This window comes from Petaurus breviceps, unplaced genomic scaffold (genome assembly GCF_028583685.1).
Source record: "Petaurus breviceps papuanus isolate PSGF00001 unplaced genomic scaffold, PetGlider_PUasm1.0 387, whole genome shotgun sequence".
Taxonomy (NCBI): domain Eukaryota; kingdom Metazoa; phylum Chordata; class Mammalia; order Diprotodontia; family Petauridae; genus Petaurus; species Petaurus breviceps.
Genome location: NW_027186308.1, coordinates 122,293 through 188,664, shown reverse-complemented (window position 1 = coordinate 188,664; position 66,372 = coordinate 122,293). Strand labels below are relative to the sequence as shown.

Sequence of the window (66,372 nt, the reverse complement as noted above, 5' to 3'; positions counted from 1 at the left end):
TATATATATATATATATATATATATATATATATATATATATATATATATATATATATATATCTGCCCCCCCCAAGAACAGCACCACACGGGAGGCAACCCAAAGGAGATGTTCATCTTTCCATCTCCTTCCTTGAAGCCTTCTTTTCCCAGTCTAACCCCACTGGGGACTTGTCCTTTTCCTATCCTCCCTGGGGATCTTCCAGGGCTTTCTTCTGTCAAAAAAGCAAGTCCAAACACAAAAACAGAGGCATCTGTAGTGTCCATTCTCAGCAAAGCCAAACACCCACATCCAACTGAGGGAGAGAGAGAGAGCTGGCCCCAGGGTAGGATGTGGAGGGGTTCAACTGACTCAGAGGGCCAGTGTTTGTGCAGGAGTATGTCATAGAGGTCATCTTGTCCACCCCCTCTACTTGGCTGATCTGGAAACTGAGGCTCAGATTGACAAAGAGTGTTGAGATGATCTCCAGAGTCCCTTGTAGGGAGTTTGAAACTCGCCATCCTGAGAATGGATGCTCAGAGATGATCTAATCAAATGAGTGAGAGGGGCTAGGCAGGCTCTGGTGGCCTGGGAGCAGGGCAGGATAAATACCCTGGGCAGTGTATTTGTTACCATGCTTGACCAGCCCTTATGTTTCTGGACACACTCAGAAAGAGGTAAGCCAACATGTCCTGCCACAGCTTTCAGCACTGTCCCAGAGCATAGTGGGGGGGTGGCCCCAGATACCCCCAGAACCAGCGAAGCAGGCAGGCAGCAAGGACCTGATTAGCTCTGGTGTTCCAAATACCACTTGGGAAAGAACTGGAGGAGAGTGAACCCAAAACTGCAGTGAAGAAGATGAGCCAACAAAAATGGAAGGAGGAGGAGGAGAAGGAGGAGGAGGAGGAGGAGGAGGAGGAGGAAGAGGAGGGCGGAGAAAGAGGGGGAGGAGGAAGGGGGGAAAGAAGGGGAGGAGGAGGAGGAGGAAGAGGGGGGAGAAAGAGGGGGAGGAGTAGGGGGGAGGAAGAGGAGGTGGAGAGGAGGGGGGAGGAGGGAAAGGAGAGGGAGGGGGAGGAGGAGGGGAAGCAGGGTAAGTGCAGGCCAGAGGCCCGGACCTGGAGTCCAGAGAAGCTGGGTTCAAATCCTGGCTCCATCCTTCATCAGCTCCACGACTTCTGGTGCTTCCTGTCTCTGAGCCTCAGTCTCCTCCTCTGTAAAATGGGGATCATGATGGACTGTCTCCAAGGGCTCTTGGGGAAAGAGATGGCTGAAGCAGTGGCTACCCCAAATTCCAAAGCTCTGAGGTCATGCACATCTCCAAGAGGCAAAGCCTCAAAGTCAGCGGCCTGAGGCCTCTCACCAACACTGTCTCTCTCCATCTCTAAGAGACCAACCAAGCAGCAGGCCCCTGCCCCCAGATCTGGCTGTATAACCAGTCAAAAAGCTTTTCCTCATACAAATGGGATAAAGGCCACCCCTCACAGACAGAGGATGCCAAGCTGAGGTTTTACTAGAGGAAAAGCAGATTGTAGACGCCCCCAGTACAAAGCACAAGGGAGCCCTGTCCAGGCGAGACAGCGGCAATTTTCTGCTTGAAAACCTCCAAGGGAAGGTTCCGGGAGGGTTAGGGCAGAGAGGGGACAGGCTTTCCCAGGAACAGGTGGGACACAGAAGCAGAACGCTCTACAGGGACAGCTGAACAAAAGGCTGCTCTAGGGCACCTGGCTCAGCAATGTCAACCAGCAAACACCAACAAAGGCATCTGGGAGGGAGCAAGACTTTGGCTCACTGCAGAGAAAGCAGACTGTCCTCAAGGCTACTGTCACTTCACCACAGACTCAGCAGGCACGCAGCAGGAGCTATACTAAATACCCTTTCTTTCCCTTCTCCTTGTGCTTAGCAGGCTGGAAGCAGAATGCCTGCACTTGCCCTAAGTTAGGGAGCAGCAGGGCCTTCCCAGAAGCAGGTTCCCCAGACCCTTCCATGGGAGAGATTGCATCGACCCCCCCCCCAACCCCTGTTACATAGATCCCATATCTAGTCTAGGGGTGACTTCAGAGGCTATAGATCCCAGCTTCCACAATTTGCAGAAGAGAAAACTGAGGCTGAGAGGGGGTATGACTTGGTCAAGGTCCCAGAAATAGTGTCAGGACTTGACCCTGGGGCCTCTGACTCCCAAGCCAGGGCTCTTTTGCTGCCATCCAATAAGGGGAGTGGAGCGCACTGGGCAGGACAGCCCCTCTAAGGTATCTCCAAAGCCTCTGATGCTCCTCCCTGCTCTGGGCCTAGAACCGGGAGCTTCACGAAGCAGCCCCGCCCCCAGCTCACCAGAGGGCCCAGGAGGAACTCGGGAGCCCCCTTGCCCTGGTCAGAAGTCTGCCGTGGGGGGAATTCTGGAACAAGAGGAGCCCTCAGCAATGGAGAAGGCCAAGGAGGCAATGAAGGTGCTTGTCTTCTGGAGGGCTGGCACGGCAAAGCCAGGCAGGGTCACCTTCCACCAGTGCCATGGCACGGTTCATCCGTTCATCTCTTCACCTCTGCCCTTCATCCCCCCCTCAGTACCCTGTCCTAAGCACTCTGGGGCTGCCAAACAGCCACCCTCTGGGACCTTCCAGTTGGTGGCTCCCTACAGTGGCAGATTCAGTCCCTTCCCCCACCAACTGGGGGTCAGTATTGGAATGAAATGAGATGCTCGTGGGTCATTCAGAGTTAACAAAAGGAGGTTTACTTCTCAGAGCCAGGCATCAGCACCGAGCTCAGGTAGACACGGACCCCCTGGCCTCCACAAGGAGCTGTCTGGTCAGCAGGGTGGGGACTCCACATGGGTGGCCCCTTTGAGGTGCTTAAGTGACCACAGCAACATCGGGAAGCTGTGACCACAGCGATCACTTAGGTTCAGGGACAACGAGGTTGCCTTTCAGGGAAAGAACCAGCCTCACCTCCCTGGGAGGAAGGAAGGGGACAGCACTCTTCAGCTCCCCAGGACATCTTTGCCTGGCCATAGAACCCTCCAGATAGAACCTGGATGCCCATCCCAAGGCCTCACCGTCCCATTGGCCGCTTCCTCCCAGACCCTCCCATTTAAGGAGGAGACCCAGGACAAAAAAACTCCTTCTCTCTCCAGATTGAGCACTTATCTCCTTGGGGCTTTCTCTCTCCGGCCCTGCCCCACCCTTCCCCCCCCCCCCTTCCCCCCCCCCCCCCCCACTCCCCTCATTAGGATGTGAGCTTCCTGGAGTGGCTAGGTGGTGCAGTGAGTAGAGCGCTGGCCCTGGAGTAATCTTTACTCCTGGACCTGAGTTCAAATTCAACCTCAGACACAACATGGAACTAGCCATGTGACCTTGGGCAAGTCACTTAACCCCAATTGCCCTACCTCCCCCCCTCCAAATAGCTTCCTGAGAGCAGGCACTGTTTTTCTGATTCTATTTGTATTCCCAGTACTTAGTACAGCGACTGGCACATAGTAAGAGTATAAGTGATTGTTGGCTATTTCATCCTTTGGAAGAATTCTCTGGAGCCAAAACGAGGAGCGATGGGCTGACGTTACAATGAGGCCATTTTAGGCTTGATGTTTAAAAGCTTCCTGAAGTGTTGAAGAAGACAGCGGCAAGCTCTTGGTGCCCAGATGACGCCCACTTGTCAGGTGTGTGTGGGTGGAGGTTCTCACACAGGTCTAGGTTGGGCCAGATGGCTTCAGAGGTCCCTCTGCCTTGCCAGACTTCTCCCTCCTCAGCAAGGTGCAAGGTGGGAGGCTTTCCTGGCCAAGGCACTCACTCTGTGTGGAGCCCTCCCCTACCCTGTAATGCTCTCTCAGACTTCCTCAGGTTGCTTAGCTGGTCAGTCAGCCACAGCAGCCCCCTTCCTTCCCCAAGACTATTTTGGATGCCCTGGGAACTGTCTGTACCAAGGAGGTCATAATCCAGGGGAGGAAAATGCAGACTTCATAGTCACAAACAGGGATCCCAAAGCAGGCAGTTCACCAGCACAGGCCGGGCCTGTGGGGCTGGCAATGTGCAGCAGGGGAGGATACTGTCCGAGGCTGTCTGCAGGGAAGGCACAGCATTTCAGAGCCCTGTGAGAGCATACACCTGAGCCCTTGAGCCTCTTGAAGACTGGGTAGGTGGAGAAGAGAGTGTTCCTTCAGCCGAGGCTCAGCTCCCAAAGCTGAAAAACCAAATGTCCTCCCTCCATTAGTGGAAGGTGTGTGTGGATCACAGAACACCGACTGCTCTGCTCGTCCCAAGGCAGTGCTTGAAAGTTCAAAGAAAGGAAAATCAGGCCAGAATGGCTCCTTTACAAGTTTCAGAAGCACCAAAGAGGCCATTACACCAAGGTCAGGAAGACCTTGGTTGGCGCAGGCCAAGGCCTGCTCAGGAAAAACGATTAGAACCAGCAAGCCCAGAATCTGCTCCTTCTGGTCATGAATAATAAACAGGTGCAAAGAGGCCGTGAGGGTCCTGCAGAGAAAAGCAGGAAGGGGGGAGGGAGGCACAAAGGAGGAAAAGGTGGTCAGCCCAAGGCCAAAAAGCATGGGAAGAAATCTCAGCCCAGGCAGCCAGTCTTTCTTCTCTCACTGACTCTCTTCTCAGAAATAGTTGCTCCTTCATTTCCAGGAATTTATTTTCATGACCCCTCAAGAGTGGGCTCCTGAAAGTTCTCCACCACTGCCTAATCTGGTGTGGATCCTTTCCAGTGTCCTCTGGGTCAAAGGGGGGGGGGGGCTAAAATGGAGAGCAACGCCCCAGCAGTCTTCTAATGACCTCTTTCCAGCACCTCCTCCTAACAGCCAGAACCAGGCCATCTTTGCCTGCCCTTGAGGAGTGGACCTGCTGGCACCTGTCTCAGAAGGTGCCATCCAGCTTGGTCCTTCTGCTGTCAAGTCATTCTTAGAACTGACCCCAGCACACCCAGCTCAGAAGAGGACCTCCTTCCAAGCCAAACTCTAGTTTCTATTTGGCTGGCCAATACAATGGTTTCTGCTGACCACCCCTCTTTCCATGCAAGACTGTTCCCAAGCTATCCAGGCTGGCCTCACTCTACCCCACAAAGAGAAGACAAGCCGACACTGGTGTAAGACCAAGCAAGGTGCAGACCAAGGACATGGTGCGCTGTCTCTCCTGCCAGGGTGGCTCCCTCCTTACCTCCCTCTTGGAATCCAACTTCCTCCAGGACTTGGCTCAGAGACCACCCTTTACCCAAAGCCTTTCTGATTCCCCCAGTCCCCAGAGTCCTTTCACCCAGTCCGCCTGGCTACCTTTGCTATGCAGTTCTTATATCCCTAGGGATGTGTCTTCCCCATAGACTGGCAGCTCCCTGAGTGCAGGGAAGACTTCACTTTTGGACAAACGACTCTCAGTGGACTTGGTGACTGGTTGCTGGATCCTTTGTTCTCGAAGAGGATCCCGACATCAAGGAGGCGATGCCAGGATGTCTGAGTGAATTGGATTTCAGTGAGGCTCACTATCTCCTCTGGGGCCATCTGGTTCCAGTGGCCAGACAGGGATGAGGACAACTGGAGATGGCCCAGGATTCAGTGAGACCTCGGCCTTTCCAAGTTCAGGTCTTTAACAGGTCTCAGCTGAACTGAGACAGAAACAAGGCAGAGAACGGCTTCTTTAAAACAAAAAGCAACAACAAAATAGATCTGAGAGAGGAAGACCCTCAGGGTTTCTGGCCAGAACTGGTGAATTTATGAAGAGACTCCCTCTCACTGCTGGGGCTCTTGGTCGCTACGACTACAATGACTGGAAGGCCCACCATCCAGGAACCTCGAACATCCACCCCCTCATTATCGAGGCCCTCGTCACCTTTCATCTAGAGCATTCCAACAGACTCAAACCCCACAAATTAACATCGTTATATGTTGTATCATTTCTATTTATTTTAATAAACATTTTATAATTACAATTTCATCCACATCTGCTCTAATCCATTCTCCATATCTCCAAAGTGAGATTTCTAAAGCTCAAATCAGAAAAGTTACCTCCCCCCCCCCAGAATCTCCTATCCAGGATACCTTTTATCAAGTGGGAATGATGAGGGATGGCTATTAGTTTCAGCAGGAACTCTGATCTTATCCAAGACCAGAAAACCTGCAGTAGCGTCTGGAAAGACGTAATTGGAGAGAGAGTTGAAAAAGTTTATTTTATGCTTTTCGCTCCTTAGGGGACCTGCAAGAGAAAGGGGGAACAGGCTTTTACTTTTAAAGGGTAGGGCTGCCATTGTCAGGGCTGACCAGAAGGATGTAAGGGACTTCAATGCATAGATAAAAGTTTGAGGAGTTTAACTTGGGGATGAGATTTGGGCCAGACAGGAGGAGACAAGAGGAGATTAAGCCAGGACAAAGGAGTCACAAGTTGTTGCCTAGGCAGAGTGTGGACAGGGGGAAGGGGCAGAGTTTGAGGCTGGGAAAGGGAAACGTGATTTTACAGGCTGGTTTTACAAATTGCTATTACAATTTTACAATACAAATTGCAGTTACAATTGTACAAACTGGTTTCACAAATTGCTGTTACAGATACAGATCCCAAGCACCCCAAGCACCCCATCAGGAACATCTCCAATGAATGAATCCATCAGTCAGAGGCCTTTGGAGAAGTGCCACCGTTGGTGGGTTCGGAAAGAGCAGTGAGTTGGTGTTTCCACCATCCAGAGTCCCTCCTGGGAGCCTGGAAGAAGAGCCAAGGTCTCTGCTTTGGCCTCTTATGCCCAAGGTCCCATCTCCCCACTCTTGGAGTGCCCTCCCACCCCTCTGACTTCAAAAGGCTCTGATTTCCTTCAGGACTTAAGGAGCCTTTCCAGATCCTCCTCCCCACAAATTGCTTGGATTTATTTCCCCTTTGTCCTGCACAGAGATCCCCAAGACTGTCTTCTGCCAGGCAGGGAGCCATTCATCTCTGTCCTCATTTCAGCAGTGCTTGGCCAACAGGAGGCACATAATAAGTGCACGCTGGCTGACAGATCCTGTGGTTAGGGGCACATGGCCAGGAGAGGCCAGACTCGCAGCCTCCCCATCCCTGGGAACTGGGGGAGGGGAGGGAGGGAACACATACAGAGCTCACCACGCGCTAGAGAAAAGGGGCTGACACACCTGGATCCTGCCTGTGGCCAGTGTGTCCTGGATGGCACATTGGGGCCCATGGGGAGTCAGGAAGACCAGAGCTCTAAGCCAGTCACAGACACCTCCTAGCTGGGTGACCCTGGGCGAGTCACTTCACCCTGTTGGCCTCATCTGTAAAACGAGCTGGAAAAGGACATTGCAAACGCTGCAGGATCAGTCCGCGGAGAGTCTGACCCACATTCGGGGTTAATTTCAAGTTTAACTTTCCCCAGCCTCGGGTGCAGGGGTCTGACAAGAGCGGATGCACGGGGTGTGCGGATGGAGCCCCAACTTGCTCTTGGCCGCAGCCTGGGGAGAATCAGCCCTGTGTCAGAGGAGGAAACTGAGGCACAGAGGGCTCCCAGTGCGGTCCGGAGCCAGACACAGAACGTGGGCGCGTCTATGACCGCCCCGCCTCGGTCCCACCCCCGGGGGAGCTCCCGAGGGCAGCCCCCCTGGGTCCCCTCGGCCTCAGTTTCCGTATCCGTATAAAGGAGCTGGACCCAAGAGTCTCCGAGGTCCGGTCCCACCGGTCACGGGCTTCTGACCTCACTCCCTTCCCGTGGCCCGGCACACGTCACTTGACCACTCTGGGCCACGGCGGGCTGGGGGGAGGGGGCTGCCCACCCCCCCCCCCCCCACCAGCCCAACAAGAGGTTGGGTGGGGATGCCAGGGCCGTCACCCGGTACCGGGGCTGCCAGCCTCCCGGGTACAGACACGCGGACCAAAGAGACTCACAGCGTGCACATGGCAGCGGGGGGGGCGAGGCTTCGAACGTTCTGCGCATGTCCCCAGCGGTTGGTGGGGGATGGGAGGGAACAGCGCCCCGCGGACTGGTGGGAGGAGCCCGTGGCTGACACGTGACCCGCACGGCCCGCCAATCCAGGAGAGCCGCTGAGCCCCGCCCCCTAGAAACGTGCCTCGGCCCAAGGATGGCGCAGTCCGGGGTTCGGCCCGCGGGTCCTTAGCTTCTTCGCTAGCTCCTCGCTGGGCCGCCGGCGGACCGCAAGCCCGGCCCGGGGCAGGCCATGAAGCTGACCCGGAACATGGTGCTGTCCCGGGCCAAGGCCTCGGAGCTGGAGAGCGTGAGGAAACTAAACTGCTGGTGAGCGGCGGGCCAGGACGGGAGCGCCGCGCATGCGCCCCTTCCAGTCACGTCACCCCTCTGCCTCAGTTTACTCCTCTGTAAACTGGGGACGATCATGGCCGCGCCTGCACCTGCGGAGGGTGGCGCCGAGTGCTTGGGGCTGGTGTCCGCCCGGGCTGCCTCCTGGCCCCGGCCGGGGTCACCCTGCAGGGTCCAGACAGGCCCGGGAGGGGAGGGGGGCTCCCCGCCCCCTTTTCTTGCTTTTGAGGAAGTTCCTCTTGTCTTTCTCTCCTCAGGGGCAGACGCCTTACTGACGTGAGTGCTCGGGAAGGGGAGGGAACCTGGGGGGGGGGCCCAGACCCCGATGGAGCCCCCGCCCTGGCCTTCCCCTCTGCGCTTCTCCCCGGGACGGGGTGGGGGGCGGGAACCCCTGCCCCTTGGGGTGTGGGGGAGGGGCGCCCCTCATCAAGTCCTTTGCGCTCCCAGATCTCCATCTGCCAAAGCCTGCCCAGCATCGAGGTGATGACGCTCAGGTAGGTGCAGAGCATCCGGGGCCACCCCCCCCACCCCCCCCCCCAGTCTGACCTGGGCCTGAGTGACCGCCGGTCTCTGGGGGGGGGGCGGGGCCCTGGGGGGAGGAGGGGTCTGGGGTGGAGTCCCCACCCTGGGGGGGGGGGGCGCTTCCTTCTGTGCCTTCTTCTGTCAGTCAGTAGGGAAGTGACCCAGCCTGGCGTCTGCGCTGATGGTCCAGGCCGGTGACCCAGTGCGGGCCGGACCAGCTTCTGGCCTGGGTGCCCCGGGGGGGTGGGTATGCCTGGGGAGCGGGCCCAGAGGAAGCCCCAGGCCCGCCGAGCCGGGGGCCACCCCTTCCGGTCTCCCACCCACCCCTTCCTTGGCGCAGCGTCAACAGCATCTCGAGCCTGGAGCCCGTGAGCCACTGCCTGCACCTGAGCGAGCTCTACCTGCGGAAGAACAGTCTCTGCAGCCTGGGCCAGCTCTTCTACCTGAAGGACCTGCCGCGCCTGAGGGTGCTGTGGCTGGCGGAGAACCCCTGCTGCGGCCCCGACCCACGGCTCTATCGCATGACGGTGCTCCGCAACCTGCCGGGGCTGCAGAAGCTGGACAACCAGAGTGCGTGGGGCCGTGCGGGAGGCCGGTGCCGGGGCGAGCCGGGGCCCTCCTGGCACACCAAGGCAGGGGGGAGGGGCGGGGCACTTCTCGGGTGTCTGTGCCTGAGGGAGCTGCTCTCCCTGCAGCCGTCACAGAAGACGAGCTGTCCCAGGCCTTGATTGAGGGCGAGGAGATCACGGCCCCTCCTGCCAGGCAGGCCTCCGAGAACGGTCACCCTGAGCTCTCCTGTGAGCTGAGCACCATCGACTCATCGGCAGACCCGGAGAGCGACCTGCTCGATGACAGCATGGAGGAGACCAAGTGAGCCTCTCCCTTGGGCCCCAGACTGGCCTGGGCTCCTGGAGAGTCCATCTGGGAGGCCTGAATCATCCACCCGGAGGGACCGGAGCCTCGTGTGCTGGGCACAGCGCTCAGGGTGGGGGACAGAGGGGCCCTCCATGTCACCCCAGGCAAGGACACTCTCACTGCCTGGGCAGGTTGACTCCTGACCTGCATTCTCAAGCCCCAGAGATATCAGAGACTTGGCCCGGCTTGTACAGAGCCAGGCCTCCCAGCCCCACCTCCACTTGGTGCTGCTCTCTCCAGGCACACTCAGCTGCAAGGGCAGAAATGCCAGCCGGGGGGCTTGGGAGGGAGGAACGTGGGACCTGGAAGAGAAGGGCCCAGGGAGCAGAGAAGGCACAATAAGCAGGGGTCACAGCCAGAGCAGAGGTCTCGAGGCAGGAGGGAAGGGCTCCAAGGGCAGAGCTTCTGGGAACCGCTTCTGACCGACCCCTGCCCCCACCCTTCTGTTTCGTCTTTGACCAGCAAAATCCGGGAGCAGCTTGGCATGAGGCCCCTCCCCAGAGACAGATTTTCCTCCTTTTCCCCAAGAGCGTCAGTCAGTAGCCGAAAGAAGAGAGTGAGCGTTCCTGGGAGCTCTCTCCCTTGTACCCAGTGCGAGGACCGATCTGTGGGAGCCCCAGGGCTCCCCACTTATCCAGAGCCTGGACTTCTGGCAGCACCGCTGGAAGTGAGTGAGAGAGCCTCTGGGTTTGCCAAGGCCACCAGGCCCAATGGACATTAGCAGAAGACCCAGCCTGGCGGGGGCGGGGGGGCACACTCTGCCTCTACTCACCCTGAAATGGGATGGCAGGCAGTGGGAGGGGAGAACCAGGGATGTAGAGTCAGGGGCCAGGTGAGGGTGGGGGCATTTTAGAGAGAGCTCCAAAGAGTTGAGAAGAGTTGCTTCTCAGAGGGGTTAATGTATGGCAGTTGTCCCAATAACGAGACAGAGCAGCTGGCCTTCCTCATCCCCAGTGGACAAAAGGGGTGCAGGTGATTGTCCCATAACCTTTTACCATGTGCTGCTGGTCTTGGGGGTTCCCAGGGGTCTTCTTGAGTCATCTGTCTTTGAGATCATGTCTCGGGGCCAAGGCCTGGCTTCCTGACCCACTGGCCTCTGGTCAATGAGACTCCCACTCACATCCACAGCCACGCTCAGAGCTACCTTCTGAGAGGCTGGATGAGGGCCAGTGGGGGTCAGCAGAGGGAGACGAGAGGGTAAGAGGAGGCTTATCATCATGCTGGCCAAAGTCAGTCATCTCTCCCCACTCCGAGCTGTGAGGGAAGCCCCCAGCTCCGGTCACTTGAGTTCTCTGCCTGAGTGTCTTTACCCACCACTTTCTCTGCAGGTCTGGGGCACCCCCATGGGTGCAGATCACCGCCCATTCTGGGCAAGTGGGGAGTTGTCTCTGCAGGGTGTGGGGTGAGCATGTTGACTCCTGTTACAGGAAGTCCTATGAGGCCAGTGTCTTGAGCTGGGATGGGGCAGGCTGGACATGCTGAGCCCTTTTCGCTCTGACCCCCATCTTGCCCCTTGTTTGTCCAGCTTGTGGCTAATGTCAGGGCACGCAGCTTTCGGATCTGTAAAAAGTGGGGCAACGGTAGTCACTGGCAGCATTCTTGCTTGTGGTGGTGAGAAAGGGGGTAGAGGAGGCACTTCTTCCTATAGGACAGTGGATTGTGAGGGGCCTGGGCTCAGAGCTGTAGGGGAGGGATGATGTCTTCGGTTCCCCTTCCTGTTTCCACAGAACAACATCCTGAATGCTGTCCTGCTGCTTCTGAAGGAGCTGGATGCTAAGGGACTGGACGTTGTCCAGCAGACAGTTGGCCACCGACTGCAGGCCCTTCGGAAACCAGAGCTACCTGAGGAACGCTAGGGCTCTGGCCCCCTGTGTCCATCTGAAGGTCGTCCGCTACAGCCCAACCCAGCCAAACTGGGAGAGGCCAGTGCGATGCTTTCTTGGACAGACCTGTATGGGGAAGACCTTTGGTCAGATCTTGCCATCTGTCTTATGGCTGCTTCCCACTTGAGTGGCCAGCACCCCAAGGGGACAGGCAATAGTGGGCAGAGAGAGGAGGCTCTTGAGTCTGTCCAAGACCATGTTTCCAGAGCTCATTCTAGGATGTGAATAGTTGGGATCTGCAGCGATGTATTGGCCAGACTTTGTGAAAAGCTCTTACTTGTAAATCTTAGCTTTCCCGTTGGGTGACAAGGGCTTCATCTGGTGATGGTAGCCTCAAAGGCTATTTTCCTTTATGAAGCATTTTTCAAAAGTCCAGTCTTCCAAGTAGACATTTTCCAAATGACAGGAATTGTTTCAAAAGTGTCCTTGTATTCAACATGGCCCTGCTCATCCCATGAGATTGGAGAGATCCATAGCGAGGGCCCCTCAGAGCCAAGCTTCCTGGAGAATTCTGGTCACGGGGTTTTGGCTGAGCCCATCTGGGCACTTGAGTCAGAGTCCAGTGGCCTCTTTCCTCTTCAGTTATGTGCACCAACCCATCCAGCTGGGCTGCTGGGGACAGCAGTAGCACCCTTAGCAGTGGGCCAGCAGGATCTTTCGGAATCCATATTGCCTACAGGCCATGAGGAAGGAAGAGGGGACTCAGTGCCCAGCACCAAAGACATCTCCCTTTGCCAGAAGGTGTGAAGTTCTTAGAGAGTCGGGGTCCATCTTGATGCAAAGTCTGTCCTCCAGATGAAGGGCCCCCAGTGTGAGAGTCTGACCAGGGTTTGCTGCCCAATTACTGGGGGCCTTGGATTGGATCAATATGAGTCCTCATGGCTGACCCCTGCTGAGGGGAATCCTTTCAGATTGCTTGGTTGTAACCCTGAATTTGGTGGGCATGGTCATTCCCAGTGGGCCACAGAAGAGCCACAACAGCACTGGTGGCATGTGACCATCTATTGGGATGACTGACCTTTAGATTGTCTGGGAAAGGGCCACCTTGGGGGGGGGGAGGGGCTCAGTGCTTGTACTTTCCTGAGGCTTCCTCCCAAAATCATCTGGATCTTAGTTAAATAAACCATTTTTCACAATAGCAGATGAGTGGTTGACTTTTTTGACTAAGAGTACTTCCTGCAGGACTGTCCTGAGCTCAGGCCAGCCCTTCTCCACACAAGCCATCCACCTGCCTGTCATCTATCCCTTGGCCTAGGAACATCCATGTAACCCTGGGATCAAATCTGAGGACAGAAGAAAACTCAGAAAATCCGCATGGTGGTGTGAGTGAACATCTGACCTTGCTGCCATGCCAGAAGACAAGGGCCATCTTTGGGAAGGGTGACCAGTTGACCGCAGGGGGCTAACAACCTGGAAATGCTTGTCTGTTGTACCCACAGTACTGAGCCCAGGTTAATGCTGGCCATCAGCCGGGACAGCCTGCAGACCTGGACCCCATTAGGCCACATCTCTTCCAATAACTGTAGACAGAGCTAGAAAAAGGAACCGGAGTATCATTTCTTAGAACCAAAACTACTTCAGAGAGCAGGGGCTCCCCTGTAGAGGTCAGCCTAGAATCTCCGGTGGAGCAGCCCAGGCTCTGTCCTTGGCCCTCTTGAGTGCAGCGTTTTTATCAGCAGTTTGAATAAAGGCATTGAGCTATAAATGCTTTACTGTGAACCTTCTCAAACTTTGGTCTCAGGCACGTTACGCTCTTTAAAATTCTTGAAGATCCCAAAGAGCTCTCGTTTGTGTGGGCTGTATCTATTGATGTTTACCATATTAGGAATTAAAGTCAGTAAATTTTTAAAATATTAATTCATGTTAAATATATATGTTACATGTTAACAAGTAATTCTAATTTAAAACAATATTCCCCCTAAATAATGAGATATTCTTCCACATACTTATAAATCTCTCTGATGTCTGGCTTCATCAAAGACAGATTCTCATTTTCTTCTTCTGCACTCAATCTGCTGCAATATCTTATTTTTCACCCAGATATATGGTTAAAAAGGAGACGAGTAGATCCATCAGATTGTGGCCTCCTAGATTTAGGAATCATGCCTGGCATCTTGCCATGTGTTAAAATTCGTTAGTCTATCTTTCACTTTGAAAGGATTCTTTACCCACACGTGATAATTTGGTCATTTCATGCCTTGTTCATTTGGAAAATACAGGCTTTCTGAGTTATATAGATCTTCCAAATGTTGGCACTTTTCATTATACAATAGCAAAAAAAAAAAAAAGATTAACATCAACACAGAATCAGAAAAAACATGATTAAGAGCTGGGTTCTCAGTGGCAGATACAGGTTTTCCATTTGAAAGCTCAAATTTTATCACTGGCAACAAAAAGTTAGTTGTTTTCTTTGATGTAACAGATTCGCTTGGTTCATTTTTTAGAAGATGTCTGCCAAACACCCAAGACTGAAAAAACAGTTTGTTGGTTACTCTCCTCAAGTAAAAATGGTGTTCCATGAAAAAAAGCAGCCAGTCTAGCTCACCAAAAAAGGGATTTTTCTTTGTAGGCAGCAGAGGAGCTTTACCCACATCTCCCATTCCATACTGCAAACAGTGAGAAGACACACTTGGTAGAATTCATCACTTCCGTTGCCTAATCAAGGACATTGCTTAAGTAATGGAATTTGGGGCTTTTCCTGGGAGAGAACTTGACTGGTGCCATCAGGGCTAGCGTCAGCCAAGCGGCTCTGAGATAACCCAGGAGATTCAGGCAAGTTGTTCAGCATTTTGGATAGTTCCACCCCTGCTTGTGTTTGTTGGAGTCATGGAGACGCGTCCATTTGTAAGGCCAAAGCACCGGTCTGTGGATGAGATGCTTCCTTATGTTTGCAACCTAGTCACTCATTCCCAGGTCACATAGCCTCAGAGAATGAGGACCCAAAAAAGGTAAATAGGGTGTAAGTCTTATGAAAATAGTTTTGACCTCAATGACCATCTAAAAAAAAGGTCCCCTGGGGTCCATGAGCCACACTTTGAGATCACTCTCTAAACAAGTTGTGGATGATAAATGGAAACTAAACATTCACAGGGCCTGGAATAAGTCAAAGGCAACAAAATGCCATAGAATTCAACGTAATTTCCTACACAGGTCAGAAAATCATTTTCACATGCACAGAGCAGGGCTTGGTAATTATCACTAAACAGTCCGTGGGGAAGAAGATCTGGAGGGCTTTTGTGAACCATAAGCTCTCTAGGAGTCTGTAGCTTCGGATACAGTGGCCAGGTGGCCTGTGGGATTTTAGGCTTCCCCGAGAGAGGCAGAAGGACGGGCACTCTGTCCCCTGCTCAGACCCCCTCCAGGGTATGGTGCTCTCTTCCGCCCTCCCTCTATGGTTTAGGAAGGACCTAGACAAAAGTACATACTGGCTATCCATAGAACATTTCAGGGTCTGCAAAATGTTCAGACAGCCCTGAGAGGCTGGAAGTAGTTGGAGTCCTATTTCTCTTTCCCTCCTTCCCTTCCTCCTTTTCTCCCTCTCTCCTGCTCCCACCATCCCTCTCTTTCTGCCAGTCTCCACTCTCTCCCCCCTAAGCAGATTGAGGGCAGGGACATATTCTTGTCTGGCACAGCCTGGTGCCAGGCGTGGGGTAATGACTCCTCCCTATTCACTGGGCAGTCAGATTCTGTGTCTCTCAGCAGTCAGCCCCATGCAAAGCCATTTGGAAGACTGAGAAAAGTCCCCCAAAGTACTGTTCAACAGTGTGCCGAGAACAAGATTATTATGGGGCCCCTGGGCTCCTGCTAGGCCTGGCCTTCCCGTGTGAGCCTGTGTGGCGGTGCTGCTTGTGCCCAGGGCTACCCCACCCCCACAGCCACCACTGCCGGACGGCTCCCCAGAAAGAGAGTCTCCTCCTCTCTCCCCACCCCTCCTCCTCTATGCAAGCAGAGACATGTCTGGTGGCAGATCTTGGAGACCCAGGCTGATGCCAACTGCTCTTGGGGTGCCCATGCCTCTGGTCAGACTGCCTTTGCATTCTCCCCAGCCCAGGTGAAAAATCCCTAGCAGGGGGGACAAGGCCGCCTGACAATGTGGGCTTGGGGGAGAATGGGAGGGACTTTCTGCAAGGAACTTACTTTTTGGTCTGTTCCTGTGACTCCATTGATGTCAGGAGCCCATCACCAGCACAGATAGCACCTCCTGTGTCTGGGGCCCAGAGCAATGAAGTCCTCCCAACTCTTCCTCTGGCTCCCATTACTCTCCATGATACCTCCCCCAGGGGACACATTTCTATTGAGTTACTTGTCAACCAGACACTTGTAACTGAACTAGGAGAGGTCGCCATTCAAGAGAGCCAACAGTCATTAGGCAACACAAGAGGTCACCCTCACCTTGACCTGCTGAGGGACTTTGGGTGTCCAGGGAGCTCGTCTTCTCCCAGGGGGCCCTGCCCAGGATGTCTCAAGCTCAGCTCGGATGTGGTGACAGCTGGTCTGTCCTGGAGGCCATTGGCCTGCTCTCTCTTCACATTCCAGGCTCTTGGGTTAGAGAACCCAAAACTGTGAAGTCATTTTTAGCAACACCTCTATTTAAGATCTCCTCCTCTGAAGACATCAGGTCCTTGAAACCAGAAAGCACTGCCCAGAGAAGTGACCCATTTCCTATGTGGCTAGTTGGGACATGCCAAACCTGAGCTCACTGGGAGACAGAAGAGGAAGCAGGTCCTGACACCCTCCCAGGGCTGGCCAGAAGAGCCCACCGGAGGTCCTTGGGGAAGGGGAAGGCCTGTGGGAATATCCAGAGGATGGAACAGGGAGAAAGGGGAATGAGGCTGGCCAGGAAATGAGAGCCAAGTGGTGCCACAGAACATGGCCAAGAATGCGGGACTCAGTCAAACTTCTCTCTGCCTTAGGAAGACTGTCTAGGCCACTGCGAGGGGAGCAACCAAACACAGGGAGAGAAGCCACCCAGGACACTTCTAATAGACCAGGTCAGATGGACAAGCAGGTGTGGTGAAGCCTGGAAAATCTGGAGTACGGTGGGAGGTGGCCTTTTCACAGGAGAGGAGACTGATGCCTAGTACTTGGGAGCGATTTGCCCAGAGTCACATGGCTCTTGTGGGGCGCCCTCTTAGGTAGGTCACAATGACCCACTCCCCTCCCCACACCCAGACTCTACTTCTAACTCCTGGGGGACAGAGGAAAGCCATTTCCCCTCTTGGGGCCTAATTTACCCTTTTGTAATTTCAGGAAACCTGCTCCTGAGTTAAGATGTACACAAGAGTGTACAGTGTCTGTTGCACAGAAATGGTGTGTGCACTTGGCTCTGTTATCCCTCATTACATGCTACACAAGGGACTAGTTAATTGATATTGGAATGAGAGCCACAGATCAGCCATAAATACTTTTATTGAGTTTGGAAAGAGTCAAGCTGAGCAGGCCTCAGGCCGGCACCTAGGGGCTGTCCACAGCCCGCCGGAAGGAGCCCAGGACTGCGGTGCCAGCGCCCCATTCACTGTGCCGCCGGTACTCCCCAGGCCGCAGGAAGTACTGCCGGCCCTGGTAGTTGGGCTGCTCATAGAGGACCCAGTACCCGTCCAGGACATTACAAGACAGGACATCCCTCTGGTGGAAGTGGTCGTGGATGGAGGGACAATCCTCAGTAAACTCCATCATCTGCCCCGCACAGTTCTCTCTCTCATAGATCCGCATGCGGTAAGAGCCTTCATGCTGCAAGGGAAGAAAATGGGGGGCTACAGTGAGGGCCTGGTATGGAGCCTCCTCCTTCTATAAGGACCACAGAGAGTGTAGGATGCCCACAGGCCTGGGCTAGTCTGGGCAGCCATTGACAGAGCGCCCTTCTGGAGATGGCAGCCATTGCCCTTCCTCCCTAGACTCTGCCCCAAAAGGGCCAAGGGGCCCTGGAGAACTCACCCTGGGCACCAGACGGCAGGAGCGGATGGAGTCGCTTGTGCCCATCCACTGGCGGTAATCCGAGTACTCGCCACGCCTCAGGAAGTACTGGCAGCCTTTATAGCTGGGCTGCTCATACAGGACCCAGGAGCCGCTGTCCACACGCACTGAGTTACAGCGGCTGAAGTAGGCCTGCAGGTCAGCACAATCACCGCTACATTCATAGCAACGGCCCTGGAAATGGCGGTCCTCGTAAAAGGTGATCTGGGGGAAGAAAGCAAGGTCAGGGCCCAAGCTGGATGCTGCCTCCATCCCCCACCCTGGCCCCCCACCCATGCCCTGGAGCTATGGGTCAGGACTGGAGCAACTAGAAGGAGCCTCTGAACTCTCCGGGTCCAAAGCCTTCATTTTACACCGAGGGAAACTGAGGCCCTGAGAGATTAAGGGATAGCCGGGACAGTCCTCCTATTTTCTCCATGATTCCCTGCAGCTTAAACATGACCTATTGCTTCACACTGAGGCTTGGGCTAGGCCATGGAAGGCCATGCATGGCCTGTTTTCCTGATCATCCCACTAGACCAGGGCTACCCAACCAGCCCCTGGGTCTCAAATGGAAGACTGGAGCAGAGCTCAGCCTCTCCCTCCTCTCCTCCATCACAGCTGCCCGGCACCACACTGATTACCTTGTCCCAGACAGCCAAGTACCCCTGGGCCTCCCCTCTGCCACCTGCCCAGGACATACTGGTTACTTTGCCCAGACAGCCGGGTTCTCCCCAGGTTTTTCCTCTGCCCTCTGGCAGGCCACTCTAGTTACCTTGCCCTAGACAGCTGGGTCCCTTCCCCTCTGCCACCTGCCCAGGCCACTCTAATTACCTTGCTCTAGACAGCCAGGTCCCCTCCCTTTTGCCACCTGCCCAGGCCACACTGGTCACTTTGCCCTAGACAGCCAGGTCCCTTCCCCTCTGCCACCTGCCCAGGCCACACTGGTCACTTTGCCCTAGACAGCCGGGTCCCTTCCCCTCTGCCACCTGCCCAGGCCACTCTAGTTACCTTGCCCTAGACAGCCAGGTCCCCTCCCCTCTGCCACCTACCCGGGCCATACTGGTTACCTTACCCCAGACATCCAGGTCCTCCCCAGACCTCCCCTCTGCCCTCTTGAAGGTCACTCTAGTTACCTTGCCCTAGGTAGCTGGATCCCCTCCCCTCTCCCATTCACCCAGACCACATTGGTTACCTTGCCCATATTGCAAGAGTGCTCGGGGCAGAAGCAGGTGGCCCCAACTGCCTGGGTCACCCCTCTTTATAGCCCCACCCCACCCCCAACTCTCTAGGTCAGCACCCTTTCAATGGGGGATTTGCAACAGGCCCGAGTCAGCAGTCAAGCCCACGCCCCTCAGGGGTTTTGCTGAGCCTGGCACTTCCTTTGTGTGGGGAGGGGTGGGACCCCCCACAGGAATGATTTTCTACACTGAGCATTTTACTTTGGGGAAGCCAAAGCCTTTTCATTGCTGGATGACTGAGCTGAAATGACCTGGAACAGTGACTCTCAGAAAGAATCCAGCCAAGCTACCCGCTCCCTCAGGCCCCCACTTCCCCCACCTTGTGAGACTCTCTGACCCCACTCTATATGACCTGAGAGCAAGGCCCCCTCAGAGGGCTGCCTCCTGCCCTGGTGGTCCACGCATCAGAGGCAAAGGGAGGGGATGCCCACCAGCCTGCCCTCGGCCCTCCCGGCAGCCCTATATGGCCCTATCACCTACCCCGGGCCACATCTCAGGGCATTCTGCCAGCCCTGGATCCCCCACCCTGATCCCTCATTGTCCACTTTCTCTGCTGCCCACTCTCTGCCCCGAGGACACCCCCTTTAGGCCCACTCAGCAGCAATGTGTGGCTTTCTTTACCGTCTTCTTGGCAGCCTCCTACCCTCCTGCCCCTACCTCACCCTCCAAAAGCTCTTGGACCTTCCCTCCCTTCTAATTCTCCTCCTACATTTATCTCCTCTCTCCTGTGTGGCCAGACCCCAAGAAGCTTTTTAGTGATATCTCTATTTGAGGGTGCTCAATAGGGGTTTCCACGTCCTCTCTCACTCTCTTCCTAAAACCTTACAATCTGGCTTCGGACCTCATCATTCCTCTGAAAGTGGGCGGTGATCTCTTAGTGACCTCAGGTCTTTCTCCTTGATGTCTCGGCAGCCTCGGACAGTGCGGGGCCACTCTCCTGGAGACTGTTGTCCCTCTAGGTTTTGGGGACACTCCTCCTCCCTCTCTGACTGCTCCTTCTCTGGACCCTCCTCTAGGTCACACCCTCTAACGGCAGGTATCCCTGGAGCTCTGTCGTGGGCTCTCTTTTTTTCTCCTTCTATGCTACCTCACCTGGGGATCTCATCAGCTCCCATGGATTTAATGGCCATCTATTCAGCCCATTCTAAAATCTCTCTTTCCTGCCCCATGCTCTCTCCAGCTGCCTTTTGGACATCTTGAACCAGATGTCCGGTATTCATCTTTAACTCAACATGTCCAAGAGAGAGCTCCTCTTTCTCCCTAAGCCCTCCCCTTGTATCTCCCATCTTTCCTATCACTGTAGGGGGCACCCCTTCCCCCCAGGCCCCCAGACTCATGACCTAGGAGTCATCCTGGGCTCCTCTCCCTCACTCCCCACAGCCAATATGGTGCTAAGGACTATGGATTTCATCTCTACAGCATCTCTTGTCGATTTCATCTTTGAACATCTCTTGTCGATTTCACCTTTGACCATCTCTTGTCGATTTCATCTTTGAATATCTTGATTTCACCTCTGTAGCATTTCCCTACTGTGCTCTCTTCTCTCCTCTGACACTGCCCCCCACCTGGTACAGACCCTCATCACCTCACCCCTGGACTATTGCAATAACTGCTGGGGTAAGGAGGTTGCTTGCCTCAAGTCTCCACTCCATTCCGAGGACTGGCCCAGGTCTCTGGGGGCTCCCTACTGCCTCCTGCATCAAACAGAAAATGCCGTTTGGCATTTAAAACCCTTTCCAGTCTCCTACACCTTCCTTCCTGACACATACTCATCAGTCCAGTACCCCTGGCCTCCTGTGTCCATCTCTTGACTCTGGGCATTTTTTCTGGCATCCCCCAGGCCCAGAATGCTCTCCCTCCTTCATTCTAAGTACTGACTTTCCCAGTTTCCTTTAAGTCCCAACTGAAATCCCTCCTCCTACAGGAAGCCTTTCCAATTTCCCGTGACCTTGCTTTGAATGCATTTGCATGTTGTCCCCTCTGTTAGTGTGAGCTCTGAGGGCAGGACCCTTTTGCTTCTTTTATGAATTGGAGAATTGAGACAGATATGGTGTGTGGAATGCTAGAGGGCAGAATAAAGGGGGTGGTGGATCCAAGCAAACAAGTGGAAGTGAGCTCCCTGTTACCAGAAGTATTCAAGCAGTGGACAGAGAAGCAGAGGGACTTTCTGTTCAGTTAGTGCCGAGATTCTGGGACCCCCATAACTTCCTGACCAAGTGCCCCCTCCTCCCCCCCTAGAGAGGGGCAGGTTGCCAGCTGCTCATCCATCACCCCTTTTCTGTGCTCTCACTCCCCTTGGGCCCTAGTTCTGCTTCCCCTCCCCCATCCCTCAGAAGACTAGCCTGGAGTTCAGGGGGTTAGTGTGAACAAGGGACATCAAGTTGGAGCTGAGGCCGGGCAGAGGCAGATTTGACAGAGCAGATGGATTGATGGGAGGAAGGTTTGGAGCCTCAGCCGCAGGGAGAAGGGATACAGGAGTTTGGTGACTCTGACCCCATAATTCACGCTCACAGCCCCCACTCAGCCAGCTGTCTGGGGTCTATGTGAGAGATGCCTGCCCGGCTGCTGTCTCAGGGTCCTTGTCTCCAAAGGGCTGCCCTTCAGGCCCAGAGGGCTGTCTCTGGGGCCTCTCCTGACCCCTTGCCCCCCAGTCTCCTGGCTCAGCCAGGATGGCTTTCCCTCCTCTGGCTCGATGTGACTCAAGAGTCTCAGCCATACCACAGCCCGTTCAATCAGTAGGTTTTTAATCTAACACAGATGTAACAGGATCACAGTAGGAATGTTTGCACAGCTTGAGGTCCTGGCCCTGGGTGGCCGGCTCGCCACTGACGTGGCAGAGCCCCATGCCCGCCTTGACCCCAGAGGGAGCCAGTGTTTCTGAGTGCCTGGGAGAGGGAAGGGTGGCTCTCTCTCTCACACTGGCATGAACAGCAGGCCCAGGGAGAAGCAGTGTGGATAAGAGCCGGGCCTGCCCTTGGCTGAGTGACCAGGGGAATGTCACTTTCTCCTCCATCGTAACAAACTCTAACACCAGACGATTCCATGATTTCACTGCATGCCTCAGTTTCCCTATCTATCAAACAAGGTGTTCAGTTTTTCAGGGTCTCTAAGGTCCCTTCCAGCTTTAATGAAAGGTCACAACCCCACTCCAAGCCTCAGTTTCCCAGCCTACATAATGCAGTTGACTAGAAGGTCCCTTCTGAGTCTATGCCACCTAAACAACAGAGAGTGCCTGGTCTGGTACATTTTGTTCAAATACTAAGATGTCAAGGATTGAGGCCAGTGGACGGTGAAAACACTCTCCCTTTGATGCAGCAAGGAAGTGACATCCCCAAGGGGTCAGCGTCTACGTGCTAGGCTGCCTCCAGGCAGTGCACCCACAGTGGAGCTAGTGAGGAAGGCCACAGGGAGGGGCCATGGGGAAGGGCCACGGGGAAGGGCCACCACTGTCGCTCAGAAGCCCTTCTCGATGCTCAGGGTGCGCCGGGTGACGTGCTCCATCTTCCCAGAGACGTACTCAGTCAGGCTGATCTGGTAATTGGCCAACATCTTGAGCATGAGCCGCAAGTCCAGCCACCACTGGTCCTGGGGCATGCGGTGCCTGAGGCAGGTGGAGAAGAGAGGAAGCGGCCTCAGGGCCCCTGCTGGTCCCCTCCTCTCCCCCTGTCCCACTTCTCTCCCCTTCTCTTCTCCCCCAGTGGCTCTGATCTTCCCCAGTTGGGTGCCCTTCAAGCCCTTGGAACTCTGGGGATGAGAGGCCGTCAGCAGCTGCCCATTGGCCAAGCCTCCTCAGATGCTTTCCACCTCCCACTGGCCCTCCTCCTGTTTCGTGGCCCCATTGAAGGAAGAGCCCCCTGCTGTGATGATGGTAAGTAGACATGTTTGTGTGGCTGATGAATGCAGCCTTGAGGGGACGCAGGCTGAGGAGGCCAGTGTGGTGGTGTGAGGGGAAGGGGCTGTGGCTACAGCTGCGAGGAGTGGGCAGGGGACAGGGCCTAGGGGTCTGTCTTCTCTCCCCTTACTGACCAACCACACCACCTCCCCTAGGTCACCCTGGGGCTGGGACCAGGGCCAGGGCTGGGGCAGCAGGAGCTGCCTGGGCTTTGGGGTCAGAAGGGTTTTCTCCTGGGACAGGCACAAACCACAGACTCGCTAAAGCTCTGAGCTAACAATCGACTCACTCAAAATCCGTGACCTTCTTGAGTTCAGTGACTGGGCTGAAAGCCACCACCTTCTTCCTCAGGCCAATCACACAGGCTGAGTCTGCAGAATTGGCAAAAACCCGCCCTGGAGGAAGAACAGAATGAGAGGTAGGAGTAGAAAGTGGGGGAAGAGAAGGGGGAAAGGGAGGGAAAATAGGGGGAGAGAGGGGGAGTGAGAAAGGGAGGAAGGAGGAGAGAGGGGGGGAACAGAGGAGGGGAGGGTGGGTGAGAAAGGGGGGCAGAAGGAGAGAGGATAGAGAAGGGGAGGGGGGGTGAGAAAGGGAAGAAGGAGAGAGGGGGACAGAAGAGGGGAGGGGGACATATGGGGAGGGGGAGTGAGAAAGAGGGGAAGGAGAAAGGGGGACAGAGGAGGGGAGGGGGACAAAAAAGGGTGGAAGGAGGAAAGAGGAGGGGGAGGAGGAGGGAGAAAAAGGACAAATGTATCATGTCCTGGCTGGCTGGGGGCAGTGGCCTCCTGCAGCTCCACACATTTACAGCCCCGCTTCTCTCCAGGGCTTTCAGGAGGCTGGGGTGGGGTCCTGGCACGCACCCTTTCGATAGGCCTCTCGCAACTTGTCCGACATCCAGAGCATGGCCTTCACCCCGAGTTTGGTGCCGTAGTTTCGGTCAAAGGGGGTGGGAGCTCCTCCCTGCAGGCAGGAAGTGGATGGTGGCAAAGCCTCAGGCGCCCACCTAGAGGCTGGGCCCATCCAGCTGTGAAGGCACTTACGGCCATGGAATCATGAGACCCCAAAAGCCCACTCTGGCACATTGTGACCTTGGGTAAATCACTTAACCTCAGTTTGTCTGTCTACAAAATGGGACTATCTGGGATTCGTTCATACATGTCAGAGTTCTAGCTAATCCTCTGGAATCCCAGCAGTGACTATGGCCTGGGTTCGGGTCCCACTGCCCCTCCATCAGACTGGGGGCTGCCCCCTGGAAGAGGGCCCTCTTTCCGCGCTGGCTCTGTCCTTCCCACAGAGGCCACAGGTCCACCCTGCAGTCTTTACAAAGATAGAATCGGGCCCAGAGAGCAGAGATGAGCCTGGGAAAGCGCGGACGGGGACCTCGGGCTCCCCACACCAGGCTGTTGGCTCCTGTTAAGGACGGCTGCCATACGCACCTGTTGCAGGTGTCCCAGGACGTTGGTCCGGCAGTCAAAGATTCCCTTGCCCTCGGAGGAGTACAAGTTATACAGAAACTCTGTGGTGTAGTGCTCGTGGGACTTCTCATTCCTGGGAAGAAATGTGAACAATTCACTGGCTGGGCTTCTCCTCCTCAAGAATATTCATAGGCTGACTATTGCCTTCAGATGCCCCATCCTCCACAATCTGACCCCTTCCCCTGCTAAACGGGCCTGATGTGCCATCTCCCACCTCCACACCTTTGCCCTGGCTGTTGCCTGTGCCTAGAACACTCATGTTCATGAAGGGGCTGGGGTGTCCCCGCCATGGTGGCTGTTACGCTGTCTGCTAACTTCCTGCCTGTGCCTGGCTCCCCCAGGGCCCACATCTGGCTGGTCTGGAGACCCCTGACAGTAGATTCCTGGGGAAGAGGGGGGGGGTCTTACCGGAGCACCAGACCCCTCTGGATGTCTGTCTTCATTTTGTCGGTCAGATGTTCAACATTGGCCTGAAGGAAACAGGAGGGAGCCATGCCCCGGGAGGTGACCTTCCTGGAAGGCAGCCCAAGCCCGTCTGGGGCACATCATCCCCAAAGCACCACACTTCAGGAGCTGCAGGCCTGTCCTTCTGCCCCTTTGGGTCTCAGTTTCCACCTCTGTAAATAACTGTCACCAGACTGGGGGACGACAGCTTACAGCTGTTGCGGGCACTAGGGACTTCAGGAGATGTAGGGTTGTCCAGCCTGGCCTCCCTTTTGGGACACCCGCTCTCCCCATGCCACAGGAGCCTGCCCCAGGGCTCCCCATTGCCAATCCTCCAATAGAAGTTCAGGAAGCTCCCATCAGGACCACAGACCTGCCCTCCAAGTGCTTCCAGTCTAAGGGGCTACAAGACCAGTGCCCAGGAAATGAGAAGGACCAACTGAGGGGGCAAGAGGTCAACAGGCCCCAAAGCTCTGCTCTGTGGACATTCGTGGCCACTGGCTGGTCAGCTCAAGCATGGCCTCATCAAGTGTCCCAGGAGGAGTCCAGAATCGAGACACAGGACCCGAGTTCAAATCCTGCATGACGCTGGGCAGCCCTGCCCCTTCTCCAGCGTTCCTCCTCAGTAACCCACTGTGCCCCAGACCACAGAATGAGGGAGTTCCCAGAGGGTCTCCCTTCCCTCCCTCTGGGATCCTATGACTCCCCCTTCTCATCCTCCCTGGAGGGCTTCCCACCATCGCACCTTCAGGTCGTGGATGGTGAAGGGGTCTTCAAACACGTAGGCTGCATCAGCCCCCACCGCGATGCCCGTCACTGTGGCCAGGTACCCACAGTAGCCCCCCATTGTCTCCACAATGAACACCCGCCGCTTGGTGCCAGAAGCCGACTGCTTGATGCGGTCGCAGCTCTGCAGGGGTGACAGGAAGTGGATGGCACACTTCCTCCCAGGGACAGCGAGGTTCCTGCACCCCCAGAGGCTGCCCATACCTCATTACCTGCACAAATCCACCCACCACTGTAGCAACAGGAAAGCCAAAAATGTACCTGAGGCCAGGAGGAACCCAATGGCCCCAAGTCAGGGAGGTAACACTGCAGCTAATTTCCTACTGACTCTATGGAAGCCACTTTGCCTCACCGCCCTGGGCCCTATCTGCCCCATCTGTAAGTAAGGGGTTGGCCTGATACTCCTCACATTGGCTGACATGACAGAAAAGGAAAATGACAAATGCTGGAAGAGATGTGGGAAAACAGGTACACATACACCGTTGGTGGAGCTGAGTCCAACCATTCTGGAGAATAACATGTGGAACTCTGCCCACCCTAAGGGCCATAAAACTGCATATCCTGTGGCCCAGTGATACTGCTACAAGGTCTGTACCCCAAAGAGATCAAGAAAAGAGGAAAAGGATTCACATGTATCAAATATTGACAGCAGCTCTTTTTGTGGAAGCAAAGAATTGTAATTAGAAGAGTGGCCAGTCAGCTGGGAAGGCAGATTGATGCCCAGGACTGTTGTGATGGACACCTGGGGGGGGGGGGGGAGGGGGCACTCCCGGAATGATGCAGGGCCCCACTGAAAACTCTTTGCTTTTCTAGGATGTCAGGGGGAGTATCCGAGGACCTATCAGGGACCCTCCTGCCGAAGCTGCTTTTCCCCTGGCCTTCTCTCAAACTGCTTTAAACCATGTTGGGGTCAGCCTCCCCTGGGGACATGAGAATGTCTCTAGTTAAAGAGTCACTTATTTGAACCCTGAGCCAGGACAGCCTCAGCATCAGGAGTTTAAAAGATGTTACTATGAAGGCCAGAAAACCAGGCCCCTACATGGTCCTGCAAAGGCACCTCAGGCCTCTTGGCCTGAGTTGGCTTGAGTGAAGGGTCCAACCGTAGCCAGCTCACACCCTTCAAGATAGACCGCAAGCCAGGCACTGCCAGGGCCACGGTCTGGAGGTGTAGGTCATCAGAGAGCCAGAGGCAGAAAGTGAGGAGGGGGCTCAGTACCTGGGGCGAGGAGGAGTGAGAGGCAGGACCCCCAGCGGGTGACCTCCTCCCAGCCCTGCCCTTACCTCCATGGCGGCATTGACGGCTGTGTCCGAGCCCAGGCTGAAGTCAGTGCCAGGGACATTGTTGCTGATGGTGGCAGGTATGACGCACATGACCAAGCAAAGCTCCTCATACTGACCTCGGGCCTCCACCAGCTGGAGCGCGCCCTCGTAGGCCTGGCAGAGAGAAGGGAGGCCGCCAGGACCCGGATCAGTGACTCCCCTGGTCCTCGGCCTCTGTGGTCTCCAGGGCCCTGCCCCACCTCATCCTGGGACATCCCCAGGTCTCCCTCTCTCTTTCTCCTCCTCTGTAAGGGCAAGAAGGATCCTGCCCATTCAATCCTGCCCACCCCAGAGCTGGGGGCCCAGAGGATTGGAGAACAGGCCTTCTTTGGGTCAGGGGTCTCTCCCCTCCAAGAGCAGGGACTGCTCGACTTCTGTCCCTAGAGCTGAGCCCAGTGCTGGGCAGGGCAGGTACTTAGTCAAAGCTCAGCTCATTCATTCACTCACACAGTCCTGTTTTGGGGGCCTGGTCTGTCCACATCTGGGCCAGCAGGCACAATTATACAAAAACCACATGGTCAAGAAAACCAACTAAATATGAAAGGCTGGGGAAAGGATGGGGCATAGGGTGTGGCGTCTGACCCGCCTCCCCCTGCCCAGGGATGGGCGATGGGCACAGGCTTGTCTTTGTGCATGTGTGTCACGAGGGTCTGGGGTTTTCTAGTAAGAGAATGTGGGAAGGGGAGAAGAAAAAAGCTCGAAAAAAACACAGCCCCTGTAACATAAACATCACCACCCACCTCCCCATAGTATCCTGCCTTGATATTGGCCTCCTCTGCCTTTCAGTACCTGGGGGGAAAGTGGGGCATTCCTAGCAGCAGCTCCTGAGGCTGCCCTAGGGCACAGGCCAGAGTCTGCCACTAAGCCTAAGGGCTGCTCTCAGGCCTAGGTCAGACCCAGTGAAGGCCTCTGCTCCCTGTGCCCTTGGGAGTGACCAGGAGAGCTCTCAGCATTTATTCAGTGGGGCCTAAGGACTGCCTGGCCCTGCCCATGGTCCTTTGGCCCTAGCAACATCTCGTAGCAGTGGACTCAGAGGACGCCCCTCTCCAGAGAGCTGATGCTAGCACAGCCCCCTCCCTGGGGCCCCATGGGGGATCTCACCTCAAAGCCACCAATGACCAGCAGGGCCTGGATGTTGTAAGTGCGCACGTTTTCCACAATTTTCTCCAGGCAAGTTCTGGGCAGAGTTCTGTAACCAGAGACCAGTCACCTGTAGGCTGCTGGATGGAGCTAGGGACCATCTGTTACTGCCTGGGTGCACTGGCTGCCCCCAGCCCCGACGTCTCCCTATAAAGCAATGTCCCCCATCCGCCACCATGTAGCAGCTCACTGACACCACCCTGACCATGAAGGAAAGGAAAGCTTAGAGCCCTGGGCCTCGGTGAGATTTCCCTCCCCTCTCCCACAGGGCCAACGGGTGGAATTTCCACTTAATGTGGAAGAAAACCCTCCTGACACTCAGAGAATGGACCCAAGGGGCTTGAGCTGCCTGGGAGGTGGTGAGCTCCCTGAAGCTGAAGGTGCCACATCTGAGGCCCCTGCTGGGACGTGCACTCCCCAAATGCTGACCTCTTAGTCCCGAGCATGGATCCTCCTCGCCCCAACCAGCCAGCGACATCATGCCAGCCCACCTCGCGCACCTATAGGGAGGGGGGAGCGTCACCAAACGTGGGGAGACAGCTCTGGGGAGCAGAGGCTAGGCTGGGCTTGGGAAATGAGGCCACGGATGACCACAGTCTGGGCCTGCCCTGCCCTCCCAGCCAGCCTCCTCCATGCAGACGTACCTGCCCCTTGGCCAAGCCTTCGAAGCCGTCATGAATGACATAGACCTTGTGCCCCTGGGATATGCCAGTCCGTACTGCGGACCTCACGGCAGCGTTCATACCGGCGGCTGGAGCCCCCACATTCAAAATAGCGACGGAGAAATTACTCTGGGCAGAGGTGAGAAAGAGCAGGAGCCTGAGGCCCAGGCCCAGTTTCCCCCACCCTCCAGCCCTCTGGGCCAAGGCTGCTCCAAAGGGGAAAAGGCGAGCTGTCTGCTGCTGCTGCCAGAGGGAGGTCACACTTGGTGAGGCTACCCAGGGACCAGCACAGTCTAGGGAGCACAGGGCTGAACCAGCTGCGTGACCCTGGACAAGAACCTCTGTCTGGCAAATGCTAAGACGCTAAATTAGATGAGGTGCCATCAGCATCGGCAGATGGACTTTGCACACCCAGAGTTCTCCAGCACTAGTGAAATAAAAAGCCCTGATTACCTCTGCCTCCCACATCCTTCACTTAATTTCTACCTAAACAGGAAAAATCCCAAATGGCTTTGGGTCAGTGTCCCCAGGGCAGAAAAGAGGCTTGCTGCAGCCCTGGGGAGCCAGACATTCATGCTCCAGACCCAAAGATGCCCTGGAAGGGATGTCAGGGGCCGAGGCCCACTCAGAGGAGGATTCCCCAAGGAGTCCCTGCTAGAATCACCTCTGCCCGGAGCCCTCGAGGGAGGAGCTGGGTCACCCACTCCAGAGGCAGCCCCTTCCACAAAAGGCAACCCTCCCTAAGTGGGCCTCATTCTCCCTTCCCCCCACTGCTCCTGGGGCCAAACAAATAAGCCTAGGCCCTCCTCTACAAGGCAGCTCTTCAGACATGTGGACAGCCAGCCTGTCTCCTGGCCTGCCCGTGCCTCCTGGGGCCCAGCGACTCCGCCTCCTGGGGTCCACCCCCCCACCTCCTGGGCCGCCCCCCTGGGGCCCAGCTGTGCCATGCTGGCTGCTCTCCTCTGGACGCTGCCTCTGCAGCACCCAGCACAGAGCTGTGGCCCCTAGAGGAGGGTCTGCAGGACAGAGGACACCGGACTGGCTTGGGTGGTCTCCCTCTCGGCCACCAAGCCTCCCCTTCCCGTGTGTGGGAAGCTGGGTTTTTGTGCCCACTTCTATCCTCCTAGATGGCAGCCACCCCGTTGTCAGCCTCAATCCAGCCAACGTGCCGTTAGCCAGGCAGGTCACTGCCTCCTGGGCCGCCCCACCCAACCAGACTGAATCCATGGAAGCATGTTCTCAAATGGTCCTCTCTACAAGAAGGGGGTGAGCCGGAAAATCCTTTGCTGAAACCCACTGATTTAATAAGAAGTTCCAGTCCCTGCTCGTCCAAGTCTGAAGCTTGGCCAGGAGCAAAGGTGCAGTCACAGGGCCTGGGTGGCAGCTGAAGACCTTCTCCGGGGGTGCCGAGGAAGGAGCATCAGAGGCGGACGGGGGCAGCCAGAGGAGGCCCCCTGAGGACCAAGGTAGGTGCCCTCTCCCCTGGCCTCAGGGCACACTCGCCCCAGACTCCCCTGGTGGGATCCTCTGGCATGGGGCCTCGGCCAAGCTCCTTCTCCCCCCATCCACTGCTTCAGCTTCCTCACCTGTAAAGTGAGGCCCCTTCCCAGCCCACAGGAACCTTACCTTCTCCTGGGATTGCTTCTGGTGAGCCAGCAGCTTGTAAATATTCCAGTTGTTTTCAAAACTCCTACAAAGGAAAAAGTGGGACAAGCAGCTCAGGGTTTGATGCCCAAGTCTGGCCTCGGGGCCCCAGCCAGACCCCCGTGTGTAAGCAGAGGCACTGGCCCTTGGGGGATGGTGCAGGGAGAATGGAAGGTGGCGGGGGACAATCCCGGACCTGGCCTGGACTCTGAGTCCCTCTCCTGGGGAGAGAAAAAGAGACAGGGCTGGGGGTAGAAGGAGAAAAAGCAAGAGGGGGGGGCTGGAAAGAGACAGGAGAGACAGTGGGGGGGGGAAGAGGGACAGAGGGGGGGAGGGAGAGGGAGGGGGGGGGAGGGAGAGGGGGGATGGAGACAGGAGAGAGAGAGAGACCGAAGTGGGAGGGGAGAGGGACAGAGGGAGGGGGTAGGGGGAGAAGAAAGCCATGAAACTGGGCAAGTCATTGTCCTGCTCCAGCCTCGGTTTCCCCATCCACAAAGTGCATCCACACCTTCTTCACTGGTATTTGGAGGATGCCACCTTACTTGGGCTGGGGCCAGCACTTACTACCCATTTCACAGATGAGCAAGGAGACCTTGGGTAGTCAGGCTCAGAGCAGGGATGAGAGACAGGCACAGGCTGCTTGCCATCAGAGCCTGCTCAGACTCTGAGCTGCCTCCCTTCTCTAGACTAGATCTGGGCCACTGAGACTTGGGGGGGTGGGGGGAAGGGCCAAGGACAGGGAAGAGGGACGAATGACCAACAAGTGAATCTGCCAGGGCTGATGCATGTTTGTCTTCCAACAGCGCATCTCAGTCCCCAAAAGAAAACTGAACTTCAAAGAGTTAACGAGACGCCCAAAGCTCAGGGCTGCATGTTCAGTGGGGTGGCCTTGGCCCTGGAGTCAGGGGCCCTCTGCACTCACTACTGGCATGGCCTGGGGCTGGTCACTCGCCCTCCTTTCCCTCCTATGTAAAATTAGGGGCTTAAACATGGCACCTCTGGAAAGGCCCTCTGGCAGATGAGGTTGGCCCACGGTCAGAGCGTGGCCCTGCCCAGGCCACCTGGGCCCATGTCACTTGGACCTATGCCCCCGGGCCCATAACACCTGAGCCCACAGCATCCGGGCCTATGTCACTTAGGCCTACACCCCTGAGTCCACAACACACAGGCCCACGGCACTTGGGCCCATGCCACCCAAGCCCATAAGCTCATCTTGCCTCTTACCTCCCCCGAAGCTGGATGGCTTCATCAAACCTTTGCTCGTCCATGGCCTTCTGCACATCCTTTGTCTTTAAAGAGAGAGAGAACAGGAAGGGGGTGAGGCACCCACAGCCTACCCAAACATGCCTGGCCCCCTTTACCTGCCTCCCATCTCTAGGGGAAGTGGGAGAGGGGAAGAAGGCCCAAGAATCACACACAAGCTCCTTCTTGAGGTTAGAAGTGAGGGCAGGGAGGGAACCAAAGCGTCGCCCTCCTGTCCGAGGACAAGCCCCACGTGGCACCTCAGCTCCTTGGCTTCCTGTCTGGCTGCCCGGCTGGTCGGCAACCCTGCGGAGGGCCCTGCCTCCATCCCCCTCGTCCAGCACCCTGGGCCCCAGATGCTCACCACCTGGACGCACTCCATCAGTGGCAGTCGCACAGACTGGTTCCCGGAGAGGCTCACCACGCAGGCGGGGGTATCTGGCGTGGCCTCCAGCAACGCCATCACTGCCTCCATGCCCATCTTGCTGCTCTGGCGAGGACACAGTGGCAGAACCGCGTTGGTGCCAAAATGTCCTCCCCTTCCCCCCAGCACGGACACTCTTGTGGGAATGTGCCACACCAGACCCTGGACAGCAAACTCACAAAAGGGCTGCTCCTTCCCTCCCTCTGGGGGCATCCGGAGGCCCTCCCTGTACAGCTCTACCCGGACCCCAGGCCAAGAAGGAGACCATCACGTACACCAAGGGGCGGCTTTCTGGGAGCCACATCTCCAATGGGGAGAGGTTTGGACCTATCCATCTGAGTAGGCCCCAGGCCAGGGCCAGGCATGGCTAAGGTCACTAAAGGTGCTGTGAAGAGCCCAGACAGAGCCAGAGGGGTCAGTGGAGACACACATTCAGGCACAGCGCCAACCACTGGGCCTCCAACCCTTAGGCTCCCACAGTGATGGGCCAGCTTCCCGGGTTCTGTGTTCAAAGGCCTGGTGTTCCTGCTCCCACACCTGCCCATACTGCCTGCTTCCTCTTTGGTTCCTGACGAGCCTTGGGCCCCCTCCTGAGCCACTCTGCTACTGAAGTGGCCATGCCCTTGGCCTCACCAGACTCTGCCAGACTCTCGGCCTTCACCATCACCACTAATTATCCTTCCATAGCCCTGTGCTCACAGCCCCCAGCTAGGTCTCAGATCACCCAGGGCACACGTTGCCCCAGACACCTCCTGATGCCCCCAGACCATCCAAGCAGCTACAAGTGCACACCGAATCTCTCTCGGGGGGGGGGGCATCCATGTGCCCCCACCTAGCCAGAGAACCACTGACACCCATCAGGGAGAACACCCGAGAACAGGCTCTGTGGCTGCCCAGTCCTCTCCTTTCCTGGGCCTCAAACTGCCTCAATCAGACCCTGAGCTCCTCCTGTGCCTCTGGGAGGCTCCACACCCTTGTGGCTGGAAACTGCCTGGGAAAGGGGCAGGCCTGGCATGTGCCTCCCAGGGGACCAGAACGGGGGTGAGGATTAACTCTGACAAGCAAGGGCAGTGGGGAGGAGCCAGCTTCTCATGTCTCCAGCCAGGATGGCCACATACACCACTGAGTAAACGCTGATGCTACGTCCAGGGTGGACACAGAGGAACGCACACGGTCAGTGTGAGTAAGCGTGCCTAATGGAACACGGTCTCTCATGTGCATTCTCATGCTCGCTCACACACACACACACGCACACACATGCACAATGAGCAGGAAAACTTACCAAGACACGGTCAAATGCCGAAGGTGTCCCTCCCCGCTGCACATGGCCCAAAACAGTTACCCGAGTGTCAAACCCCAGGCGCTGAACCACCAGCTAGTGAGGAGAAGAGAAGACCCCATGTCAGGCCCCAAGGCCATCGCTCTGCGGGTCCACTCGGGTTTCGAGGGAGCCCTTGGAGGAAGCCAAGCACAAGATGGCCAGCCCTAGTGCCCAGGTCTGTGCCACCTGGCACCAGAAGCATGGAGTGGCAGGCAGTCATGGTGCTCAGTGGGTCTGGGGGCACCCTGGCCAGGGGGCAAATGCCTCTGAACACTGGGGACCCCAAAACAGAGGATCCACTGGTGAGTGGGCAGCCATGCTCTCATCCCTGGTGTTTTCAGGCTGGAGTTAAACCCTTCTGGGTTGGAGAACACACAGGCCTCAGAGGACCAGGATGGCCAGCCCCGACCAGGTACTCACATCCTTCACATAAGTGGACGTGATGGGCTTCCCATGGCGGTCGATGGCGCCTTCTGCAAGGATGATAATGTTCAGCCTGGATCCCCTGCTTCGAGTCTGGAAGGTAATGAGGACCCTCACTCACATGTGCTCATGCTCTTTGAAAGCCCTGGCCTAGAATGAGGGTGAATGGGTCCCTTTCACAGATGTGGAAGCTGAAGCTCAGAGGGGAAGGGACTTTTCCAAGGTCACACAGACCCAGGCTGGTGACTTTTTGGCCATGTGACTGTGGGCAAGTCTCTTCCCTGAGACTCAGTCTGAGTCACCCCCTCCATTGTGCCATGAGGGGGCCAGACAGGATGCCTTCTGAGGCTCCCAGCCTGGACACTAGAGGGAGGCTTTATCCTGCTGCAGTCATAGGACTGGGCGGCCCAGTGATTGGTCCTGAGCCTCAACCCTCCTGAACATTGCCCTAAGTGCAGGCCCAGCTGAGAGCCCCAGGGTGTCAATGGTCAGGCCTGGACCTGGTCTTGGCACAGGCCAGTGAACTTGCATCTCAGCGAGAGCCCATCACACCCCCTCCAACAGAAGAAGCCACTGGAAGTGCTAGTCTATTGGGCAGGCTCACTACCTGTCAGAGGCTGCTCTCTGCACATGGACCCCCAGAGAAGACAGTCAGGGAAACAGGGATGAAAGAACTCCAGGGGCACACAGACAACAGTGCAGAGCCCAGAGAGGTGAGAAGAGAAGCCATGGAGGGGCCCCTTTGGGCCCAGGATGGAGTCCTGGCCTGGCCTGCCCTGGCCCCTGGGGCCAGTTAGAGGGCACATAGGCTGTGGGCCCAAGAACATGGGGGGAGGGGGGTTGGTCCAATGCATACCCCCCGCTCTGGGTCTCAGGCCAACAAGTCCCATGATTTACTGGCTTAGTCTGAGGGTGCTGGCTAAGGCTCAGGGGTTCATCATAAAACTCTGTGTGTGGTGGGGTTTGAAGTTAGGCCTGCTTGGTTCCACCCACTGGGCTACTGCCCAATGAATGTCACTCAAGGTCAGCAGGGCCTGCGAAGGTAGGCAGGAAATGTGTCTGCTTCTGCCTCTGTCCCAAAGCAGCCGGCCAATGAAGGAAGTGTCAGGTGGGCCCCAGAGTGGGAGGCAAAGGGTGGCACTTACCTCCCCAAGTCTCTCACACATGAAGTTCTCCCATCCGTCCTCAGGGGGGGATTCGGGGATAAAGAGCCAGTCGGCACCTGACGCCAAGGCTGACACCAAGGCCAAGTACCTAGGAAGCCAGGTCAGAGGTGAGGGCTGGTGGGGGCTACTCCCCAGGGGGTAGGAGGCAGCAGGGGGCGAGGCTGCCACCCACCCCTGGGAACTCTCACCTGAAACTGCCACCCTTGCCAGCCCTGTGGCCCCAAGAGTCTTGTAGACCCTGCTGCTGGTACTCTCTGGTCCTTGGGGTCCCTGCCCCAAGGCTCTAGTTTTCCCAGGAGATCGGGTAAGGTTCCGCAGCCTTCCCTCCTCGTTCTAAGGTGTAAGTGGGAAGCAGGCTGGTTGTGGAGGCAGAGGGCCGGGGCATAAACCCCAGCTCTGCCTCTTATGGCCTTGGGCAAGAGCTGCCTCGGTTTCCTCCTATGTTCAATGAGGGAGCTAGCCTGGACCCTCTACCCCCCACCTCTAGATCTGGGATTCCCAGAACCTCAGGCTCGACTCTTCCCTCCTATCAAGCTTAAAGTCAATTCTGAGAAAATCAATTTCCTGACCCCCTGTTCCCCCTACCCCATGTTCTACTCAGCACTCTCAGAGAGCATGTGCTCACATGTGAGCGCACGAGCACACACGTGAGCAAATGCACACGTGAGTAAACGCACACGCCCATCTCATGGATAGCAAGCATCCCTCAGACAGTCTAGCCTTGGCTGCGTGATGTGACCCTCATGGGAAGGACCCTGGGCACACCTCAAACTCCTGCTCCAGGCTGGTCCTTGGCCCTCCCGCACACCCACCATGAGGAGAGCCTCTTTCTTACCCACAGTGCCTGCCCATCACCTCCAGCACAAATGTCCTCTGGTGACTACAAGACAAGAACAGAGACGAGGCGTCTTGCCATGCCCCCGACCCCGCATCTCAGTGGGCCCACCCCTCCACCCCACAGGCTTGGAAGGTGGGGCTGCCATCCCTGCACAGCTGCTGAGGGACGTGGGTGCCCAGTGACACCCCCAAGGGCTCATGGTCAATCAAAGGTAGAAAGGTGCTGAAAGCAGATCCTGGGCAGAACCAACTGATGCCATTTTGTACCAGATCCTGTTTCTTTGCTGTCCTCCTGGCACTGCCCTTCCCCCAACCACTTTCCCTCTCATTGCAGAAGAAAACCCACAGGCCTGTGAGCAGCCCAGGAGCCCGCCCACTCCCCTTCTCCCATCCAAGAAGGCCACAGCAAGAGCTTAATCGATGCTGCTTTGGCGTGGTATAAATGGTTTTGCCGGGGGCCTGCCTCATCCAACCCAGACAGGACCAACAGGGTTGGGAGAGGCTCTTCAACATGCCACCTGGGGCATGGTGTCTCTCCCCTACTGATGGGGAGTGCCCACCACATGACCTGCCTGGTGAGAACACGGGGCGCTGCACCCATGACAAAAGGGGTAGTGTCCGAGAAGCCTGCCCTGGGCTGGCATCAGCAGACCAGGGGCCCAGAATGGAGAGGGGAACAAAGGGCTGGGACAGTGCTGGGGGCCAAGCAAGGTGATGACTGAGGTGCTGATCCAGCCCCGATGGAGCTTCAGAGACAAAAACACACAGAGGAAAGACGGTAGGACGTGTGTCATGTGGCTGGACAAGTTACTTCATGGCCCTAGGCCTGATTCATTTGTGCCTCTCAACTATACCCTAGGCAAGCCCTAGGGGGCAGTGAGGATGCTGCCCTCCTGGGGCATCATGATGACTTGAAAACCATCTCTCATGATGGCTCAGCGCCCACATTGGCCAGCCAAGCTGGTGTGGGGAAGGAGGTGGGTGTGGGGGAGGAGGAGGCCACAGGGTGGGCTGGAGCTCTCTAGGGGAGGGGCAGCATCTCCCTCACCTCTGGGCCGTGGTAGTGATGGCATCGATCACTTCCATGATGCGATGCAGGGCTGAGTCAGTGCCAATGGTCATGTCCGTCCCACAGAAGTCATTGTCAATAGAGCCCACCAGTCCGACAATGTTGAGGTGTGAGTACGTCTGGGCCACGTCTTCAGTGATCTTGCCTGAGCCAAAGCAGGAGAGAAAAAGGGAGAAGCAGAGAGGCTTGAGAGGGCAGGTGGTGGGTCCCAAGCTTCAGCTAGGCGGGACAAGCATCCACAGCTGACCATCCTCTGGCCCTCCAGTCCTCAGCTGGCCCAGACCCAAAGGCCTCCCCTCGAGTTAGCTCTGCTCAGATCCAGGTCGTGCCCCGACTCCCAGGCTCAGTCAATCAACTCTCCTCCCAGAGAAGACTGGAGGGTCAGGACAAGTGTAAGCCCCCAAGACAGGGCTGGGCTGGCAGGAGCCTCTCCTATTTAGACTGTAAGCTTCTTGAGGGCAGGGACTATAGTCATTCAATCTGTCTGGTGGCCCCGGCAGTAGAGAGAGAACTGTACACAGGTGACGCCCAAGAAGGGCTTGGTGCCGCCCGAATTAGAAGGATCTGGATTCAAACTCTGCTCTGTTGGTCAGGCAGAGCTGTGGTCAGTCCTGCTTCTGACCCACCAGAGCCATGTGACCTTAGAAGCTGGACACCAGCAGGCATTGTTACGAGGTCACACAGCAAGTCGTAGCAAAGCTGCGATTCCAATTCAGGTCCTCTGCCCTCAAAAGCCTGGGCTCCTTCCCTCCAGAGGCCACCTGTGTCCCCTCCCTTCACCCACCCTCAGTCCCCAAGGACCTTCATGTCCCTCAGAGCCTCCCAAACCACCAGCATCACTCTCCCTCTCTGAGCCCTCATTTCACCCCAAAATGGGTATGGTCATTGTCTCTGTGTCCCTCACAGGCTGCTGGTTAAAAGTCTCAAGATGTGAGTGAACAGCGGATCTCCACAGCCTGAGAAGGGGTGAGAGGGACCCAGACCAGCCAACAGGGGCTGGGAAAAGCAGCACCCCACCCCAGCACCCCCAGGGAAGGGCCTGTCTGGTCACTGGGCTAGGAGGCAGAAGGGCCTAGCTTCTGTCATCCTGCCTGCCTGGCTGACTCTGGACAGGACCCCAGGCAGCTTGTTAAGACTATAAGCAAGGGAGAATTTAGGGGGAGGCAGATGAGATCTGGATTTTAAAAACACAAAGCTTTTACTGGGCACCAGCTGTGCAAGGGGCTATGGAAGGGCTGGGGAGACAGGACATTGGCATGAAACATCCCACAGGCCCCAGAGGAGCCCAGGTTTCTGATACCTGTTTCAGGAAGTGCATGCTGGGGGCTTTGTGGAGGTGAGAGCCTTGGGCTAGACTTTAAAGACAGGTTGGCAGGGCCCTGCCAGCCCCTGACCCACCCTGGGCCCCTGGGGCCCAGCCCAGCCCCCTCTGACCTTCCTTCACCAGCTGCTGCAGGAGGCCTCCCCACTCGGTTCGGAAGATGTTGGCCCCAGTCAGGCTCCCATCCCCACCAATGACACACAGATTGGTGATGCCATGCTGGACCAGGTTGTAGGCAGCAGCCAGGCGGCCCTCCCTGGTGGTAAATGCTTTGCAGCGGGCACTGCCGATGATGGTGCCTCCCTGAGGGAAAGGACAGCCAAGTGAGGGAAGCAAAGGCCTCAGACAAACAAGCCAGGATCTCTGCCAGTTAGCCTGCCCACTCTGGAGTTCATGCTGACAACTGGCGACCCTCACCCAGCAGGCACAAGGACGGCTTGCCTGCCTACACTCCCAAGCTGAGAATCACAGTCAGAGTCAAGCCCCTTCACTGCTCACAAGCATGAAGCCGTGATCGAGGGTCCTGGCCCACCAAGCTGCCCACTGAAACTGGCAGCTCCCATCTTCAGCCTGACCTCTGACCAGACTGTCGAGACTTGCTCCTGCCTCCTGTCTACACTGAGCCCCCAGCCTCTCCCTCTCCCTGTCCATGTGGACGTACTTGGCACAGGGCTCTGCTCTCCAGCCGGCCTCCCCCCAGGCCCAGTCCATTCCCTGAGGTCAGCCCTTGGCACCTCCTAGAGGAGAACATCAGGGGCTGTGAGCTTGGCTACCTCCCACGGCCCTGCTCTGCCCTACAGTCTGAAAGCCGTCCATGTGTCCAGTGGAGACTAGGCCAGGAGGAGGAGACTCTCCAGGAAAAGTGCTCAGAACTGAAAACTCAGCTGGACCCTCCAACCAGAAGAGGAAAGGCTAGGAGCAGCCAGTGGGGACTGGCCAGCGCAGGCAGCTACTCTGCGCAGACCAAAAGAGAGAAGAGCTGACAGAGGAGGGCTGCTTACACCATGCTCAGGGACTGCCCTAGTGGAGGGGATGATGGCCAGGAACTTGCCCTGAGAGCCCAGGGGCTAGGGGCGATGGCTGCCCCTCAAAACTGCAAACCAGGCTAACAGCGAGGGGTGAGGGGCAGGACCACTAAGGGTATGCCGCCTCCTGCAGGACCCAGACAGGGAAGGCTGGGGGGCGGGAGAAACACTCAGGGCCTCCAGGTGGTACCTGAACACAGACAAGCGGCTGTTCCCCCTCAGGCCAGATGCTGGAGGGAGAGGGAAGGAGCCCCGTGGCTTCCCAGGTCCGGCAGGGCCCAGCTCCCTCTGGCCACTTAGCGGGGATGCAATTGTGAGCCAGGTACACCGTCTCATCAGGTCTTCCTTTATTGTGGAGAGATGCTCCAGGCAGCCCCCCACAAAAAGAATTCAAGGGCCAGACCAGTGCCTTCTGTAGCCCCCAGACTGGGTTAGTGACCTCAGAGTCACAGTGAGGGGAAGGATCCTGACCCAGGGTCACCAAGGCCAGAAAGTCAGTTCTTCCTCCCCAATCTGGGCAGCTCAGGCACCCTGGAGAGGCACAAGCAACTGTGGGGGCTGGGCCCAAGGTGGGCATCACAGGGATGAGTCTGCCCCTGGCCTCCCTGAGGCCCCTCTGAGAGCAGTAAAGCCCTGCATGGAGCAGCCCTCCCCCAGGCCTCTCTTACCATCTGGATGATGTTGGAGACGCTCAGCCACGTGGCCTGCCGGATGTTCTCGCCTCCTTCCACAAGGCCCTCGTAGCCCTGCAATTAGGAGGGCAGAGAAGCAGGCAGAGGTGAGGGGAGGGGGAAGAGGAGCTGAGAGGAGGGGAAAGGGGAACTGGGGGCAGCCAGCCAGCCCAGGAAGGACCAGCCTTCTGGAGCTCGAAATCCTCAGGAAGTCGACCACATGTGCTCTGGGCTAAGGAAGTTAGGAGATTCTCATGGGGCAGCAGGGCCCCACCAGGCCCCTCCCAGATGGCCAAGGACCACACCAAGGAGCCCAAAGGCTGGGTTCCGGGTCTAAGTATAAGTCAGGAGCCTTGAGTGAGTCCTCCCTACGCTCCGCGCTCCTCCCCCTGCCGAGTTAGGGAGGTCGAGTTGACAAAGAATAATCCCTCCTCCCCCCAGTGCTCCTCTGCCCTTGGTCACCCATTTCCAGGCTCAGGACACTTAATGCCCACAAGTATGTGTGCACCTGGGGAGGGGGGGGTCAGATATTTTGCCTTGTGATACGCCTTAACAATTTAACTTGGTCTCTGGATGTTGGGTGCCAAGGAGATTACAGTCACTTGGGGGGCCTGGCCTAGGAGCTGAGCCTGCCAGGTCTTCCACGCCCCAGAACAGAAGCCCCTTGAGGGCAGGGACTCCTTCTCTGTGTATCCCAGCCTCAAGCACAGATTGGAGCAGGCCAGAGGGACCTGCCCACTCCTGCTTAATGGATCCAGCTGGCAGGGATGGGTCCAAGGGCCCCTTCCCTCCCAGCAGCACTCAGACATGCCCACACCTACATGTGGAGGCCACAAAGGCCCAGGGTGCCAGGGGAGACCCTGGCCCACAGAAGCTCAGAGGCCTCATGCCTGACCCAGGAGTACTGTGACCACCCATATGTGTGTTTGTATGTGGGTGTATGTGTCGTACATGGCAAGTCCCAGCTGGGAAGATCTTAGCAATACCTCATTCAAGGAACTCTTTTGACAACTGGGGGAACTGAGGCAGAGAGAGGGGCAGGTCTCCCCAAGGCCACCCAACAAGTGGAGCCCTGGGGCCATTCCCTGACACAACAGGTCTCCTCACTTCCCAGCCTGGTCTGCCTGGCCCTCAGCTTGGCTGACCCCTGTCCACACGAGATCAGACCTCTCCCAATCTGAGGTCTCTGGGCAGCCCACCTGCTCCCCTTCACCCTGGCCATACATCCAGAGACATGAGGGTCACCCCAGATGTCAGTCCTGAGGCAGGCACCCCTAGTGCCCAGCGTGGTGGCTCCTATGGGAGGGAGATGCATCTGTTCCAGGGGACAGGCCCCTCCTCCCCCCTAAGGGGCCCCAGTCAGGCACCAGGAGCTCCAGGGCCCAGCTCTGGCAAGTCAGGTCCCTTCAAGCTGTGACCAGACATCCTGGGAGAACGGGGTGATGGGCTGGGTTCTTAGCAGGTGATAAGTAGATCACCCAGGAGACAACATTTCTCCTTTCAAATGTACTTTCCTAAATCCCCTGAGAATGACAGGGTCACCCATCCTGGGGGGAGGGGGATCTCCCTGGTCAGTGAGTGACCCCTGCACCCAAGTTCCTCACAGAGGACTGGGCTGGCTAAGATGAAGAAAAGCAAGTGTCATCAGAGAAGGGGGGAGAGGGGCCACCTCAGGCATGTCCGTCCCTCCCTGCACCCCATCTTTCCAACAGATACCCAGGGTTGGATCCTGGGAGGATGGGAAGGCTGGGGAGTTCCAAGCTCAGCCCCGGCCCCCCAGGCCTTCCCTCCTGAGGACAGAAAGGAAGGCCCCAGGGCAGTGGCCACAGTTTCCCACTTTCATGCCCCTGTCTGCTAGGCTGATGGGGGAAAGTGTCCCCCATAAGCCACCAGCAAGGCTCCACCTACCTCATAGATGAGGAAGACTTTGGCCCCAACATAAATGCCCATGCGGGTCACAGCCCGGACAGCTGCATTCATACCTACAAGAAAACACCTCAGTCAGCGGGTGGGGGGGGGGTGTCACTCTGTCAAAGCTTCTGTGATTGCCTGCCAAAGAGAGGGGCAAGCACCTGAGGCCACTCGGAGAAGGGTCGAGGTTGAAAAACCCTTAGAAAGCCAGAGGCCAAACAAAGGGTGAACGTCAGGGCCTGCCAAGTCTGGACAAACTTTCCTATCACTGTCACTCTTATCAATCACTCTCCTATCATGGCAGCCAGCCAGCCCCAACTTCCTCACCTGGGAATGGGCAGCTTGCATCCCACTGACTGCATACTGTAACATGCCCTGTAAGACCCTCCTGCTGCTGCAGCCTGGGGTGGGCCTTGGGTGAGCCCCTACCCCTCTCCTGTCCTCAGTTTCCTCGTATCTGCAGAGCTGGTCTTCCAGTTTCCAGTTCTGATCTGACATCTTATCAGAATCCAGATGAGGAAAACAGGTGGGGGTGGGGAGGGGGCTGGGTTTGGAAAGGGGCCCATCTGTAAAACAGGTACAAAGTTCCTACCCTTCTTGGGGAGGCAGGCCTGGCCTGAGTGCAGAGGCTGTAACTAGTGCCTTTGGCCTGCTTTCCAGGCTTCTGACTAACACCAAACAGCTAGAGCAAGCTTGGGGGCAGACGGCACCCTGCACATCCTCCAGGGCAGGCTTATCTACACTCTCAGAGACTGAGGGCCCTGGGCCTCTGGACCCTGCAGCAGGTGGCCATGACTGAAGGCAGCCAGGCCGGGGAGACTCTGTGTTGTAGCCCTGACTGCCAGCGCCCCCTTCCTAAGTTTCCCTCTGTCTAGACAGGATGAGATTTGGGTTGACAAGGGACTTGGTAAGGGGAGCACTTCAGGGGCCCAAGGATCTCTATGACACAAGCTTGGGCACGGTCTGAGGGGCAGAGCCTCCCCTGCTGCCCAAGCCCCCACCATGTGCCAACATGCCCATGTACCCCTGACGAAGGGGGGAGGGGAGGGAGGAGGATGATGGATGGTCTCCTAAGACAGGATTTATATAAAGTGCCTGGCCCATAGTAGGCACTTGTGCATTCAGTGCTCAACCCCTCCCAGGACCCTCCCCCCCCATGTAAGATCACTCTTCTCTTAATCACCTCCCTCCCATTTCTAGGCTGTTTTTTCTCACAACTGAGCTAGGAGAGGCATCCTCATCCCTGTTTTACAGATGAGAAAACTGAGGCTAGGTGACTGGCCAAAGATCGCCCAACTCTACAGGATCCGCAGTCCTGGGCTCCCTTCCTGCCTCTGACACTTAGCTGCATGACCCTGGGCAGCCAGCCAAGCCCTTTTACCTCTAAGGCGGTGTCCTCACCCGTTAAATGGGGTAACAGACTTATTCTACTTAAATCACAGCGCTGGTATGACTCACGGGGATGCCAAACTCCTTTGCAGCTCTTGCCTGCCTCAGTTTCCCCATCTGTAAAGTACTGTGGTCAGCCCAGTTGTAGAAGTGATGAGCCTCCAGCCCCACCCCCTGAACATTAGGGTGGGGGGGATGTCTGAGCCAGTTGCAGAGGATAATTCTCATGCCAAGCTCCTTCCAGTCCTAGCCTGCCTCAGTTTCCTCATCTGTAAAATGGGGGGGAGGATCAGACTACACAGTAGCTGAGATCGGCAACCCAGCTCTCGATATGACACCTCTAGAGTCAGCAGGGGTCAATTTTCCGGTCGGCCCCACAGCCCAGCCCCTGCGCCCCTCCCCACCCAGGAATCCACCAAGGGTCGGGCCTGAACCAGCCCCGGCGTGTAGACACGCACGTCCGCAGCCCACCCCTCCCCCTCCCGCTGTCCCCGCCCACTCGAGACCAGGCACATGCGCAGTGAGAGGCCTTCTGGCTGAAAGAGGAAGGCGGGCCCCTCCCCCCGTGCGTGGCTCAGACTCCCAGGTTTCCGTGCCCACCTCCGTACAGGGATCGCAGGCACCCCTTGTCCCCCGGCGGCGGTGCGCCCAGCTTCGAGCCCCAGACGGCCCCGGTCCCGTTCCACGATGCAGCCCCAGTCTCAGCCCCCGCCCTGCGCCTCCTGCCTCAGTGGGCTGTGCCCGGCTCCGAGCCCAGATTGGCCTTTTCCACGCCCCCCACCTCCCCAGCAGCCCGGGTCGGGGTCCATCCCAGCCGCTTCGTGTCTCCTGCCTCAGTGGCTCCGAGCCGAAGTGGCCCCTGCCCTGTCCCACCCCACTGAGGCCTCAGTCTCCGTCCTTCCCCCTCCTCAGTTCTCCTCGCGCCGCTGCTACGAGTCCAGATTGGCCTTTTCCACGCCCCGGGACCCATCAGCCGGTCCCGGTCCATCTCTCCGCCTCTTGTCTCCTGCCTCGGGAGGCTGCGCCCCGTTCCGAGTCCCCGCGGACCCTGCCCTGTCCCACCCCACGGCGGCCACGGTCTCAGCCCATCCCCCCCGGTGCTCCCTCCCCCGGTGAGCTGCGCCCGGCGCGCCCTGCTCCGAGTCTCCGACAGCCCCTACCCTGGTACACCCTCCCATCCCGGTCCCTGGCACCCTGCTGACCTTGGGCGTCCCCGCCACTCGTGAGCACGGCCAGAGCTCGGCCTGCCCCCGCCCCGCAGATCCGCAGCTGCTCCAGGCCCCCCAACGCCGCCGCCGTGGGGCTCGCCATGATCTGGTCTGGCACTACCCGTCTGACCCGTCCAGCCGCGCTCCGATGGCTTTGGTTCTTCTGCCCCAATCCGTCCCGGTTGTGGCTGCCCTGCTTGCCAGCTCCAGATGGGAGGGGAGGAGCTTCCGCCTGTCCTGCCCCACCCCTCCCCCAGAGAGGCCACGCCCCTGGAGGCGGAGGGACCCGGCACGGGACCGACCCTGCCGGGCACTTGGCGGGACACTTGGCCGGCTGCCCAGGGGCTGGAGAGGCCCCTTAGGTTTCGTCATTTGGTCCAGCCCTCTCTTACAGAGGGGGAAACTAAGGCCCCTCGAGCCAGGGACTCATCTTGAGCCACCACGCAGGAAGCCGAGGCCGAGCTAGAAACTGAGACTGGGTTATAAACGGGCATAGAAAAGGGCCCGGCTGGCTGGAGCTGCGTGCCCCCACCCCCTACACAGGCCGGGGGGCCTTTAGTCACACGTGGGTGGGGAGGGGGAGTTTTTAAGGCAAACCCCTGCCTCCTCTGGGTGTCGTCCCTGTGCCTGTCCGCTACCACCCGTCCCCTTCCGTACGCACCCTGAATTCTGGCCTCAGCGGCCACCACGGTCCCTCCCATGTCCACCTTCGCACCCTTGCTCCTGAGCCTGCTCTCTCTGATACGCGTCTCCTCCCCGCTCCTCGGTACTCCCCTGCTCAGGAAACTCCATGGCTCCCCAGTGTCTCTAGGATCCCAGGCCAACCCACCTTCTCAGGGGACCTCCCCAAGTTTCTCCTTCCACGTCTTGAATTTAGAGTTAGTCGAAGTGGCTGGCCAGCCGCCCACGCCCAGCTCTCCCTGTCCCAAGCTGTCTCTCCGGAGAGAAACCTGGGCACCTTCCTTAGCCCAGCTCAGGCACCACGTTCTGGGAAGCTGAGCCTGGCCCCAGATGGCAGCAGAGCTTCCTCTTTTGGATCTCCTCTCACATCTTCGGCCACCATCTTCTTTCTACCGGGCCCCACACGAAGAGGGACAGGACCAAGACCAATCCCTCTCCAGAAACCCTGGACGCCATCCCGCCCTCTTCAGCCCATCCCCCCGACTTACCCATGGGATGCTCAGGAAGGACTCCCACCTCTGGGAGCCACCCAGCCCCCTTTGGAGTCTTCCTGCCCCCCAGCTTACCTGTGGCTCCAAGAAGCTAGAGCCTGGGGAGCTGCCACACCCCAATAAACCATCAGGGCAGGCAGCCTCAGACAGGAAGTTCCAGACCGCTGTGGAGCAGGTAGGGGTGTGAAGACTGCCCCCCACTCCCCTATGGGCAGCTAAGAAAAATTTGTTCCCAGGCCATGAAGGGTTGGCTGAAGCAGGCACTCAGAGCTTGGTCAGCCTTTGAGGCTCCCAAGGTCATCCCCTGCATCTCAGACCATCAGCCCATGTGCTGACTTTGGTCCTGTTGCTGGACTGCCGATGAGTCAGAGAGAGTGAGGCTGCAGATGTGCAGCTCAGCCCCCCCCCCCCCCAATCATGGGAAAGTCAAGATGTCACCCTCTGAGGTCACTGACAGTCCTCTTCCAAATGAAGGACAGATGTCTGTCCAAAAAGTCTGCCAAAAAAGGCAGACACATGTCCAAAGGGATCAGAGTAGGGCAGATGAGATCTGCCACTGGATTGGTGGGAGAATTACTGATGAGAGATACCCTTTTACCAACCCAGGTAGCTGCCTTCCCACCTCTCTGTTTACCACACTGCAGTGGACAGTGTACCAGGCCTGGAGTCAGGAAGACCCGAGTTCAAATCCAGCTTCGGATATTTACCAGCTGTGTGACCCTAGACAAGTCACTTCACGCTGTTTGCCTCCATTCCCTTGTCTGTAAAATGAACTAGAGAAGGAAATGGCAAACCACTCCATATCTTTGCCAAGAAAACCCCAAATGGGGACACGAGTCAGATGGGACTGAACAATACGTGTGTCAGGGATATTCTGTGACCTCCCTCTCCCAGGGTGAGGTCAGATACATCTCCCCTCTGGTCCTAGGGGTATTCTTGAGAGGTTGGGGATGTTTGTGCTCTCCGCTCAAATTCCAGGGTGGTCCCCCCTCTGCTAACCACTGTGGCTGGTGCCTTAGTTCCAATTACCCAGTTAGAATGAATTCACTTTTACAAAGGGGCAGGTGCTTTGGACAGAACCAGGCATTTCCCCAACACCTGGAGACCTCCTGATGGGGTGCTTGGGATCTGTGTCTATAGTATCAGTCTGTAACATCAGTTTGTAAAATCAATTTGTAAAACCAGCTTGTAAAATCACATTCCCCCTGCCCCAGCCTCAGAGCATTAACTCTGCCCCTTCCCCCTGCCAGCACTCTGCCCAGCAACAACCCATGAATCGTTTATCTCTGCTTGGAACAATAACAAGCTACATCTATGAATCCTTCACTAAACCATCTATGAACATTTTAGCTCAGGCAAACTTTATCTCCCCTTAGTAAAGTGGCCAGCTGGACTTTTGAATCCTTCAATGCACTATCTATAGGTTAACTCCTTAGCCAATTATACACATACTGAGGCTCCATTAGCCTTGGTTCCCAACATCCATCTTGTCAAACATGACACTCATGGGTAATATGCCTTCGAAGTTGACATTAAAAGTGCATGTTCCTTTAAGCACTGACCACTCCTTAACTCCTTCCTAATCCCACCCTTACTCTCCTAGTTAGCATAATTGACATCTGATTAGTTGCCTAGACTCCTTAAAAACTATGTCCATGTCTTCTTTAAGTTTGCAGGTTCTCTAAGAACTCTTGCCCGCTGTATAGCGTACAATAAACTTTTACAGTTCTGACTCCAAATCTGCTTGGGCCTACTGAATTCTTTTCCAGACTGAATCACAGGCATTCTGGTCTTTAATAAGGATCAGAGTTCCTGTATAACCTATTGCCAATCCTCTATCACTCCCACAGCTCAGATTCTGCATGACATTGGTCCCAGCTAGATTCCATCCAAAGGCACAATTGTGGCGGGGGGCATGGACTCCCAGCCTCTCAGGTTTTGGGCCCCCTAGAGGCTCACTCCCCCACTTTTCCTGACTCATCAGCTTGTAGCCTCCAACTGAAACAGCAGAGGCCTCTTTCCTGAGAGGCAATTGTGAAATTTTCAGTGTGAGTCTTTACACTTTGGAAATGCACAAACTGCACATGGGGCCCAATTTGCTCTTCTGTTCATTGTCTTGACAAAAGAATGAGATGGAGAAAATGTTCATGCAGATTCCACTGAAAAGAGTGGGACCCTCAATTTCCCTCCCCCCAACACAAGCGGCTCATTGTCTCAGGGTCACAAGGCCAAGGAATTGTCTGTGGTTTCACTAGGACTGGTGCCAAGAAGAAGTCAGACCAGGGAGATCAAGCTGAGAGAGGAAGCCCGCTTGGCTTTGACATTCCTCTCTCCCCCTCCCCCCACATTCTTGGGCCTGCTCACCCCACCCCCATCCCTCAGCTCTGGCTTCATAGCTATCTGCTCCCCTTTGTAACAAAAATACAGTCAGTCAGTCTACAAGAGCAGGACTAGGCAATCCTGCTGAGCCTCTCTTACCAACTCCTTATCCCAATGTCCTCAGAGGTTCTTCCAAACCTTTCCATCCCTCCTCAAACACCTCGAGCTTCCCTCTTCACCCCACTCTTTCAGCTGAGAACCCTAAGAACTCATATTTGATGAAAAAAAGGAGGCCATTGAGCACCTCTCCCTCCTGTCCCATCTCTCAGGTGCCTTCTGCCCCTCTTTCCTCTCTCCTGAAGTTGGACATGGACTTCTCAGAAGGCATTGGGGCCACAGGAGGGGACTGCAGGGTGAGGAGGTAGGGATATTCCCAGGCTTCACTGATTAAGTTGTTTTACACGAGAGAAACAGCTTGGGAATCTCAGGAGGGGAGAGTTAAGGATTTGCAAAATAATTGAAGGCTAAGGCTGACCTCCGGAAATTTCCTGAGCCTGGGAATGTCTATCAACTTCAGCCAGCTCCTTCCACACTCCTTACAACTTGACTTTGGACCCTATCATTGACCCACACTGCCCTCTTCACAGTGACCGGGGCTCTCTTAGTGGCCAAGTCTGGAGGCCTTTTTTCAGTCTTCATTCTCCTTGGTGTCTCTGTAGCCTTGGACTCTGGGGCCTCTCTCTCCTCTTCTCTTTAGGTTTTTGAGATAACCTCCCTCTCTCCAGGTTCTCTTTCTCCCCCTCTGACAGCCCCTTCAGTCCCCTTTGCTCGCACTTCCTCCAGATCTTCTAACCATAGGTGTCCCTCAGGGTTCTGTCCTGGGCCCTCTTCTTCTTTCTACCTCACTTGGAGATCTCATCAGCTCCCATAAGATTTAATGACCATCTTTATGTTGAAGACTCTTACATCTATCTTTCCTGCTCCAAACTCTTTGCTGACCTACCCTTCCCTTACTTCCAATTGCCTTCCAGACATCTCAAATTGGACATTCAGTAGACACTTTACCCTCCAAATGGAACATATTATCTTTCCTCCTAAACCCCACCCCCTTCTTCTCTCCCTATTGCTGAAGAGGTCCTTGAAGCTCACAACCTAGGAGTCAACTCTCACACTCCCCATTCCAAATCCAAGGCCTGTCCATTTCACCTCTGCAAGATACTCTGTCTTGTCTCCTGACAATGCCCCTATCCTGCTGCTGACCCCCATCACCTCATACCTGGACTATGGCAATAGCTCGGGGTGTTGGGGGCGGGGAGTGTCTGCCTCAGTCTCTCTCTGCTCCAGTTTATCCTCTATTCAGCCACCAAAATAATTTTCCTAAAATGCAGGTCTGACCATGTTACCCCCTACTCAATAAATTCCAGTAGCTCCTATTGCCTCCAGGAGCAAATATAAATTGCTCTGCTTGGCATTCAAAGCCCTTCTTGACCTGGCCCCCTCCTCCCTTTCCAGTCTTCTTACACCTTCATTCCCCATGCTGCACTCTTAAGATCTAGTGACCCTGGCCCCCTGGTTATTCTATGAACAGGACTTCATCTCTCAGCTCTGGGTACTCCCTCTAGTGTCCTCAATGCCTGGGATGCTGTCCCTCCTCTGTGCTGACTACTGACCCCCCTGACTTCCTTCAAGTCCCACCTCTAATCCTTACTTCTACAGGAAGCCTCCCCACCTCCTTTAATTCCAAGGCCTTCCCTCTGTTCTCATTTCTTGTTTATCCTGTATAAAGCTTGTTTGTACAGATTTGTTTGCATGTTGTCTCCCCTATAAGATTGTGGGGACAGTTTTTTGCCTTTTTTGTATCCCTTAGCTCTTAGCATAGGCACTTAATAACCGTTTGTTGATTGACTGATGAAATGGTAAGCTCTGGGGAATAAAAAGAGACATCTCTTCTTGGTGTTCAGAGCCCTTTTGGTTTGAGAGCTCCCCATTCATTCCCTCCTGCTACCCCCTCTCCTCTCCTCCTGTGCCTCCTCAGCAGGAGACTGTACACCCCTGACTTGGTAACTGTAAATCACCTGCTCCAGTTTGGTCTCCCCCTCCCCTCTCCCATTTAAGGAAGTCCCCACAAAGACACTGAACAGCCCAGAGATGAGGGGAAAGGTGGGAGTTTGTTTCAGCTCTTCTTCTTGCCTTTCCCTTCAATTCCTTGAGACTGCCTTGTGCCCTCATCTCCTTATGTGTGTCTTTCATCTCTAGATGGCCCTTCTTTGTTGTGGGTGGGGCTTGTTTGGTTTGTATGTGTTTTTATCCTATAGGTTAGTCCACTTTTTAAAATAACTCCCAAGTATGGAGTACTGTATTTCATCATAACCAAGATTTATTTAGTGCTAACAAAAGAGAAAGGCCTAACCAGCCTGAGTGATCTTGGCTGAGAGGTATAGTTCACTGAACCTCTTCAGGTCTTTAACACCTTTTTCTTTTTGATGCCTTCAGACTTGTTGCACATTGAAGTTTCCTAGTATATGTAATAAGAATGTAAATTTTAAAGATCTTCCCTGCCCCTAGGCTAATGTGCACCTGAAGCCTGGGGTGGGGGAGGCTTGTTTTTCAGTAGATACTTTTTGATTGGCCAGTGGGTCCAAAAGGTTGTTACATTCTCTGAGCCAGGAGAAGGCTATATAAGCCCTGATGTGTAGCTTTGTTTTGGGACTCACTTTGAGAAATGTTCTGTGATTTGATCTGAATTCTGGGAAGCCGTTGTTGAGAGTCCCCCGGCTTTGAAAAACCCAGAATGTGGAAACCCAGATGTTGACTGGGTATGGATGTAATGGTTGGACAGTTTGGAAATCTGTCTACTTGATGTTTCTGTCTTGATAATTATGCCTGTATACTTTGAGGTTCAGGGTGCTGACCTTTTCTCCTGAACAAGGTAAACGATATATGTCTGACTGATTAAAGTAAGCTTGTTAATCCATTTTGAGTTGCTTTCCTTTAACAAAGCAGATCTAAGAACCTGTGGTAGCTGCAAACCCTGAGGACGCGCTTGGGGTGCTTGCTGCTACAGTATACTGAACCCAACTCCTGCCCCATTCACTTCTACCTGGTAACACAGGAAAAAAAAAAAAAGTTAAAGAGAATTGGCCACCCCAGCCCTGGACCTGGAACATTCTGGACAGCAGACCCTCCCACACACACTGACCCTGGGAGGGGGGCCCTCCCCCCGTCCAGCACTCTGCTGTCCTCTGCCTTGGCTTCTTCAAGTCTAAGAAACAGGAACCGGTTTCTGGCTTTCATAGAACACATACAGTTTCAGGGAATTCTCTCACATGCTTCCACATTATTTCCTCTGAAAGGCTGAAATAATTTCTCACCCTAACCATCACAATAATCGCTGTTACATATTTTAAAGTTTGCAAAGCATCTCAGATACATATCGTTCGATTCGCTCACACACACTAACAATGTATCCACGAGCCTGCCTTCTCTGGTACTTTGGTTGCTGCCACTTTGAATATTCCACACGGTCACACAATTCTCGGAATCCTCAAGATCTCTCTCTCTTTTATTTAAAGCAATTGGGGTAAAGTAACTTGCTCAAGGTTACACAGCCAGTTATTTCTGGGTGTGGTGCTAAGTATCAGAGCCCAGATTCGATCCCAGGTCATCCCGACTCTGGGGCCGGTACTGTGCCACCTGGCGCCCCTAAAACGTAGATGCTACAGAGTTGTTTTTTTGTTTGTTTGTTTGCTTTTTGGAGGGCAGTCTCCTGATCTCTTAAAGGCCAACTGACGTGCCCTCGTTTGTCCAGGAGCTTCCAGAAACGTGGGGCTCAGAACTGTAGAGTTAACTTAAGGGGTTTCTTAAGCCAGCTCTAAGCTGACACACTAGCCCGTGAAAGCGTGAAATGGAAATCATGGTCCAGGCGTGATTGTCAAGCAATCCATTTATTGATACCCTGAGCAAGATTTTTATAGAGTAATGAAACAAAGAAGGTAATTATAGGTCACTTAGTTTTCTAACTGCTTTGTTCAATTTCAAGATGCCAGACAGTGATGTCATTTTAGGCCTTGACGATTATCATGTCCTTTGATGATTTCCAAGCCATATGAATAGTCTGTAAAATGTATGAGTGAGCTAACTAACACCTTCTGTCTAGAATCCCAGAGCTGGGCACAGCCCTGGATCACAGGATATCAGGAAGGCTCTGATTTATAGTCTCATCACAGAGAAAACCAGGACTGGATAATTCGGACTGGCCACTGGAAAAACCCGGAGCTAACTTATCTAGGACCAGCCTGATTCCTGGATCAGGCATTTTGGCTCCCTTCACAGAACCACTGGGGCCCAACTAGCCTAAAGCCTTCAGCATGTCCATCCCCCTTTGTTCTAATGCTCTAGTCCTAGGAGCACAGTGAGGCAGCTGGAAGCAGAGGGGACAGAGTTGGAGGCTTGGACTTTAAAAGACCTTTTCATTCAAGTCAGGCCTCAGATGCTTACTAATTAAATAGGTAAGTCATTGAAACCTTTCTTAGACTCTCAGTTTCCTTACCTTTAAAATGGGAACAATAAAGTACCTACCTCACAGGATTGCAGTTAGCATCAAATGAAATAGCACTTATAAAACACTTAGCAAACCTTAAACTGCTATGTAAATGCACCCTGTTTTCATCAAGAAAGTTTAGGATTACATTAGCTTTTTGACAATTAAATTGTGGCCATCATGCTCATATTGAATTGGCAGCCAACTAAAGGCCCTGCGGTGTTTTTCACATGAATTCAAGCCCAATCTTCCCCATCCCCTGTCTGTGCAGCTGAGTTTTGACACCATAAAACTTTACACATGTCATTATAGCACAGCAGAATCTCAGGACTGAAAGGGACTTTAGAGGCCATCTAGTTAAAATCCCATGAGCAATTAATTCTGCTATGATATCTACCAGCTATCACAGTTTTTGCTGGAAGACCTTTGGCTACAAGGAACCCATTGCCTCCAAAGCGGCCCATTCTTCTTTAGATCAATTTTATGGTTTAGGTGCCAGGAAGCTTAGAGGGAACAGTTACTGGTTTCAAATATTTGAAAGTCTATTACGTAAAAGAAAAATTTCTGCATGCCTTCAGAGAGAGAGAAGAACACTGATGGCTAAAATTTACAGGGAGGTATATTTCAACCCAAAAGAAGGAAAAGCTTCTTTATAATTAATGCTATATGAAAATGGAAGAAATTGTCACATGCAACAGTTACGGGGTAGTCATACTTTGAACAGTGGTTGGCTGAGATTACCTTTAAGGGAGTTATCTAGGTTTAAGGTTCTATGAATGTTGCTAATGTTTTAACTTTCATTATTTGTTTTATCAGAAAGTTTTCATGCAATTTAAAAATGATTTTTATTACATTCAGAGATAGTTCTTTTTTCAGTGGAACATAGATATAGATTTGTAATAGAGAATAATTGAAAGCTGAAATTCTTCTTTTCAATTTGAAATCCATCTGGAAGCCCTGTAGGCATCTCAGATTCAGCATATGCAAAACAATTCATTATTTTCTCCTCTTAACATGCCCTTTCTCAAATATAACCTTTTTTTCTTGAGGGAAACACCAGGCCTTGCAAATATTGAAATTTGTAACTTTAGAGTAGTTTTTGACTCTTTTTTCTTCACCCCTCCCTTCCCCCATATCCAATTAATTGCAAAATTTTGTGGATTCTATCTTCACCCACCTTTGAAATCTCTGTTCACCTGGTGACCACTCCAGCTCAAGCTCTTAGCCCTTTTCTGGACAACAGTCTTCCAAATGAACTTCCAAGCCTCTCCTCGTTTCCAACCTATCATCTTCACTGCTGTCAAAATTTTATATTCCTAAAGTATGTCTTAGCATATCACTCCCTTACTTAAGAATCTTTAGAAGTGTTCTATTGCCTTTATGATAAGACACAGACTCTTCAATTTAGAATTTAAATCCCTGCACAATTTGGCACTATACTGCTTTTCTAGACTTATTTCCTACTACTCCCCTACACACACACACACACACACACACACACACACACACACACACTTCGCCTACTTCCTATTCCCCAAACTGGCCGTTTCATCTCCTCTTGTGCCTTTGCATAAGCTATCTTTGCCTTGAATGCCCTCACTCCTCACACTGTTCTTCATTTTCTAGTATCTCTTACTACAAACCTTTCCTGATGCCCCTAGAAGTAACAGCTCTGTCTCCCTCCTCAGAAGATCTAGTACCCACAAATCATATCCTAGGGTAGAACTGAACTTCCCTTAGGGCAGGGGATGTTTCTCCTTTTCTGTCTTTGTTTTCTTGGTTGCTGCCAAAGTGATTTCCCCAAAACTCAGGTCTGTCAACATCATCCCTCTATATTTTACTCCTTCTTACTTCTAGAATCAAATGTAAAATCCTCTGTCATTTAAAGTCATTTACAGCCTGGCCAGTTATCTTACCTTTCTGGTCTTTTTACCTTTGTCCCTTCCTTGTGCTCTATCCAGCAACACTGGCCTTCTTGCTGTTCCCACTCTGTTTCTGCCCTTTCTCTGGCTGTCCTCTATGCTTGGCATTGCGTCATCCCCTGCGCCTGCTCCCCCCCCCCCACCCCGTTCACAGGTTTCCTTTAAAATTAATCTCAAAATTTACCTTCTACTTTCCCAGTGCTGCATAGCCCTACCTTTCCCATTTACACTATATCTGTGTGTCAATATATGTGTATGTGTAATATTCATATACACATGTATATGCACACACATACACACACCACACATGTGAATGTGAGCTTCTTAAAGGCAGCCTAAAGACTTAACAAATGTTTATTGACTGATTGACCAGAATAATTCTTTGTACATCATACTAAATACTTATTGAAGTAAAGTAAATTTAACCAAATTATCTCACTAAAATAAACCTTCGAGGAATGGTTTTGTTCTATTGAGTGGAAGGTACCAGAAAATTAAATAGCTCTACGTTCTAGCTAGAAGCTCCCTTCTTTTGAGCAATATTTTTATGCAGTGAAATTGTAGTTCTTTGAACTAGCTGGACATCATCTTGAGCTTCATTTTTCCTTATTTGAATTTCAAAGGAAAGAATTAAAAGAAAATAGAAATAATGAAAAGTGAAGATAAATCTGGTGTCTTTCAAAAAAATCCCTATGTAAGAAAAGAGGCAGACTACCCATTAATCCCTCTGTAATTAATTTAATTTTACACATGTCATTATGGCACAGCAGAATCTCAGGACTGAAAGGGACCTTAGACGCCATCTAGTTAAAATCCCATGAGCAATTAATTCTGCTATGATATCTACCAGCTATCACAGTTTTTGCTGGAAGACCTTTGGCCACAAGGAGCCCATTGCCTCCAAAGCGGCCCATTCTTCTTTAGATCAATTTTATTGATCTAAATCACTCTTCCTCTCCTTGAGCGGCCCATAACAACCCCAAGCCTGAGCCTCCCAAGCTAATTTTTTAGATTTTGATGGTTTCTTGTTGTTATTCAGTGTTTCAGTTGTGTCCAACTCCATGCCCCCATTTGGGGTTTTCTTGGCAGATACTGCAGTTTGCCATTTCCTTCTCCAGTTCATTTTACAGATGAGAAAACTGAGGCAAACAGAGATTGAAGTGACTTGCCCAGGGTCACACAACTAGGAAGTATCTGAGGCTGGATTTAAACTCAGGTCTTCCTGATTTCAGGCCTAACGCTCTGCACTAACTAGTTATGTTTCTATAGTTTGCCTCTGCTCTGGGGTTTGCTGCTGCTGTTTGGTGTAGGAATCCCCTCAGGATTCTTTTTTGTAGATCATCTGTCTTGGCTTATCAAGGACCAGGCTTGCCTTTCCAGGCTCCATGTTTCCAGGGCTCCTCTGTACTCCAGAATATGCTTTCTATCCTCTTCCATGGTTTCTAGTGGGTTGTGTTGGAAGGCCTTTCTCCAGCTGCTTCCTGAATCAATCACTCTGTGTCTAGGCATTTGAATCCTTTTTTCCTGCCAGTGACCTACATTAACTGTGTGATGTAGCTTTCTTTTTAAACTGACCTTGGCATCTGATTAGGGATTGAACACTGGAGGAGTTGGGGAAGAGGGAACCCTTACTATACCCAGGTGTTTGATGGTTCTTTAAGCCTTGCTTCACATTCATGACCAAATAAGAGATAGTGAACATTATGAAATGCAAAATGGATAATTTTGATTACATTAAATTAAAATTTTTTTGCACAAACAAAACCAATGCAACTTAGAAGGGAAGCAGAAAGCTGGGAAACAATTTTTACAGTTTCTGATAAAGTTCTCATTTCTAAAATATGTAGAAAATGGAGTCAAATTTATAAGGATAAAAGTCATTCCCTAAATGATAAATGGTGAAAGGATATGAAAAGATAGTTTTCAGAGGAAGAAATTAAAGCTATCTATAGTCATATGAGAAAATGCTCCAAATCACTATTGATGAGAGAAATGTAAATTAAAACAACTCTGAGATACCACCTCATACCTATCCCATTGGTTAACATGACAGAAAAGGAAAATGATAAATGCTGGAGAATATGTGGGAAAATTGGAACACTAATGCATTGTTGGTGGAGTTGTGAACTGATCCAACCATTCTGAAGAAGAATTTGGAACTATGACCAAAGACTATAAAATTGCATCCCCTTTGATCCAGCAATAGCACTTCTAGGTCAGTATCCCAAGGAGATCATAAAAATGGGGAAAGGACACATGTATAAAAGTATTTATAGCAGCTCTTTTTTTGTGGTGGCCAAGAACTGGAAATTGAGAGGATGCCCATCAACTGGGAAATGGCTGAACAAGTGGGATATGAATATAATGGATTACTTTTGTTCTATAAGAAATGATGAACGGGTGAATTTCAGAAAAACCTGGAAAGACTTAACATGAACTGATGCTGAGTGAAGTGAGAGGAACTGATGGGGGTGGCAATAGGTTATACAAGAACTCTGAGGACCAGAGTCCCTGAGTCTGGAATGAATTCAGTAGGCCCAAGCAGACTTGGAGTCAGGATTGTAAAAGTTTATTGTTATGCTTTACAGCGGGCAAGAGTTCTTAGGGAACCTGCAAACTTAAAGAAGACATAGGCATAGTTTTTAAGGAGTGGAGGCAGTAAATCAGATATCAATTATGCTAATTAGGTGAATAAGGGTGGGATCAGGGAGGAGTTAAGGAATGGTCAGTGCTTAAAGGAACATGTACTTTTAATATCAACTTTGCAGGCATATTGCCCATAATTCACTGGGAAATAGCCCAAGGTGGGGGCTACCTGGAGGTGTGGTTTTAGGCCTGAAACATCACTAAGTCAACTAGTGGTCAAGGGCTGACTGAGAAGTGCCCAGTCTGCCACCTATCAGTGTCATGTTTGACAAGATGGATGTTGGGAACCAAGGCTAATGGAGCCTCAGTATGTGTATAATTGGCAAAGGAGTTAAGCTATGGATAGTGCATTGAAGGATTCATAGGTCCAGCTGGCCACTTTACTAAGGGGAGATAACATTTGCCTAAGCTAAAATGTTCATAGATGGTTTAGTGAAGGATTCATAGGTGTAGCTTGTTATTGTTCCAAGTAGAGATAAACAATTCATGGGTTGTTGCTGGGCAGAGTGCTGGCAGGGGGAAGGGGCAGAGTTAATGCTCTGAGGCTGGGGCAGGGGGAATGTGATTTTACAGACTGGTTTTACAAACTGATATTACAGACATAGATCTCAAGCACCCCATCAGAACCTGGAGAATATTGTACCCAGAAATGGCCACATTATGCAATGACCAATTTTGATAGACTTGGTTTTTCTGAGCAATGAAATGATCCAAGACAATTCCCAAAGACCCATGATGTAAAATGCCATCCATATCCAGAGAAAGAACTATGGAGTCTGAATGCAGATTGAATCAGACTATTTTCTCTCTCCTTTTTTTCCTCTTTCTTGTGGTTTTCCTCTATTGTTCTGATTATTCTTTCATAGCATGACAATGTGGAAATATATTCCATATGATTATACACATGTAGCCTATATCAGATTGTTTGCTGTCTTGAGGATGGAGGAGGGAGAAAAAAATTTGGCACTCAAAATCTTATAAAAGTGAATGTTTGGGGGTGGCCAGGTAGCACAGCGAGTAAGAGCACCGGCCCCAGTGTTGGGATGACCTGGGGATCAAATCCAAGCTCAGACACTTAGCATCCACCCAGAAATACCTGGCCATGTAACCTTGAGCAAGTTACTTAACCCCAATTGCTTTTTAAAAAAAAGTGAATGTTTAAAAATAAAAATGTGATTAAAAAACCCTTGCTTCAGATTGTAGGACACTGAATTAACTGTATTAATAATTAATTCTAGTGTAACCCTTAAAATGAATAGACAGTTTGGGGGAGGGGCTGAAAGAGAGCTTGAAACAAAGTGCCCCACCCCCAACATTAGAGCTAGAGGGAACCTAGAGGTCACCTTTACAGAGAAGGAAACTGAGGCCCAGAGCAGAGACAGTTGCCAGAAATGCTTATAGGAGCCCCATTCACCTCTTAGCAAGACTTAGGCTGAGCTGAGGTTGAGTTGCCCAGAGCCCATATCTTGAGGACTCACAGACTGCTTCTTATGTAAACCTGCTCACCTTATAGGGGGGCAGCAGAGGCCAAGCTAGGCCAGAGGTGTTGGGGAGGGAGAAGGTTTTTCTGGAGCAGGGAGGGAGGCCTCCCATCCTTCTAGGTCTCAAGCTCTTCCTCTGTTCCCATTGTCCATCATCCCTAGAAAAGTTTAAGTATTTGGGGAGGACAAAGTTTTGAGGAAAATTATAATTCCAAGGCCTGGGGGAGGCAGAGGTTCCCTCCCTGGTCCCCTTCAAGTGACCCCTCCACTGGTATGGTCCCATTGTAGAAAGTACTAAGGCCCAGAGAGGTCAAGAGGAAGATTTCCAAGGGGTGTGTGGTTTGGCCAAGATTCCAACCCAGCTCCTCATGCTCTACAGCTGCCATCTTCCCTTCCACAATGCTGCCGCCTCCTCCTTTGCCAGCTTATTACAGTCTGCTGCTCTGGAAAGTCCTGGTAGGAGCTGATGGGCCTCAGAGCATTTGGGGCTGTTCTTTCATGGGGGTATTTGGGCCGCTTTTTCATCTTCTTGGGTCCCTCCATTTCCTGGATCTTGGGAGCTCCCATGAAGCAGGCAGTGGCAGGAGGGTCTGACTCCCTTGTCTACCTTGTCCTCCCCTCACTGCATCTGACTGGTTAGGAATGGTTTGATGGGGCAGCTTGCCTGCCCAGCAACCTAGAACCTAAAATACTTCCTTGCTCAGTCTGCCGATGGTGGACACCCATCTCCCTCCCTGGACTCTAACATGCTTCCTGAAGCGCACCATCCTCTCCTTCCTTCAGGACCTTGCACAGCTTGTGCACCATCCTCTTCACTTCCGCTCCTCCAAGACCTGCCACCGCCAACGTGAATGAAGCCCTTCCTGATGGCCCAGACTCCCTAGCCCCCTCATAAGTTCACCTCTCCATGCCTAGTACATAGTTATGAGAGCTGACATGTCTGGTATTTCTAGGGGTGCATCGTACTACATAACAACCAAAATGTCTTACCTGGGAAGTAAACCAGGCTTGGGTCTGGGGAGTTCTTTGGTGCGAAGCTGCCCAGGAATCCTGGCTAGTGGAAGGTTCTGGGGAGGGCTAGGTGTGGAGCCACAGGGGCTGGACTCAAACTTGGGGGAGCTTGGAGGTTTGTCAGGTCAGCAAGCCGGGTGCAGACGCAGGTCACAGGGCTGGGATGGAGAGAGGAGTTGAAGGGCCCACCCCTGGGCTCATGATGTGAGCAAGCAAAAAACCAAGGTTCTTGTTTTTTTTTCTGCTGGGCCTGGGCTATACACATCACAAGAATTTGGGGTCTCTTATCCACCAGAATCTGTTGCCTCATTCATCTCCCAGGAATTGGCTTAAAGAGAAGGCGACTTTCCCCCCATCTCTGCAGGATGTGGGGACCCAGAGACTCTTAGTTCCCTCAGATGAGAAGGACTGGAGAGAGAAGGAGGATCTAGATTTCTCTACTCTTTAACTCTGTTCAGGGAGCATTGATGAGAGTACATAAGCGCTGGTCTGGCCTAATCAGCAAGCATTGATTGAGCACCTAATGTATGTGCCAAGCACTGAGGTTACTAAGAAAGGCAGAAAGGGTCCCTGCCCCCAGCAGCCGCATTTTGAAAGGCCCAGTGGTGCCATGTTGGATACTGTGGATGTAGAAGACCCGGTGTCTTCTTAAGGAATCTACAACGCGGCTTCTTCACCTACAGGCTTGTGGCACAGCCAGCAGCTGCCCTCAGCGCCATCGGACGCTTCCCTAGGGAACCTCCTCACTCTTAAGGGTTTGTTATAATTTCTATGGAGATGACCCACACAGGAATCTACAACTCCAGATATTTAAGCTCGGTTTCTTCCCCAAGCCTTAATCCCAAATCATCAATTGCCTGTTGGAATTCTAAGCTGGACGTCCTGGAGCTACAGTAAATTCAATAGACCTAAATCTGAACTTGGTACCTTTCCCTAGAACCTTCCCTATTTCTCTCAAAGACACTACTATCCTTCCAGTATCTCAGGCTCATAATCTCCAGATAAACCTGGACTCCTAAACCCCCTCGCCTCAAGGAGCCAATCAGACGCCAAAGGCAGGCATTTCGACATTCCCATCTTGTCTCCAACACCCCCCACTCATCCAGCTCCCACCTTGGCCGAGGCCCTCATCACCTGTTCCCTAGGTTACAGCAGCAGCCACCTGGGCCCCCACCTCAGTTCTTTCACCACCCAGTCCATTCTTCACACTGCTGCTAAAGTAATTTTCCTTTACTGCAATTCTGATGGTGATTTCCCTATTTAGGCAAGTCCAGTATCTTCCTGTAACTTCTGGAATAAAACAGAAACTTTTCTGTTTATCTTTCAGCCCCAATTTATCATTCCAGATGCATAATAGTCCTCTTCCCACCCTCTTCAACCCAGCCAAACTGGCCTTCTGTCTGCTGCTCCTGCAGGCCATCCCCATCTCCATCCCCAGCCTGGAATGCCCTCCCCGCTCATCTCCCTTCCCTCAAGATGCAGTTGAAGCACTGTCTTCTGCATGAGGCCTCTCCTAATCCCTCCCATGGAGACTTTCCTCCGAAACTATCTTGTATTTAATGACTTTGTATGGATGTATGAATGGTATATGCATTTGTATTTATATAGACTTGTCTTCCCCATGAGAACTCATTACAAGTAGGAATTGCTTCATTCTCTGTACTTGTATCTTCAGCACCTAGATCAGCACCTGGTACATGGAAGACTCTTTGCCTAAGCACTGAATTGTTTTCAGTCATGTCCAACTTTTCATGACCCCATCTGAGTTTTCTTAGCAAAGATACTGCAGTGGCTTGCCATTTCCTTCTCTAGCTCACTTTATAGATGAGGAAACTGAGGCAAATAAGGTTAAGTGACTTGTCCAGGGTCACACAGCCAGTGTCAGAGGCCAGATTTGAACTCAAAAAGAGGAGTCTTCCTGACTCCAGGCCCAGTACTCTGTGCATTATAAGGTTGTCAACAAAGAAATGCATGACCAGAAAAAAGGGTCCTGTCATGTAACTAAGAAACAACTCAAATATTACACTAATACCCATGGAACATGAAGGGGCTGTGACCAATATCCAGAGCACACTGAAGGAAATATACAGGAGAAGAGATGGAGGCAAGCGACACAGAGTGGGCAGACAGAGGTGAGCTGTGGTCTGTGTCACTTCAGTGACAAAGGCATAGATTCCCTGGAATTTGGAAATAGCTCTAGGATCACGTGGCCTCCTTACTTTATTCATATGATTTACAATATTCCCTCCTTGACCCACATCATCCATCTTCCCCCACTATTTTCTCCTTCACTCATCTCCCATGAAGAGGTGGCCCTTCTCTTGCTAAATGTGCCTCGATTCCACCCCCTCCTGTCTTGTCCATCAGATTGCCCCATGACCGTCCTCACTTCTGTTTTGACCTTCAATCTATCTACTGGCTCTTTCCTTGTTGCCAACAAATATGACCATGTATCTCCCACCCTCAAAAAACACTCACTTGATCCAACTACCTCTCAATCTTTTTTTTCTCAGAAAATCTCCTAGAAAAAGTTGTTTTTACTAGGTGTTTTGACTTTTTCTCCTCTCATTTGACTCTGAACTTTCTGCATTCTGGCTTTCAACTCAATCATTCAACTGAAACTGCTCTTTCTTAAGTCACCAGGGATCCCTTAATTGCCAAGTCTGGCCCTTTCTCAATGCTCATCCTTCTTGACCCCTCTGTAGCCTTTGACATTATTGCCCTTTTCTCCTGAATACTCTGTTCCCTCTAGGTTTTTGTGACTCTGGCTGCTTTCTCCTGCTTCTCCTCCTGTCTGACCCCTTTCCCAGTCTCTTCTTAGTCATCTTCCTGGACATACCCACTAGGCATGGGTGTTTCTTGACGCTTTAGCCTGGATCTACTCTTCTCCTATATAATCTCATTTGATGATCATATCATCTCCCACAGATTCACTTTTAATGTCTATGCATATGACACTGTGAACTCTATATCCAGTCCTAATCTCTCTCAGGAATTCTAGTCTCATATTACCAATATCTTTTGGACCTCTAAAACTAGATGTCCCATAGGCAACTGAAACTCAACACATTCAAAACAAACTTATCTTAAAAAAGTCCAACCCCAAACCAACCCTCCCCTTTTCCCAACTTGACTATTTCTGATGAGGGCACCTCTATCCCCAAAGTCCCCTAGACTTTTACCCCATTTGTCATCCTCATCTCCTAATACTCACCTTGCTCATTCTATTGTAACTTTGTTTCTACATTTACAATCTCTCTTGTATGTATTCCCTTCTTTCCACACCCACAACCACCACCTTTCTGCAGTATCTCATCATCTGTTGCCTGGGATATTGCAATGTCCTTCTGGTTGCTCTCACTCCCTCAAGTCTCTCCCCTTTCTAATCTATCATCTTCACAGCAGATGTCCAACTGTGTCATACACACCCCCCAGCTCACTCAATAAACTCCAGTGGCTCCTTGTTGCCTTGAGAATCAAATCCAAAATGCTCTGTATGGTATTTAAAGCCCTTTACGACCTGGCATTTTCTTAGTTTTCTATCTGGGGGTGCAGTGGATAGAGCATGAGGCTTGGGATGGTTTTTGTTATTCTGGTGTCCAGTAGGCTGTTCTGAGGACTGACAACCTTCCCATATTCATTACATAACTAAGATTTCCCTCCATATGAATCCTTTGGTGAATAAGGTATTCGCTCAGAGAGAAGGCCTTGACATAATCATTCCATTTATATTGTTTTTCTGCTATGAATTCTCTGATGTTGAACAAGTTGTCTTGTCTGACTAAAAGCCTTCCCACACTCAGTACATTAATAAGGTTTCATTGCAGTATGAATTCACTGATGCACAGTAAGTAAAAACTTCTTTCTGCTGAAGGTTTTCCCACATTCATTGCATACATAAGGCTTTTTTCCAGTATGAATACTCTGGTGTTGAGTAAGTTATACTCTCTGGCTGAAGGCCTTCCTACATTCATTACATTCATAAGCTTTTGATTCAGCATAAATATTTTGATATTGAGGCCTCTGTCCATGGTGGCTGAAGGTCTTCCCACACTAAATCCCACTTGACTCTTCTGATGCAGATCATGCTGACCTCTCTGTTAAAGGTCTTCCCACATTCATTACATTCATAAGGTTTAAGCAATCCTCCATGGTGGAAGGTCTTTCCACACTCATTATAGTCACAAGGCTTCTCTCTACTAGGAGCTCTCTCTGATGCAGAGGAAGCTGTGCACTTTGGAGGGAGGACTTGAAACATTCATAAGCCTTCTTCTCAGCATGAATCCTTTGATGGGAAATGAGGAATAAGCCATGGATAAAAGACTTCCCACATTCACTATATTCACAAGGCTTCTCTCCAATATAAATTCTCTGATGTTCAATAAGCTGTATAATTTTAGGGGAAGCCTCCTCAAATTTACTGCAGTCAGTGCTTTTCTCTCCAATGGCAATTACCTCATGGCAATTAATGTATGAATTGAGATTGAAATCTTTTTCATGTTTTTTTGCAGTCCTTATATTCCTGCCCTTGACATACTCTGACATTCATTACATCTTGCTTAGAAATGAATTGACTTGAAAAATTAAAGAGACTTTTTCAATTACTTGAAATGTTTAAAACTGCATAAAGGATATAATTGGACTCAGAATGACAGAATGGGGGGAACTTCATATTGGTTATCTCCAAGGAAGATTTATAGGGATTGGATACATCTATGTCTATGATCAAAATCCACATTCTAGTAAGGAAATATGTAAATAAGAGACATCTTGACCAAAATACCTCCAAGTTGTCCCTGCATACTCATCAGATTCATGATGTTGACAATACTTTGTGCTGGGGTGTGATGCATTGGGAAAACTAGCATCCTAATACTCTGCTAGTGGACATGAGAAATGGGCCAGGCATTGAGAAAATAGTTTGGAATTATGCAGGAAAAGTAATTGGGTTGTATACACCTTTTGATTAATACCACTGCTGGGTACACATACATGCCAATGACAAAAATAAAGTTCCTATATGAAAAAAAATATTTGTAGTAGTACTGTTATTTAAACACTTCCATTGCTTTTTGGTTTTTACATTGCCCATTATCTTTCTCTTATCCTTTCCCAGAAAGCCACTACTTATAACACAGAATTTTACAAAAGAAAAGAAGAGAAAGAAGAAGAAAAATCAGCATAAGCAATCATTATATCAAAAAATTAAAAAAAATATGTCTCACACCTTTGGATCTACAGCTTTTGGAGAGAAATGAAGGGAGGTGTGTTCTCATATCACTTCTCTGGAGCCATGTTTGTTTTTTGTCATTTTGCAGTGTTCACTCTTGATTGCTTGATGGAAGTGGCTATTTCCATTTACAATGCTAGAGTTGTTTTCTTGGTTCTGCATCAGTTGCATAAATCTTCCCATGCTTCTCCATATCCATCATATTGATTGTTTTTTAATAACAGCAGAGCAGTTTCCTTACATTCTTGGACCACAATGTGTTCAGCCATTGTCCAGGTGATGGACATCTGCTTTGTCTCCAGTTCTGACCACTATGAGCATTACGGCATTCTTCCCAAGGACAAAAAACTGCCCCTTGTTCAATTATGGATTCTTCCCCTGGCCAGAGTGGACTTAAATTTTTCTTTTCCTGACTAAACTCCTCAATAGGGTCATCTACAATTAGTATCTCCACTTCCTTTTCTCTTAGTCTTCTTAACTCTCTGAAGTCTGGCTTCTGACCTCATCATTCCATTGGAACTACTCTCTCTAAAGTAACTAATGATCTTTTAGTCATCAAATCCAATGACCTTTTATAAATCCTCATGTTACCTGACCTCTCTGCAGCCTTAGACACTGTGGATCAACCTCTTTTCCTTTATCACTCTTTTTTCTAGATTTTTGGGATAGTCCTCTCTCCTATTGGACATCTCAAACTGGCGACCTCATAGATATCTTAAACTCAACTCATCCAAAATTGAACTCATTATCTTTTCTCTCAGCCCCTGCCCCTCTGTTCTAACTACCCTAACCCAGTCAAGGGTACCATCATTCTCCCAGTCTCTGAGGTTGTGAACCTCTTTTGCTCCTTACTTGCACTGACTCATCTTTAAAACAATTTCATAATTTCTTATGGCACAATAATGTTTTCTTTTCTTTTTTTTTTTAAGAAATTGGGGTTAAGTAACTTGCTCAAGGTTACACAGCCAGTTTTTTTTGTATGGGTATTAAGTATCTAAGGCCAGAACCGATCCCGGGTCTCCCGACTCTGGGGCCGGTGCTCTTACTGCGCCACCTAGCCGCCCCAACAATAATGTTTTCTTACATTTGCATAATTTCTTTCATCATCCCTCTCCTAAGAGGAGGACATTCTCTTAGTTTCCAATTCTTTGCCACCACAAGAGATGATATGAATAATTTTTGTATATACAGGATCATTTTCTTTCACCTCATTGAGGTAGAAGCCTAGTAGTAGTGTATAGCTCAGTGAAAAGGTACCCACAGTTTAACACCTTTTTGGATATGGTTGCTACCAGTTCACTGCTCCCCCAACAGTGTGGTAGTGTGTTGGCTTTCCTGTAGCCCCTCAACATTTGTTATTTTCCTCTTTTGTCATCTTTGCCAATCTGATAGGGATAGGGTGGAATCTCAAAGTTGATTTAATGAATATTTCTCTAATTATTGAGGGCATTTGGGGGATAGTTGATAATAGTTTAGAGTTCTCCCTTTGCAAACTGTCTGTTCATATTCTCTGACCACTTAGTTATTGGAGAATGGCTCTTAGTCTTGTAAGTTTGAATCAGTTTCTTTTATGTCTTAACTTTACTGAAGAAACTTGCTGTGTAGATTTTTTTTTTACCCAGTTAAGTTTTCCCTTGTAATTTTAAGTACATTAGATTTGTTTTGCAAAAACTTTTAAATTTTATATAATCAAAATTGTCCATTTAATCTTGTGTGATCCTATCACTTGTTTAGGCATGAAGTCTTTCCCTTTCCATAATTTATTCCTCACACTTGCAATCTGCCTATAATGTGAATTTTTAGATGTAGGTCACATATCAGTTTGGAGCTTATCATGGCATATGGTAGAAGGTGCTGGTTTAATCCTAATTTCTGCCAGATCATTATCCAATTTTCTTTGCACTGTCAAAGTCCTTTCCCAAGTAATTGGGATCTTTGGGTTTATCAACACTGGGCTACTG

At 52.7% G+C, this 66,372-nt stretch overlaps 3 protein-coding genes and 1 long non-coding RNA gene across 6 annotated transcripts; 1 reads left to right on the top strand and 3 right to left on the bottom strand.

Annotated features, from left to right (window-relative positions):
* Positions 1–6,115: 6,115 nt before the first annotated feature.
* On the bottom strand, positions 6,116–7,922 carry LOC138170795 (uncharacterized). The gene is made up of 3 exons (XR_011170749.1): positions 7,820–7,922; positions 7,072–7,224; positions 6,116–6,649 (listed from the first exon to the last, which is right to left on the bottom strand). It is a non-coding gene; the product is annotated as an uncharacterized lncRNA (long non-coding RNA).
* A 49-nt stretch (positions 7,923–7,971) lies between these two features.
* On the top strand, positions 7,972–12,665 carry CFAP410 (cilia and flagella associated protein 410). Its single transcript, XM_069100284.1, has 7 exons — positions 7,972–8,186; positions 8,465–8,483; positions 8,655–8,701; positions 9,070–9,299; positions 9,425–9,599; positions 10,107–10,311; positions 11,372–12,665. Exons 1-7 carry the CDS (start codon positions 8,110–8,112, stop codon positions 11,498–11,500), a joined length of 882 nt encoding a protein of 293 aa, XP_068956385.1. The 5' UTR covers positions 7,972–8,109; the 3' UTR covers positions 11,501–12,665.
* A 4,253-nt stretch (positions 12,666–16,918) lies between these two features.
* Positions 16,919–18,731, bottom strand: LOC138170778 (gamma-crystallin B). Of its 2 annotated transcripts, XM_069100261.1 has the most exons (3): positions 18,675–18,731; positions 17,462–17,704; positions 16,919–17,257 (listed from the first exon to the last, which is right to left on the bottom strand). In XM_069100261.1, exons 1-3 carry the CDS (start codon positions 18,681–18,683, stop codon positions 16,982–16,984), a joined length of 528 nt encoding a protein of 175 aa, XP_068956362.1. In that variant the 5' UTR covers positions 18,684–18,731; the 3' UTR covers positions 16,919–16,981. The 2 variants fall into 2 exon arrangements, with proteins under 2 accessions (XP_068956362.1, XP_068956361.1); XM_069100260.1 differs by lacking the exon at positions 18,675–18,731 and having other exon boundaries at positions 17,462–17,752.
* A 2,711-nt stretch (positions 18,732–21,442) lies between these two features.
* On the bottom strand, positions 21,443–44,344 carry PFKL (phosphofructokinase, liver type). Of its 2 annotated transcripts, none has more exons than XM_069100282.1 (22): positions 44,085–44,344; positions 41,491–41,564; positions 39,580–39,657; positions 38,000–38,189; positions 36,545–36,710; positions 35,495–35,539; positions 34,639–34,747; positions 33,491–33,586; positions 33,032–33,124; positions 31,690–31,815; positions 31,308–31,372; positions 30,066–30,129; positions 28,422–28,568; positions 28,207–28,277; positions 27,739–27,826; positions 26,599–26,751; positions 25,277–25,441; positions 24,496–24,557; positions 24,049–24,160; positions 23,473–23,572; positions 22,902–23,007; positions 21,443–22,321 (listed from the first exon to the last, which is right to left on the bottom strand). In XM_069100282.1, exons 1-22 carry the CDS (start codon positions 44,191–44,193, stop codon positions 22,174–22,176), a joined length of 2,367 nt encoding a protein of 788 aa, XP_068956383.1. In that variant the 5' UTR covers positions 44,194–44,344; the 3' UTR covers positions 21,443–22,173. The 2 variants fall into 2 exon arrangements, with proteins under 2 accessions (XP_068956383.1, XP_068956384.1); XM_069100283.1 differs by lacking the exon at positions 44,085–44,344 and adding an exon at positions 42,952–43,228.
* Positions 44,345–66,372: the final 22,028 nt, after the last annotated feature.

Coding starts and splice junctions, on each gene's coding strand:
- CFAP410 (XM_069100284.1), top strand. CDS start 8,110: ATGAAGCTGACCCGGAACATGGTGCTGTCCCGGGCCAAGGCCTCGGAG. Junction 8,702..9,069: donor ATCGAGGTGATGACGCTCAG/GTAGGTGCAGAG, acceptor TCCTTGGCGCAG/CGTCAACAGCATCTCGAGCC. Junction 9,300..9,424: donor GCAGAAGCTGGACAACCAGA/GTGCGTGGGGCC, acceptor CTCTCCCTGCAG/CCGTCACAGAAGACGAGCTG.
- LOC138170778 (XM_069100260.1), bottom strand. CDS start 17,752: ATGGAGGCAGCATCCAGCTTGGGCCCTGACCTTGCTTTCTTCCCCCAG. Junction 17,258..17,461: donor CCTGCCGTCTGGTGCCCAGG/GTGAGTTCTCCA, acceptor CTTCCCTTGCAG/CATGAAGGCTCTTACCGCAT.
- PFKL (XM_069100282.1), bottom strand. CDS start 44,193: ATGGCGAGCCCCACGGCGGCGGCGTTGGGGGGCCTGGAGCAGCTGCGG. Junction 39,658..41,490: donor AAGTCTTCCTCATCTATGAG/GTAGGTGGAGCC, acceptor TCCTAATTGCAG/GGCTACGAGGGCCTTGTGGA. Junction 25,442..26,598: donor CCGTCAATGCCGCCATGGAG/GTAAGGGCAGGG, acceptor TCACCCCTGCAG/AGCTGCGACCGCATCAAGCA.